The following is a 72089-nucleotide window of genomic DNA, read 5'->3' as shown; positions in this document are numbered from 1 at the left end:
GGATAAATTAAAATTTCGAATTTTTATCTTATAACAAAACCATCAGCTTTATTTATTATCTTGGCTGAAACGGATTAATTAAAAAAGAAACTGTACATAACTACATACTATACTATACATATTATATACTGTACATAAGGTTGAGAAATGGAGTAATAGGCCTATGCCCAGCAGTGAGATATTACGGGCTGAATCGGACAGATAAAATTAACAAAATAAATAAAACAGTCTGCTAGATATGATATGTACCTATATTTATATATCAAAATAACTTAAGGTGTAAAAGAACTAAAAAATGTACTGATATATGAATGAACAAATTATTACAAACATACATGCATATATTAATCCACATATTTAAAAAAAAATCGTTACTCGCTGACATCTGTAATGAGAGATGTTTAGGGAAAAGGAATTATAAGAATCTATATGAGAGCAGTTTAGCACAAAAATGTTTTAACAATTATGGTCCATGTTCCTGAGTTGTTAATTTTATTTTTATTTTATTAGACACCACAGGTATATTATTAAACATGGTTTTAAGATAAGTTACAGATTGTGAAGTACAATAGGCGGATTTATGGCTAATTAGCCATTTGTTCCAAAAAAACCAAGCCTTACTTAGAACTTGAAATTTAATTTAGATTTAAACTTGATACACTACCTAAAATTTGGGTTAGTATTCGATAAATACAGTAAAATCGTATTTTACACACACCTACGGCAAATGAAATCGAGGGACACAGGTCACTAGACAGGAGTATAACAAATCATGTTAACGTTAGTTCATATCATAATGTTTAGTATAAATAATACCACAATGCTTAGGACACATAGATGTTTTGTAAGATTTAAGTATCCTAGACAGCGTATCACATCGGATTTTATGTTAGACGGTCATAGCAACAAAAATAACAAAAAGAAAGGCAAAAACAAAAATAAATCTATTTCCTTCGTTTAAAAGAAATATTATTCTTTATTTTTAATTTGAAATTATGATTTAATTGCGATATAAAAGGCAAATAAAGAAGAAGATAAATTATTTTAATAATTATCTCATTCTGCATATAGGGAATATTTAAATCAAACCCAATCATCCTAAAAATGTTTTATTTTCACTGACCATGTTAAGTTAATAATTTCGCTTAAATTAAATTTTGAAATAAAACACTGCGCCGTTTTAAAATATTTATCAATTTTCCCTCCTTCGCTGAACATTTAGAATATTTCCATTATTTAATACAGCATAATATTACATAAGTTTTATAATGTTTATATTATATATAAATGTAATTATACTATAATAATAGTTACACAAAATACATTATTAACATACTATAAATAATACAGTATTTTGTAAAATAACATAAAATACATAATATTATTAATATCAAAAAGGTACTCGCGTAACCACCTTGTCATAATTTGACAATTAATATATAAATACATACAACATATAGGACTCGGTCAAAATTAATACATAAATTATTAACACATTCCCAACAGCACCACACCACACTTAACATTTAATGATTTTAATAAATTAACAATTAAATATTATACTTAGCCTATTTTTTTACAAAATTGGACAACTGTAATTACAGAAACAGAAAATGCACAGTACCCGTCGACTAGCCTACATAAAATTAAAATATTTAGCATTACGATTATTAATAATTCATCATTAAAATAATTTAACATATAATCATACTTAATACTCTTCATTAACTATATTTGGTGCAACGATTACATAGAGTTAACTATTCCACATAATTATTAAACTTATTTACATAAATTAATTCTGTAGGCTATAATAATGCGTTTACATATTTGGGATAAGCAAGCGTCACACGATTTACATAATTAAATAATACTTAGCCTATCTTTTACTAATATAGTATATTATGTCATAAATTAAAATAAATACGTGTCATAATACGTCCAACTTGCGAATTCAAAGCCATCAAGATATGAATGTCATCGGAGGTAATGTTGTTAGTGAAAACGCCATGTCGTTCCTGTATTTTGTAAAGGGAGTCGTAAGACATCTTCATCCAGGTTTAACTGATTACTGTTTCTTAGCGTAAGCTCTGTAAGCCCTGTCCTGAGCCGCAGCTTCTTCTTCGACGCTTCTTCTGTAGTGTCCTCCTGGACCTGTCGTGTCGAAGTCGCTGCCGTAGTGCGAGGACGTGTAAGTATGACTCTGTGAAACCTGTGGATGCTTGACTATCTCATAAGTAGTTTTCTCGTGCGCTTCTCCCCCTGCTACCAGTTTCTTCAAGCCGATGATTGCAGATAAAAGTAATGCAATCTTACCGATCAACAGCGCTTTGCCAGCGATTAAAGCGATCGCCTGGAAAGCTATGGCCAAAAAACCGCCCTTGATCGCGACACCAGCTAGGATTGGACCTATCATTTTCTTCAACTTACCCCTGGCTTCACTCAATGCCCGCCCAAGATCTGATCCAACACTAGTAGGTGATATTATAACACGATGAGTATGTATGAGCTTCGATGTCGCTAGATTGAGAAGTTTATCGACTTCATCTGAACTTAAGGAATTCAAATCACCATCTGGTATAGATGAGGGAAACGCTCTGCCACTTTCTGGAATCCGAACTAAGGAAAGGCCGTCGAATAACGGTAATGCTTGCATCCTTGCAGCTCGATCCACTAGCTTGACCGCTTGGATCTTGAAACATTTCAGGATCTCGTCTGCTTTCTCGCATTCATCGTACAACCTTCCGAGTAGCTTCATACCGAGCCCGAAGCTGTCCGCTGAAGCCGATGCCAGGATAACACTAAAGCACAGGATAACTATCCCGCGGGGAACCATTTTGTCGAATAACCGCGGCTGTCCCGTTAACGTCACACGTGTCCAGTCAATGCGCTTGCGCCTATTGAAATGTGTAGAAAACACATGAGCACTGGCATTTATCTATTTTCACCGGGAACTGCATTTATCTATAAATCTTTTAGAGCGTGCAATCGTTGCATCGTATCGTCGTGCACTGAGGCATGTATGTGCACGCGGTTTCGGGTGCATGTGTGAGTGCAGTGCTTGTGATCTGGTCAGCGGCGGTCCATCTCTTGTCGAGGATAACGTTATCAATGCTATCAAGGTTGGTACAGTAACAATGTTTTTAATTGATCCATTTTAATTTATATATATTCGTATGGTTAGTATAGAGGTAAAGTTATTCATGTATTGAATTTAAATTAATTAGTTGTTAACAAGTGGAATCATGTACTTAAATAAGAGCACGTGATAACTTTTTATGGTCATATTTTTTTCCATCAACATGAATTTTATTTAATAAATTATATTAATATTACGTTCAGATACACAACGAATGAATATATATATATATATATATATATATATAATGTAGAATAATTTCAATAAATATTAACAATTTCTTTGCATTTCATATTATAGTCATTTGATTTGGCAACCTGCGCAAAAAATATACTAAAAAAACAAATACTTTATTGCACTCCAAAGTACATGTAGAAACATAACATAATAATAAGGTTTATGGTAAAGATGGACTTATTTCTGAAAGAAATTGCTTCCAGTCAACCCATGGTCATGAGTAAATGCTTTATATAGAGACGAAACATATTCACGTATTACAAATGTTTGCATGAAGATGCCATTATAGAATAAAAAATATTTGTGTTTTCTTTCTCAGCATATTATTGAATCTTTCAAAGTGATGCTTTGAATCAATTGCTTCTCAGTTTTATTGAATGTTAGGTCACAGTGCTCATACATGTCTACGACATTTTTTTTTCATTCTATATTTACTTACGTTTTGTTAAGATTCTTACAAACTCAAATCTAATATTGTAGATTGTGTATCTTTTGTCGATAAGGGATGGCCTAAGCGATTCAAATCGCAATTTTTCTATTTTGTTTGATTATTTTGGGTTAAATCTCAATACATACGTAAAAATTTTGGTCTGTATTCCTCATGATTATCATCATCATAATTACAGCCTATACAGTCCACTGCTGGACGTAGCCCTCCTCAAGTTTACGCCAAAAATAACGTGAACTCGTGTGTTTTGCCCATAGTCACCACGCTGGGCAGGCGAGTTGGTGCCCGCAGGGCTGGCTTTGTCGCACCGAAGACGCTGCTGCCCGTCTTCGGCCTGTGTATTTCAAAGCCAGCAGTTGGATGGTTATCCCGCCACCAGTCGGTTTTTTAAGTTCCAAGGTGGTAGCGGAACTGTGTTATTCCTTAGTCACCTCTGACAACACCCACGGGAAAAGAGGGGGTGGCCATATTCTTTAGTATCGTAGCCACACCCGTAGTGTATTCCTCAAGAGGAATTAAAATGCAATTGTTCGTTAAGGACTTCTAATCAAACTCCATTTCTGTTATTATAATATATTGTGTTTGCTCGTAAAGGAAAAAACCGACTTGAATTACATCGACAAGTAATACAACGTAGGTACTCAAAATAGTCGTCAGATTCCAATCAAATTTAAATGGGGACACAGGGCACGCACCACCTTTCGATAAAAAAAAATAGAAAACGGTCCACGCAATCAAAAGTTCTGAGGTAACTTACATAAAAAATACTATCGAATTGAGAACCTCCTCTTTTTTTGAAGTCAATTAAATAGCATGTTGCAATCTTCTTTATTGAAGAGCTAAATATCCTAATGTCAGTTGCAATTCAGTTCTGAACCTATTTTACCCTTTTTTATACTTACATGTTAATTAGTTTACAGGAGTACATAGTTTATAAAATTAAGTAATAAAACTTACTATATTTTTGTCATACCAATAAAGTAAATAATCAAAAACTAATTATTTGTAACAAAAATGTAAAAAAATGTTTGACAATGAAATAAATGCACATAAATAACCAAAAATAATAAAGTAATAACGTGTACTTACAAGAAATCGTTCAAAGCCGCGTGTCGAAAATTACAAGTTATAAAATTACCTGATTACGAGTAATCTATCATTCATAACATAGAGATTTGTAATCATCCAATAATTGTATAACACGTAGCACGCGACCAAACGTTGACTTGTACTGACATTGACATTAAGTAACATTACTCTAATCTAGTTTACATATTGTATTCATAATGAATTAAAAAAATAATTATTATTCACGCTCAACAGCCCCCAGAAAAATTTATTCCTGTCTTGAAGGTCCGGAAATACACAATACATTAGTACTAACACCCATGCTTAAGCAAACGTCTCTATAGTCTATAATTTTTTTTTGTCATGAGCGGAAATTGAACCCGCGAATGCTAGCGCCAACGCATCGTCCGTTAATTATTTAGATATTTACATATGTACGTAATGTATTACGTATGCGTTGCAGAAGGTAATAAAATGTGGCTAAATTTCTATATTATGGCAACAACTTTACAATACTCTCTAAAATTGCGGTGAACGACTTTTTTATTTATTTAATGAAATGAAATCCACGAAGTCCTAATTACCTGTACCCTTTTTTAAACATTACGCGTAGACTTTGTTTTATTTTAAGAACACAGCTAAATAATACTGCTTGTATCTTTGTATTACTGTTGTGAGTAATGTGGTCAAAACAACGAAGGAGAGTCGAGGATTGTGTCGGCAACCCGCTTGCAACGCTCCTGGTATTGCAGGCTGAAATGCTTGTTGAACAACTCGTAGTAGTAAAAAAATAATTTGTCTATGGAATAATAAACTGATGTGACAAACAGATGTAACTGCCTAAAGCGTGAAGTATCTCCTCTCACTGCAGGTTGTAAGGTGATTTTTACAATCTTTAGTCAACTTTCCCAATATCTTCTAAGTTCTTATTACTTCGCTAGTGACGTATTTAGTACTTTTGGTATAGATATCAGCGTGGATATTGAAGGCAAAGCGACAGAGTGGAGATCGCTTTGCATATCGTCAACTGGTCACAAGCAGAAAATAGTTTTGTTTAATACAAAAATAAATAAAATACAAAAGTATTTATCCATAAAATGCTGAAGGAAAGTTAGATCAGCGCTTACCGTACCGGTAACCATACCTCGGGTATTTGTTGATACTGGTGATCACTTAGCATCAGGTGAACTACATATACGTTCATCTCTTCTTCTTAGTCGGACTTTCTTGTCAGAGTGATCGTGGTTGCGCTGACGAGGTACACGGTGGAGTGTTCGGTGGGTCGTAAACATTTCCGATGGTAGCTCTCCTGCCGTTCGTATACTGTACTAAACATTACAAAAATAGGTACATATATAAGACATATTTTTAAATTCAATTTAAAAAAAGAGAAAATCGAGATGTTTTCAATTTCATGATACGATCGACATTAAATCGAGGTGAAATTGACTGTGTATTGCTATCAACGAGCTTTTCATTTTAACTTCTTATCATTATATCAATCAGATGTTATACCACTAGTTCGGCAAACAAGCGTACGGCTCACCTGATGGTAAGCGATTACCGTAGCTTATAGACGCCTGCAACACCAGAAGCATCGCAAGCGCGTTGCCGACCCAATCCCCAATCCCCCAGGAGCTCTGGTCACCTTACTCACCAACAGGAACACAATACTGCTTGAAAGCAGTATTATTTAGCTGTGATCTTCTGTAAGGTCGAGGTACTACCCTAGTCGGGCTGCTCCATATTTTGAGCAATTCCTGCTGTGCTCTACCTCAGTTAGTTTTAACTTAATTAAAGTTAGTCTAGTAGTTAGTTTAGTAGTATTTTATCATCGAACGGCTATTGTTAGTTCCTAACGTATAACGTTTACAAGAGTACAAAACTAAATGTGTTTGTTAAACAAAATTTAATTTTTATAACATTTCAAAAACTTTCGGTTTTCAAGATACGTTGAAGTGCATCGAAGGATAAGGAGGCTTGTTTAAGTACAGCGTATTTTATTTTTTTAATATTCAATCTTTTCTCTTCTTTTTTACTGTATTACTAATTAGCTTGTACCCTATAAGATAATTATAATTATGAATAGCGTATGTTTGTATGCCAGTTAACCTGCCATAGTTGTAATACATGAATATTTTTTGTTCACTATGGTCGGTGCAAAGCTACATCTCTACGCTGGCTCAGACTATACTGCCAAGTTCAAAGCAGCGCATTCTTTTAAATACCAATGCCGGTATAGAGAGTACACCTACAGGCGGTGTTTGATGAAAACAATCAAAAATTATTTTAATTTTATGTTCTTGGCTAAAACATTTCGATAATAAACTATATTTCACTGAATTCAACTTTAAGAAATAGATATTTATGCTTTTTTAAATAATCCTTATTAATATCACAATGATTTATTTAATTCTTAGCTAAAGCTACATTAAATTAGTAGTAGTAGTAACGGTAAGTTATCTATGTTATAGTTTAGTAGGTAATTGACTAAATTAGTAATTAGAACACTTTGTAAAGTTAAATTTGTGTCGTTGGCAAAGGCTTTTAGGCTTTTTTTGCCACCAACAGTTGTATAATCAATTTCCGTTAATAGAAAAAACATATTTTGTAACAATAAAGAATACTACAACATTAAAGAATATAACTTGTAATTTGACCAACTGTTAGTCCATGGTGGTTACTTCTCTAGTCCTAAATGAGCAAAGCAGTCAGTCTTATTTATTTTTCATCAACTTCCGAAACGGAAATTATTTTACTTTATAAGAGTATGGACTTTCGTAGGTTGTAGAGGTTAGATTCTAATCGTCTGACTAAAAATTAGTATTCTGTTATGAGGATCTTACAGTAATAAGCAGATGCATGGCTGTTATATATGTACGCGCAAAATTTTCGAACTACTTCATATATTTTATATACATAATTATACATACATAAATATATCATAAAAACATAACTAATATCGCTTTTACCTGTACATTACAAAAAGACCGGAAGTAATGTGTTTGCAGTGTATGAACATTAAAAGCGTGTTTATTTACATTTTAGGCGCTTAAGGCTACATGTCATAAAGGTTAAACTGATTTTGATGGAACTTTCTCTTATACTTAAAGGTCACTTATTGTTAAATTTTTGTGTGTGGTTTAGTAAATGTTGCAATTGTGTCTGAATTCTATTAAATCTACCGATTTCATGGTAAAATGTGTTTTATATGAGTTATAGGGTAATGACATAAAAAGTAAAACATGTAATTTTTACCTAAAGTTTAATTTAACATTACGAATGCTATAAAGTAAATATAAAATAATTTTTATCTATTAAGCAGATGGGTGAAGATCATGTTCTAGTTCAGATCTTAAACTAAACGAAAAGAACCCCTTCGGGTAATCGAACCCATAACCCTAAAACAGAAAGTAAAAATAAAACTAATTTTCAAATTTAATGCCTAAATTAATGTTTATTGACTTATATAATTCATTTAATAATCTTGTCTTAAAAACAATGTAGGTAACATAATACTTATACGATATTATTATTTGATGCACTAGCGTTAAAACTAGGGAAGACTGTATCTAAGCGCTTGACTCTTATAATGATACTTTTTATTTTTATACAATTTGAAACAATGTATTTAATAATATTAGGGAATAGGGTTACGTTTTTACAACCTATGCAAATTGAAATAAATCGTCGAAATAAGTGCACGGTAATAACTTCCAAACGATTTTACCACGTTTGGCAATTCTTTTTTTTTTTGTTGTGTTCGTTATTGTCGGGGCAACTTTAGTATAAAATTAAATTAAAAATGTAATCGATGTTATTACGAACAAAAGTGTGGCGATAAGAATATATATATACGAGTACTGGTCATAGTTAGAGTAGAGTACCTTTACCGTAATATTTTGTTGCTTATCTCTGTATTATTTAATAATTTTAATTTATTTCAAAAACTCATCGAGAAGAGATTTAAACAATATAAATTCTGTTATAATTTTCTTCTAAATATATTTAACTACAGAATGTTAAATGTCTAAATCTTTGATGTAAATTGTACTGAGCCATTCCCCAAAACGAGTGTCTACGACTGAATATCAACCTTGATGTATTGTACAAGATTTCGAAATATAATTTTTTCTTTCATATTTTAATACCTAACAGAAAAACTATATATGTATTTAAACGGAAAGCCGAAAGATTATAATAAAAAAGCTTAATTTAGGTTGGATAGAGAGAAAGTTTTTTTTTTATATAACCAGATAAATAATTTAATGTATCAAGGAATTTGCCTGTTGTGTGAACTTATTTAGATTTTGTATGTATTGTGTTATTGACTTACAATATAATACTGCTTAATTTTTTACTTCTGCGTATAGGAACATAACATTCATACTAAATAACGTTTTTCTTAATAGGCTTATTTGCTATCTTAAAAAAAAAAAAAAAAATATATTTTGAAACGAACACAAAAAACTCGTTAGTTTTATTGTATGAGTATACGGAGATAACATATTGGGTGAGAAAATAAACTCAAAATTATTATCCCATAAGTGAGATGTGAACAATAGAGGCCTAAAAATACTTGACCTTTGAACCCATTATAAACATACGTGGAGAAAGTTCAAACGATATGAAGGTCTGGTCAGTCTTCCCATGACGAATAATTGATTGCGCACGAAGTCATCAAGCTTGTAAATTATAAAGTATATGTATAACAGTATAACGGATACAGTAATGGTAAGGTTTTAGAAAGGTGATCTTGCTAATTATCTTATGTACCATATTTTTGCACGGATAGCAATAAGCTAATACAAAGAAGAGTTACAGAAAATTATTCAAATAGGTTTTTTAAATACAACTGTTGTAACTTGACTTGTAACTTAAGACTTCGTTCTCCTACTGATAAAGTATCTGATAGTCTATCAGTGGCTTACGTGTACGGTAAACTACAAACTTAGTTTTCACAGATTGTAAATAAAATTCTTTAGAATTTTTTTTTTAATTTTGGAAGTAAAAAATTAAAAAATAATTCTTGTTTTAATTTGTACGATAAGAATTAAAAACTTTTGTACCACAAAAACCCGTTTTTTTTTTTCTGAAAACAAAAACTGAAAACAAATAGATCGAATCTCGTGCAAAGTTGTAGTAAGCCTGTATGGTAAACCTACAAAAAATCAATTAAATGCGTGTTGAATCATCACCGTAGAGTTCCGTACAAAATTATTTACAAAAAAAGTTTTTTATACTGCAAAACAATTATTTATTTACGGTATTTTATTTCGTCTGTGGTTCCCCTCTAAGCCTCACTGTTGAGATTTCAACGATATCTATTACAAATACATACCAATAGTAAATTTCAAATGCATTTATTTAGGTAACGTTTAAGAAAGGATGATTAGCGGAATTTGAGATTTCAATCCTGCGATCCCACACCATTCATTGATATTCATTTAAAAGTTAGGGCTCTTTTTATGTGCCAATGTTTAAGAAACATACAAAAAAATAAATTAGCCGAATTGGTCGAACCATTCTCGAGTTATGTGCTTGCAACATTATATTAGTATAGATATTCATAATCATTTCCCCCTTACTCCAATTACTTGTATAAGCATTTTATTCATAATATTTGATTTTATAATGTTATTTTAAGTGCGGTATTCACAGGCGGCATTGATCAATCCAGTATTTAAATCCCGCGGGATTGAATGAGCTGCGTAATTGCAATCCCTTAGCGAAATGCTGGTTTGAGGGTTCCTTAGGCATCCCGTTAATGTGGAACCCTAGAAATCAACTCCACAAACTTGATAATGTCCCCATTACTTATGTCAAGAGAACAATAGACTTTTACTACAAATATTACACTTAGTATGTGCGTAGATAATTGTATAATAGTGAATTTGTGTTTCAAGGTTTTGGTTCCTCTAATGTACGTATAACTGTATGTTTCACTTTAATTCGTTTTACGAGTGTTGATTTTTACTCGACTATGACGGAATTGTTTTGTGTTTTTTTTTTATTAATTATTTAGATCGTAAGTGATTCCTTACAAAAGTAGTACAATATGCGTTACTCCTAATGACATCACGGTAGTAGGTTTAAATTAATTGAAATGAACTGAAATAGCATGTAAATATGACAGTACTGTTTTAAAATCTGCTCTCCAAATAGAACTAAGATTGAAAACCAATTCCATCAAATTTGTTCACTTCTGGTATCAGGTTTTCCTTGTTAATCCAAGAGTATTGTTTCTCGGTTTTTTATAGTAACAAGTGGGATCGATAGCTTTACGTCCTCTTTGAAGCACGATGAAAGCACTATTAAAGTCTGAATGTACATACTTTTTTTTAATTACAAACATGGTAAACATGCATACGGTCCACCGGTTGGTAAGAAGATGCTTATATACGCTTGCAGTAACAAGACCATTGTCTGCCTTACTCACCACAGGAACACAACACTACGGGACAGAGATTATTACTTAGCTTTGATATTCTGTAACTTTGAGGTAAGTTACTAATCAGACTGCTCCAAAAAATCCTTGTAATATTGTTGTAATGAAGCATCGTAATCAAACAAGCTGTCGCGCTAGAAATTCAAACACATAACACTTACCTGCAATAAAACAGAAAGCATCACTGATTACGCTCCAGTAATATCCTTAATTGGAGGCCTTTATGCAGCGATGAGACATATAAAGTCGGGTATATCTAAAATCCTATTCAATGAAAATATGCGAATTCTGTCTCATTCCTTATATATATGTAACAATAATCTATAATAATATTATAAAGCTGGAGAGTTTGTTTGTTTTAACGCGTTATTTTCAGGAACTAATGGTTCGAATTTAAAAAATATTTTTGTGTTGAATAGTCTATCATTCCATAATATATCCGAGGAAGGCTATATATAGGCCATACAACATTTTAGCGTGTTTTTCCTCATATTAACGCAGGTGTAGCCACGGGGCGTAGCCAGTGAGTTACAAGATTGAATGTAGATATAATGCACAGTAAGACACAAAAGATATGAAATCGAATGTTTTTTTTAACCACTAATATGCCTTTCAACTGATGGTAAGCACGTACTGTAACTTGCTGTATCAGAAGAATTATAAACGTGTTTCTGACTCTACAATCTCCTATACTTAGGAGAAGTCAAATGTCAAGATCTGTCATGTCATCAAAATAGGCGTAATGATTAAATGCCAAGTTATTGCTGTATTGTAACGGCTTATAAATCTACAACACAACTAGGCAAAGACTCCTGCTTAAGAATAATCGATGAACACCACGAACTTCTTAGACTTTCTTTCAAAACTTGCAAATTTCATCGTGTTTTTCTTTATCGTGTAATACAAAATGATTATAAAAAGACCTTGAGAAATATATATTTAATATTCGAGCCCGCCTCAAAATATCCCACAATCCCATGTAATTAAGTCAGAATAACTGTGTGGCCACGGTAGTAAAGAATATAACTACCCCCTCTCTTTTCGTGAGTGTCGTAAGAGGCGACTAAGGGATACCACAGCTCCACCACCGCCTTGGAACTTAAAAAGCCGACCGATGGCGGGATAACCATCCAACTGCTGGCTTTAAAATACACAGGCCGAAGACGGGCAGCAGCGTCTTCGGTACGACAAAGCCAGCCCTGCGGTCACCAACCCGCCTGCCCAGCGTGGTGACTATGGGTAAAACACATGAGTTCACGCAATTTTTGCCGTGAACTTGTGATGGCCTATGTCCAGCAGTGGAATTTGTTACGCTGAAATGAAAATGATGAAGCCAGAATACAAAGAGAGTTTCATTAACAGATATCCATAGTAAGCGTACGATGTACAGTATATTTAATTAATTAATTACCTTCATCATTAACATATCCCATACAACTTGAACACGCGTAAAGATAAATATCTTTTTTTTAATAAATGCTCTTTAACATCACTATACTAGCGAAAGTTTAGTACTTTTACTGAAGAAACGGTATATCATACATAATTTTCTAATTGAAAGTCAAAATTTGTAATTTACTTTTATAACCGTCGTTTAAAACGTATTTGACTTGATATGATCTTTTTAATGTATATTCTTTTTTTTTTTGATATTTACTGCCATAGATAAAAAAAACGAAGCTTGTTCTCCTATTACACTCAGTCTACCTGACTACATCGTCTTTTTTTATAAATTAAAAAAATAAATATATAATGAAGTGCACAATCTAATGGTAATTGGTTTAAATACACTCGTCTCTAGATGTATGTACTTAAGCATTTACTATAAATAAGTATAAAAATGTGTTTTAAAATTTATCGTATCGTATCTATCGTAATGTAAATTTTTTCTTATATAATCAAAGTTTAAATATAAAGTAAAATGTTATCTCTTTAATAACATCCACATCATAACAGCCGGGATATTTGGCGCGAATTTCGGGAGTTCTAAATACAATAGTTAACTATGCTGTGTGTGTGATAGATAGGCTTATGAAATATTGACTACATTAAAATCATTTGTGACACTTGTAAAAAATAAACCCGCCCAAAAATATATCGCCTTTTTCTTACTCTAATAAACCAAAGATATTACCCTTTTCCAAAAGCGGAGTTTCTAAATTTCTGCGCAATTTTCTTAATTTTTCCATCCGTAAAAAACTTCTACACACTGTTAGAAAACCTACACGAGTACTCCTGGAGTTTTGCGTTTAGCAACACATTTAGCGATGGATTTTAATTTATATAGTTTAGTAATAACAATAATAATACTAATAACTCTTTATTGTACACCAAGAGTGTGGAAAATTACAAAAATAAAACAGGAGATAAGTACAAAAGGCGGCCTTATCGCTAATGAGCGATCTCTTCCAGGCAACCATTAGGCAGAGGTATGGTAGGAAATGGTATATATGCTTTGGTGAATACTTGTGTCGGTCGGCCCAAAGGGAGCCGACGACTGAATGTCACGATTGTGGCGCGGCGGTGGACTCTGCCCAGCACACCTTCGAGGTGTGCCCGAGATGGGCGGCGCTACGTCGCGTCTGACGACAGTTCTCGGAGGGGACTTGTCACTGCCGAGCGTTATCACCGCGATGCTCGATGACGACGAGTCCTGGAAGGCAATGGTCTCCTTCTGCGAGACAGTAATGTCCCAGAAGGAGAACGACGAGCGGATGAGAGAGGGGGCCGCCGACGAGGCCTCCGACCGCAGGCGACGAACGGGGGTGCGTAGGAGGCGCTACTTAATGCGTTTCCAGTAACGCCCCTGTGCCCATGTCGGGCCGGGATGGAAACCCGGTCCTGCTAGACATGGCGTCGTCGGGATTGTTCAGAGGTGAGCCGGACAGTCCCATGGAGGAGAAGTCTGGTCTTTTCGCCGAGGCCAGCCTGTCGCTGGAGGGATCCTGTTGCCTGCAGATCCGGGACCCTTCAATTAAAGCGGCTGAAGGCTCCCGCAGGGGTTTTGGTCGGTAGTGCACCCCTAAGTGCTAAGCCGACATATGGTCTAGGAATGCCTACCCGGGCATCCTGGATATCACCCGTAAATGGGTTACCCTGCCATATCAAAAAAAAAGGAGATGGTATATATGTAGATTATAAATGGTTTAGGTGTACAATTTTATCTAAACACATACAATATATTTAGACAAAAAAAAAGAATCTAAAAAATTTAAAAAAAAAATATTGTTAATAGAATAACTAAAGTTAACATTTAACGTATCATATGAAAAAATAAACCAATATACATTTGTTTAATCAATGGCAACGAACTAATGGTCATGAGACATACATAAGTCATTAACTCAGTAAGTAGGCAAATGGTTTATGAGAATCCTATAGCATTGATGGCTAGTTGCAGACATAAAGAAAACGTATTTTGCGTAAATGATGTTTTATATGTTTACTTTCTAATATTTATGTGTAAAAGACATAACTATGTACGAATATAGCTATAATAGTTTTTGGAAACGATCATTACTATTTTACAACCATTAAAAAGAAAATGTACTGTTTATATCCAATAGCCATGTAAAATAAATACACAGTTGTACTCAAAAAAAAGATGTCTCGTTTGTCTGAGATATGTACGTTCGAACATGCAAACAGGGTTCATAATTCATTTTATTAATAAACTTGCGGTGCCCGCAGCTTCGTCCACGTAGAATTTAACAAAATTATTCAGTTCGCAGAGCTATAAAATAAATACAACTCTAAAATAAAATTAGCCTAAATTACTCCTTACTACATCAGCTATCTGCAGTGAAAGTGCCGTCAAAATCGGGTCCAGCCGTTTCAGAGATTAGCTGGAACAAACAGACAGACAGACAAAAATTGTAAAAAATATTATGTCTATTTTAAAGTAGATAAAGCTGTTCGAAATGCGGTATTGTAGACCAACCCTTATAACGACTATTTCGTGCGAGTTGTCGTGCACGCATCGTAACCCCAAAGATGTCGCCTTTGCCATCAGTGAGGTTTACAAGTCCGTGTACAGCTCAAGCACAAAGATCCGATCTTTGCGAGTGGAGAGTCTCACAGGCGCGCGCATTCCTGTAGGAAGGGACCGAACCCTGTACCTGGTATTTACGCAAGAGGAGAAGAGATTGCTGACTGACCAGGGATACGGGTCCGGTGAGGGATCGCGCGTCTTAACCATTCATGAGGCGCAGGGCCAGACCTATGAGGACGTCATCGTCCTCCAGACAAATACAAGGAGGCTCAAGATCCACGACAGCGTTTCGCACGCTGTAGTCGCGGTGACTAGACACACCAACACCTGTGTCTATTACACCGACGACCGTGACGACGCAATTGGTCGCTTTGTGGCGAGGGCAGCGGAGATGACGGACAAGAAAATCCTTGAGCATAGTCTCAAGATGGCCATTCACCATAGAGATGCTGCCGTCATTGAGAATGTGCTCAAAATGTTGAAAAATGTAGAGGTGTGAAGACATTATTGTATTGTAAGTATAAATTATGCGTAGATAAAAGTGTAAAGTAAGTAATATAAATAATAAAATGGAATGTAATAGTATAGGAATAGGATAATGTAATTGTAATGATAAGGCTTTATATATTTACTTAATAAGATAGGATTAGTCATATAATATATTAATAAAAATTAAAAAAAAAAAAATTAAATTTAAATGGACAAAACGATTCCTAACCACAAAAAAAAAAGTACCTAACTACTAACAATAACATAGGTTAAGTGTACATTGTAAGTAGCAAATAAGTGTACATATATTGTAGTTAGAAAATAAGTGTACATATATTGTAGTTAGCAAATAAGTGTAAATATAATAAAAATAATTAGTATATAAGAATATAAAATAAGCAATATGTAGAATAGTCTTGGTCAGTGGACTCGCGTCGACTTTTAAAAATTTGAAATTTTAAGACTAGTTATTAAGGCTTCTAGATTCTGAGTTGCGGTGAAGTACCGATGCATGTTAAAAAAAAAATAATAATAACAATATATGGAATAACAAAAGCACGGGCATAATAAGCCTGTGGATATATCACATAACTAAAAAAAAAAAAAAAAAAAAGTAGATAAAGAGTAAATTAGGCTACTTTTATTTTAGAAATTTGATTATTTTGTAACTCTGCGAACTAAACATTTTTTTTTCAAATTTCACGTGGAACAAGTCGCGGGCACAGCTAGTATTTAATATACCATAAAGATAAATAGAAGAATAGAAAGTACGGATCTGTTCCTGCACAGAGGAACACGGAGTCAACAGATCTACGGGGTACTAAATTGATTGCAGAAACTGTCCATACGACAGCAAAACTATCTCTAATATTTTATATTAGTCTGACTTTCTTGGATCTCATTGCTATTTATACTTTATACGCAAGCACAAAAGTTAACACGTTCATGAATGAATAATGAATAAAATAGTCTTCAGTTACGCATCTCAAGATTATATTATACGCGCTACGTGTCAGCCTGTAATATCCCACTGCTGGGCAGAGGCCTCATTCCCCGTGTAGTAGAAAGACCAGAGCTTAATCCAGCACGCTGCTCCAATACGGTTAGCGGATATTCCCTACTATGAGTAACGATCGCTATCAGTTTTACATTATAACAAATAGGAACAACCGCTTAACGTGCTCTCCGACTCACGGTGGGGAGTCCCACAAGGATTGCACAAACACCCAGAACACGGCAAACATCTGTATGGCCATTACAAATGTTTGTAAAGTGCGGGAATCGAACCCACAACCGCCAGCGCAACAGCCACAAACCAGTGCTGTGACCGTTGCGCCAACGCGTCGTCAATATTATATTATAAATTATTATTATTTTTAAATAGTTACAATATATTACAATAATTTAATCAATAATTGCAATATAAAAGTGTACTAAATGAATAGTATATAATTATCTATATTATTAATATCTTTATATAGATATATACAGAAATTGTCTTTAAACATACAACAATATTAACTCAACAAGACGTATATATATAAAAAAATAGTCATTATTACATAAATGTAATTTAAGCAGTGACGTCATGACAGAATTTTATTGACAGGGGTTGAAATATATTTTTTTATTTATGCATACGTTTTTAATTTTTAGATGGCTGAATGATATCCTTCAGTCTTTGGGAGCAAAAAGTCATCATTTTATTATCAGTATCATTTTATTTCTAATAGGTTTTTGTTCAATTCTTTATTATTACAGTTTTTCAAATATTTTCTAATTTTTAACCGATTTCAAAAAGGTAGGAAGGTTCTCAATTCAACAGTATTTTTTATGTATTTTACCTCAGAGCTTTTGGCTGGATGGACTTATTTCGATTAATATTTTTTTTTTAAATAAAATATAGTGCATATCATGTGGTCCCATAAAAATTTAATCGAGATCTGACAAACGCTTTTGTTAACACAAGCTGTCTCTAATAATGATATATGTATTTAATTGACTACTTTTTTGTCGACCACCACTGTATTTTAACTCTTACTTTTTACTAATTGCACCGATTTTGATGAATAAAATTAAAAGATCTGTTTGCGAGCAAACACAATTAGGTACTTATATTTGTGTAGCCATAATTTCTTATACACATACTTACTCACTGCCCTGGCTCAACGAACCGTAATGGATCTTGGCCTCCGACACCACAAGTCTTCAGCGATCCCAGTCCAGAGCTATCTCGCGCCAGTCAGCTGTCACCAGCTTGCACAGGTCTCTCTGCACCTAATCCTCCTAGCGATACTTGGGGCGCCCCACGGGCCTAGTCGTCAGGTTTCTCCAAGTATGCTTTCTTTGTGCGCGATCGTCTTCCGTCCTTAGTAGGTGGCCGAGCCAGTGGAGTCTCGCACATATATACATTTTAATTTTATTAAATTTTAATGTGTTTTTAGGTTCAAGCTATAACAAAATAAACTAGAAACATAATTCACTCACTAAACATACAAACACATTTACAATACAATATTTTATGTTTTATTTCTTCCGCTAAGCGCCTCAATTCTAAAGACAAAAAAAAACTAATTTTGAGCAAGCACTTTATCTTCATAGCAAAAATCACGCGAACAGTACATTACACAATACAGGCTATTTTTATAATTTTTCAGAATTGATATATTCCTAATATCCGATAGTTAAACTAATAAGGGAAGTTTTAATTACAATAAATAACTAATAATTATTTTATGTGTTTGTTCTATTCCGCGTCGTTTGCATGCAAGGTGTTGTGTTACGGATATTGTAGATAATAATTGGATGCGGTATTATTACTGATAAATAATTAATATTTATAATAATTGTAAATAAATAAATACTTCTATCAACTCATTTATTATTATTATTTTTTATGTATAAGTTTATATTATTATTATTTATTTCGGTCATTAAATTAAAATTATAACTTCTATTAAAATTATTCAAAATACAAAATAAAGCCATCGAAATATATTTTTGCGTTATTAAGTCTTTTTTTTTTTTGAACTTGCATTCATTGTAATGAGAAACCGAAGCATTCTCATCAAAAAAAGCTCATGTACTACGTTAATAAGCAAAATATATGTAATTGTAGTTTTGACCAAAAAAGTGATAATGATATTTTTTTTGCAATTTGTACATTTTCAATTTTTATTACGCTTACTTTACTTAGTTTTTATTAACTTATTTTCACTGATTATGCAGATTTGGTTTTAAAAATATACGTAATTAAAGATTAAATGTAAATAATAACATGGCTGCCATATCTGTTCCCTACATTTTGAACATCCAACAACGAACCAAGACCAGCACAACAATTTTCCATTTCGCTACACACTCACACAAACAACTCATGAAAGTATGTTGCACATCAACCGTACACCCGTCTTCTTTATACCGACTAGCTTCACGTTACTCCATTGACTATTAGAAGCCACTGTATATGAAAACAACCTCAGAGAGCGTACCCCCGATCTCAGAAGCACAATTCATTTTGTAGTGTACATAGCCTATAAATACGCGCCGCATGGAATCTATGAAACAGTCTTTTTTATTGTACCATCCCGTAAACATCTAGTAAAAATGTACAAGGTTTTAGTCCCCTTAGTATTCCTAGTAGTTGTAGTGGCCGCAGATGACCTCGGGATGAAGTACGTCATGAGGATGTACGAGGACTGTCAGAGGACGGATGGCATACTTCCTTGTTTGAAAAAGAAAGCCATCCTGTTCTTTGACAGGGCAGCAAGGATGGAAGCCATACCTTTGATAGATGGAGTGAATATTGTGAAGACTTCTGATATGGAGATAGTGCCAGTTAGTGAGAATGACATTGATGCCAGCTTGCCAAGGAATCTGGAGAGCAAGGACGAAGCACTGACAGAGATGCTCTGGAATAGAATAGCTGCCTTCGCTAACTCAAGAACAATCCAACTGTCACTCCCAAAAATGACAGGGCAGGAACTTAACAAGGGTGTTGAAGAAGGTAACACTAATTTCTTAGTTTATTAGTTAACCCACTGTAATCAATAAGATAATGAACATTCTCACCTGTACTAAAATAGTATTGTTCTTTATAGCTATACACATTTTTAAAACTCTAATCACCGATCCCCTTTTACTGCATAAACATGCCTTGTTTTACATGAAAATATCTAAATTTCATTAATCATATACACAGTTTTAATATTAAAAGCACTACAACTTAATTTAAATAATTAAATTCCTAAGAGCTATTTATACTCATAAGTGAACGTGTGTCTTAAATTTCATCTCATCATCAAAATTAATTGGGTACAATTGTTTTGCTGCAAGCGATTATCATAAATCTCTAAGAAACAAGGTGTACCTATAGTTAGATATCACGAACTTTACGTTCCTACTAACCTTCTAATCCTGCAATAACTGTACTTTCTCTTAGAAAAGGGACAGATAATATGGTCTCAATGGCGCAATCATAAAAAAGGTACGAGCATAATGACAAAATTAAAAAAATACATTTTATGTTAATTGGTCACTTTTAATACATATGGTCTAGCATATTTTTTTTCATATTGTGATCAAAACTGATGACAATCTAATATTAATTCGGTCCCGGTTGTTATCATGTACCTACACCTGATAGCGATCGTTACTCATAGTAGGGAATCCGTCAACCCGCACTGGAGCGGCGTGGTGGATTAAGCTCTGATCCTTCTCCTACATGGAGAAAGAGACCTAAGCCCAGTAGTGGGATATTACAGGCTGAAGCGTACTAATATCAATAATGATTTAAAACAAGTAATTCATTAACGAAATCCACTTTGTAAATAAAGTAAGGTTTGTTATTAACATTTATGAAAGAAATGATTACATACATCATGTTTTTATTAGGAATTTATGTAAAGCCCTTTGATACTGACTTAGTGTTGAACTTGCGCTTGGATATGACACTCGATAGTGAAAAATTCAAAAATCAAACGTTGATTTTCGTATTTCAATTCTTTATTTTGCGAGAAAAATCTTCATAATACGGTACTTTGAAACTTGACCTTACTTAAAATTTCATACAAAAACGTCCAACAATGATGAATCATAGACTCGTTTACACACTATAATATATGATATATAGATAGGATATATAGATACGTGTAATGCTTAAAAAAATTAAAATATAAAGATCACGGCGATAACAAGCTCGACTTATTGTTATCTGAGCGCATTAGTAAGTAAATAGTGCAATTAAAACTGTTTCAAGCGCATAAAAGACGCGTGAAGATCATAAGTTTATAATAAAATATGTATATTACTTACTTTAATTCCTTGTTTATTTTTCAATGATTATTACATTCTATTTGTTTGAATATCAATATACAAGGAATAGACATAGAAACATGGATGAAGGGAGAATCGTTAAAGACACATTCATTAACCTTTAATAGTAAAAAAAGGTTGCTGAATGGTAAATACAAAATATATTTTTTTCATACCATATGACATGAGACTCGAATTTAGAATAAAATCGCCATGAACAGAAATATAATATCGTGTGTAAAATGGACATTAAAACTTAGTCATAAAATATTACAGTACTCCTAGAGAAAGTTCAAAATAATAACAATCAAATAATTATTAACATTAAGACTTTCGAATAAATGGCATCGTGAGAACTGACGACCCCGACAATTATTAAAAATGTGTAATGTTTCATTTTAATAGAACTCCAAATACACAAATATACTAATACACGAATAAAATAATGTTTGATATAACTCTTTCATTAGAAAAAGCGTGTATTTCTGAAAAAATATCTCCTCAAACTAAAGTTGTGATAATTATACAAACTTTGACTTGATAATATACGTAACCACCGTAAGGGACCTTGGTATACAACTCGATCGGACTTTGTCGTGGTCAGAACAATTAAAAGAAGTCAGAAGAAAAACTTTCGCTGCATTGAGCTCCCTACGGCGCCTCAAGTCTTTTTTACCAATTCCTACCAAAATTATGTTGGCGAATTCTCTCCTCCTATCGATTCTCAACTATGCAGATGTAAGCTATATTAATCTAACAGAGGACCAACTTAATAGGCTTGAGCGTCTTCAAAATTTTGCTATACGGTTTATATTCTGCCTTCGCAAATATGACCATGTTTCTGAATTTCGTTCCAAGCTCAAGTGGCTTCCAATACGTTCTCGCCGAAACCTGCATATTTTATCTCTTCTGTACTGTGCGTTGTTTGATCCTAAGGCTCCGTCTTATTTAAAAGATAAGTTTGAATTTATCGGGGACCCTTCTTCCCTAAGATCTTCGAGGAGACTAATGTTAAAAATGCCTGTTCATAAAACAAAATTTTTCAGTCAGTCTTTCACCATTCGGGCAATTAAACTATGGAATAATTTACCATTATGTATCAAAGAAGCCAAATCACTCCCATCGTTCAAAAGATTAGTTAAAATACATTACCTTAATACTGAGAGCGATTCCAATTAAATTTATTTGTTTATTAATTTTATTATTTTTTTTTTTTTAATTTATTTATGGCGAAATTGATTGTAACTGCTATGAGATACTGTTGTTATATTTATTAGTTTATTATATTATATTAATCAAATGTATATATATGTATTGCTTATAAGTATTAATGTGTAGATATTTGTATGTAAGTTTATTACAATATAACTGCACCACCTACCCGATCCTCAAATAAATAGTATTCAATCCTATTTCGGGTTGTCTGGAAGAAATGGCTAACTAGCCATAAGACCGCCTCTTGTACTACACATTCTTAAGTTGTCTGTTTTATTATTATTTTTGTATTTGCATATTGTGGTGTACAATAAAGAGTAAATAAAATAAATAAATAAATAAATAATATCGAAAAAAAGAATAATCCTATTTTGGTGCAGTCGTTCGGAACTCATACGCGTACATACATTTTGGCGATACATTTTTATTTATATACGTAGAAGATTTTATAAAGTATCTCAAATTTTCTTTTAATAACATTTACTTAATATAACATTCATAGTACACACAAATTCAACCAGGAAATTCAAGTCTGTAGTATCAGTAAGGATATAGCGTGATTATATTACTACGTTTGCTTAAATCCTGTATATAAAAATTTAAATTCGATATTATCAGATTATAAAAGAAATTAAAGTTCACTAAACACGCAAAATTCGTGTATTACGGAACATATACTGAATAAATAAACATGCAATGACATTATATAACCTAAGAAAATGTTTCAAAAGAATAAATAAAACAAACAGATTTTTTTTATTTTGAATTGACAGAAAAATTGACAGAAAATCAATTAAAATACGATTGAATATTAGTAAATTTTCGAATGTTGTATCTCTACAATTCCAAATTCTATATTTTGAAAGAAAACTTCTCAAATATATATTTTTTTATATTAAATATAGACGCATATTAAACTTAGATAAACAAAACCTGGAGGCTTAACAATATTAGAGGTCTGCCTGGCAATAAGAAGGAAATTGAACTGAAACAAAACCAAATACTTAAGACTTACCTACATAATGAAAAAGACCTTTTCTGATGTAACATTGTTAAAATTATACAAACATATTTATCTATTTATTTATCTATTTAAAGTTAATAAAACAAAAGAATATATGACAAGCACAACAATAAAAGCGACATTTTTTATGTTGTGCACTTACAATACACTCTTTTACAAATATATTTTCAAGACATAACCTAAAGTTAAATACAATAAAAAAGAGAACATATTTCACAAATATTATAAGTCCACAAAGTTATTTGTCATCGTAAATAATTTCAGGTCGAGGTAAGATGAAGAAAATGATGGGCATGATGATGATGGGAGCGGCAATGAAAATGGCATCGATGATCCCACTTGCCATCGCTGGACTTTTTGTGCTAGCGGGGAAAGCGCTTATAGTGTCAAAGGTATGTTGAAAACATACACAATATTATATATGTATAGTATAAAATATATTATACAATTACGTCTCTCTTCACGTATAAATTGCCATACGTTAGGTAATAAGTCTAAAGAATATTATTATTCAGAGTTTATTAATATAGTATCGAGGTGGCTCGTGTATAGAAAATATTTATTTTAATTAAAAAAAATGCACGCTAAAATCAAACTGTGCTTAAAGCGACGCTTTTGCTGAATCTCGAAGCGATATTGTTCAGTAATTTTTACCCGAATCGGAGATGAATTAAATTTCGTAAAATAACTTCAATTTTGTTTCATGTTTTATATCGATTCAAAGAATCGGCGAAATAATTCTCAATATATTATAACAATGAATATTAATAAATAACTCCAATAAAAAAATAAATTCTCGTATTTGGAATTAAAAAAAATGCCGTAACGTAACAAAAAAACAAAAAGACGAAACAAACAATTTTACAATCAAAATAAGCGTTAATCATAAAATTGTGAAAATTGTATTAATTAGATAGATAGTCAATTATAATATACACAATGTCTACAGAAGTGCAAAAGATATAAAAGGATTCAAAAGATTTCTATAATGACATACATAAATGTAATTCCCGTTTGCTTTCTTTGGTTTGATTTTCCTAAAGTAGGACGATAGCACGATAATACGGAATGTACATGCAAACTGATAATTTGAACGCTAGAGAAGTTCTAAACGAGCTTTTGAGAATCAGATAAAAACTAAAATAAGAAAACTGCCAATAGTTGAGACGAAAGTAATTTTACTATTTTCTTCTTTTTTAGTCCTTTAATGATACCTAATATTGACAATTTTATTTACGTAAATAATACGCACATTTTCATGTGGATATCGGTTCCGCTCTCGTAAGTCGTAACGTGATGTTTTACAGCCTACAATATGATTCAGCAACAGATACGAACTTTAAGAAAATAATTATAAAATTGATATATAAAATGAATCCTGAGGTCCAACCAACTTCGACCAAGTTCATAAACTCGTTACCTTTATAGGAGTTGGTGTAACGCAATATTCATTCTATACTTAGAAAAATAATTTTCTTATGATGCCAAAAAAGTTTTAAATTCTTAAAGTTATAATATAGTACTCATTTAGTACGCGGATTACCGCCCCATTAGGGAAACGCTTGTGGTAAAGATACTTTTTATTCTTACTACTTCTGTTCCTTACAGAACCATAACATATGTGAAAAAAATACTACGACATATTACGCTACGAATCAAAAAAAATGTACAAATAATCAATTATTTTGACAAATAGTATAAATCAAAATTGGTCTTAGATGGTGTCTGTTTTAACGATCTCATCGTGGAAAGTATTTTTGAGTAAAAATTAATACTTACGCATTAAAAATATATTTTATTAACCACACAATAGTTACGGCAGAAAAAAATATAGCCACCTCCTCTCTTCCCGTGATGTGTCGTAAGAGGCGACTAAGGGTAACACAGTTCTACTACCCTTGTAACCTTGGAACTTATAAAGCCGACCGATGGCGGGATAACCATCCAACTGCTGGCTTTGAAATACTCAGACCGAAGACGGGCAGCTGTGTCTTCGGTGCGATAAAACCAACCCTGCGGTCACCAACCCGCCTGCCCAGCGTGGTGACCATGAGCAACACACATGAGTTCACGCCATTTTTGGCGCAAAGTTGTGGAGGCCTATGTCCAGCAGTCGACTGCGACAGGCTGAAGTGAATAACACATTTAAATATATTAAAACTGTAAAAAGAAGCAATTTTTCTTCTATGTACGAATAATTAAAAAAAATGTGCGCGACGTAGCAATGTACGCCTTCTAATGAACGGGTAACGTCATTCATTATGAAAAAATAATAGAATCTCATATCCGCCCTAAATTCTACACATTGTAATGTTAGGGAAAACGAGGTATTTATAATGGTTTAATCGCCATTCACGGTATTCCGATCTTCCGCGATTGTTAAAGCGTGAGAAATGTTACGAGTTGTCACAAAGTCGAAGTTCTCTGTGTGAGTTTGATTCGTGTCAAGATCTTGAGACGTGACACGGCAAAATGTGACGTGAAAGGAGGATTAGATGAGATTTGTGTGAAATCTTTTCATTCTCTCGTGTACTTGATATTTAATTAAGAAAATTTCGAGAATATGCCTCTTTTGTTGAATGAAGGCTAAGAATAAAATATTTTGAATGACTAATGACGATGATGAATAAGATTTTGTTAATTGTTAAAAAGAAATCTTTATCTCAGGAGAAGCTTTTGAAATACACGTAAGATTGTTTTGACTTTTACGTTTTAATACTAAATGAGATTGTTGCTTTTTCATGGGGTGTCAATTGGTTTATTCTATATATACATAGTCAAATAATTTATCTTGGCGCTATGTAGGTGTGTGTGTTCTTAACACGCATTACATTTAAACATAAGCATTTTCATTGAGGATGGTATATATACAGTACCCTGTGATTTATGACGCAGTCAAAAAAACTAAGCAATATTTGGTATATTAAGATAACAAATAACTTTTGAAAAAGTTATCAAATATATTATAGATACCCCCCCCCCACTACACACTTATATAATCTACATAAGCTTAATACAGACGCTAGCATTACGTGCTAATATAAAAAGCTAAGTCATCTATTTCAATTAATCTATGTTCATCCAAATTATTTCCAAATTGACTTTCCAAAAGCATTTTATTAATACGAATAAAAAAAAAGAAAGTACTAATTCAATTTGGAAAATAATCATCATTTTGAAGCTTTTCAATAGAAATTGATAATTTAAATTATAGGCTTATAGCTAATTCTTTACATGATCATGACCTACTCGTACTAATGTGTTTAAGCGCTCTTCTGTTGAAGGAAGCTGTAACTCGTACAACATGCCCCTAGCAAATTTTTAATGTAAGAGAACCAAAGTTAGTTTCTATACGTTCAAACTTATCAATCGCATAGCTGTTTTAAAGGGAATTACTTCGAGATAAGTACATACAAGTGGCACATCACAAATCATAGGTTGATCTTTCACTGTCATCAAGTGCGGTTTTAGATTCTGTTTAGACTTGTCTGTTAGGTAATGCTTGCATGATAAGTTACAATAGATTTTTTTTTATAACATTATTTACTTTTAGTTATTGACTAGCCCGTTGGCGCACTTTGTAGTGGCCCTGCTTTCTGTTCCGCAGGTCGCGGGTTCGATTCCCACCTAAGTCTGGGTGTAATATTTATATTTATATATGTATAATTCGTCGGATGTTACCCGTAACACAAGCATTAAGTTGCTTATCATAGGAACAGACGACCGTGTGTGTATGTTAAAAGATATTTATTTATTATTTATTTATTTATTTATTTATTATTGGTTATTATGATTTTTTTGTTATTATGTTATTTTTAGCATAGAAAAAATATATTAATATATACGTATAAATAATAATTATAAGGAACTAATTCTATCGTAGTTGAACATACGAGTACGTTTTAAAACCATGTCAATTCATAATACAAACTTTTCATCTGCTTTAGACTTATTACGAATAAAAAACTTTTCCTACTTTTCAAATATCGAATAATTATCATGATTAGTACAAACATATTAATTTTAATTAATCAACCTTATTTAGTCTCACAGAATTACTCAATGTATAAAATAAATTAAAACGTCGCACAAACCATCATACTAAAATATAATATTAAAATTAGGCAAAAAAAATTAATCTTTTACAACCAACATTTATTGCAATTGTAATAGCTTCTATGAAATTATGCGAGCCTGGTACATTAATTTAAATTAAAGATTAATTTATTTTCCTGACGCTACAGATTAGTAAGAAAAGTACATTCAATTACCGTTGGCATAAAGCCCTTTTATTTCCTATTCCGTTATCACGATTTCTGAATTTGCTGATCCCTTATCTCACGTTACAAAAACTGTATATTAAGTAAACCTCTACTAATTCTTGTGAATTTTTTTTAATATAAATGCGATGTGAAACCTTTTCAATTTTCATTACAGTAAAATAAATTTAACATTAATTTTAAAACGAAATATTAGTTTCGAATAGTTTATCATTATTATGATATACTGACATAGACATAAATTTTCTTTATTATTATTAATTTATTGTAGGTATATAAAAACAAAAGAAAAACATCTTCGTTACATTTTTTTATGCAAGGAAATAAACAGGTTAAAAATTAAATTCATGCAACTTTTTGTGCATTCTTATTACCCGACTGCCAAGGAAAGGTTATGTTTTTCGCGCGTACTTGTATGTTTGTATGTATGTATATTTGTATGTAATATTCTTTACTACCTCATATTTCCAGAACCACTGAACGGATTTAAATCATTGAGGTAACGTTAGGTTCGTTTTAGCTGCCCAAGTGTTCTTAGATAGGTGACATTAAAAAAAAATCAAACATGGCGGCTGCGCGAAGCCATTGTAGTTAATGAAAAAAAATTTTTTTTCTTGAATACTACAATATGGGTATCAAATTGAAGGGCACAATACAAGAATTTTAAAAAGATATATCATGATTATTATTAATAATCTAATTTGCAATACGCAGAACATTACTGCTCTAATCTAAATAGTATGGTTCCATTACGACTATTAACATAGATGTAAATCACGTAACGGTAAAAATAAAACATTAAATATTTTATCACTTTCCCGGTAAACTCGGAAAATATAATACAAAGTTTAATTAAAAAGAACGATGCAATAACTGAATGTCACATCTTTAAATTGTATCGCCTAAAGATTATGAAGTATCAACTTGATGGAAAGAAGTCCTAAGAAAAAAGGCAAAAAAAGTTTTCCAGTACCAAAACACTGGATTTAACCGAATTTACTAGCATCTTGATAAAACATTGACAGCACTCCGCCTAGCAGTAATGTCATTAGGATCAAACCTAAATTGCTTTGTCACTATTTGGCATCGTCATTAGACAAAGCGAAATCCCATTAACTTAATCTTCCACTAGCTCTAGGTAGAGAGTATTACAGACACTATGTTATATTAGAGTTTACACGAACTATATGCGTATAAAATCATGCAAATTAGATGTATAATGATTTTATGTATGTACAAAGTCCCACTTGCATACATATCAGTGCAATGTCCGTTCCTAATGCTAATGACATTGATTCTGAGATGACACAGTTTTCTCTAATATAGGAACATGGTTATTGTTACAATCATAATCAATAGGAACTTTCTTTAGAAACCTTGTACGGGCTTCTTATGGCATTTGAAACAATATAGGCTTAGATATGTGTGTTACTAACATTGTAAATAAGATCGAATGAATTAATACTAGCCCATTGGCACTTTTTATAGTGACCCTGCTTTCGGCTCCGGGGGTTGTGGGTTCGATTCCCACCCCAAGTCTTTGTGTAACATATATATTTATTTATGTATGTATTATTTATATCTATGTTTATCAATAAAAAAAATGTAGTTATACCAGTCGGCTGTTACCTATAACACAAGCATTAAGTTGCTTAATTTAGGATCAGATGACCATGTGTTTTTTGTAGATCCTTATTTATTTATAATAAGGAATATAGCTGATAATAATAAGTAGTATAGCTTTTTTGCATGACTAATTTTATATTTCGAATAGTTTATTGGAAGAAATCGCTGTTTAGCGATAAGACCGCCTGTTGTACATTTCTTTTTTGAATAGTTTAATAAATTGTAAACTTCTTTTTATGTGTACAATAAAGGGCAAATTATTATTATTGTTATTATTTATTGGTAACTTACAATTATTTTTTAAAGTTTCATAGAATTTTTTTTTTAAATATATACATTCCAAATACATGATATCTATCTATTTACGGTTATACTACAAAAATACCTAGAGCTTTTTTAAAATTTAATAGATATGAAAAAAAATTAAATGTATTATCTAAAGACGCCTAGTTAATATTACAAATGGGAAAATAATGTCTACACCAGACCCTAAGGCTAAGCAGTTCAGATCCAATTTACTTACAGTAAGGAAACGTTGTAGGTTCTATGAATGTTTCACTTTAAGGAAAAACAGATTATATTTTAGATTATATCTAAATTTTCATTCTAAAAAGTAAACTAATTAAATATTTATTTATTTAATGACGTATTCAATAAAAAAAACTTTAGTAAATAAAATAGATAATAAATTGCTGTCAATGGCTTGATCATCTTTACTGATTTAACATTTATTTCATTTACGTTAAATATTTTTAATTGTATACTTTTTAAATTGTTCTTCCTAAAGAATAATAAAATTCTTTATTGACAACAATAATAAAACTATTCGACACAAAATTCTGAATATTGAAAGTTATTCGTTACATAGTCAGCGAATTCATATCTCGTTTAAGGTCAAAAGCTATCGTCCCAATCAGTCTTATTAAGCTAACTGCTGTACTTTCACCACTTGTTAGCTTGAACTGTAGATTTGTTGCTAAGAAACATGACAATTTTCTTAACTTATTCCTAGGATCCTTCCTACATTGTATATTTGTAAGTTTTACTCTATTTTTTAAGATAATAATATTTTTTTATTTACTCCTAAATTTAATTTAGCTACTTTAGGCATATTAGTTTAATTATTTAAAAAAAAAGTAATTCTCATATTACTATAGTGAAAATAGTTTTTTTTTAATACTATATATAGTATTTGCTTTAAAAATACTCATATTATGATTAATACAATAATCTTTATTTAATCATAAGGTCAATTTAAATACAATAGATGTGTCAGTCCAATTACAAACACAAAAAAGTGTTCTCGTATAGCGACCGTGGTAAAAAAATTATTAACTCTTAAAAACCTTTTTACTATTATAGCCGCATCACTCTTTATTACAAAAGTTAATAATAACCCACATATAGCTTAATGCAAAGAAAGTCAAGCTTTCTACGTTGTATCGAGATAGTTCAGAGGTCAAGATAGCTCTTCGTGCACGAAAGGTGTAATTACTTGATATCTTTGTATGTGTGTTAATTGAAATACAATTGTTTTCATTTTCCAATTTTATTATATTAAAAATAGAAAATGGAAAATAACATTTAAATTTAATTATAAAATTACCAATAAAATAAAAATAAAGACTTCTTTTCAAATGCATATAAGTTTCAGTCGCGTAGATATCCCATTGAGAAATATAGGCTATAAAGTTTTATTTTGCCTAAAGTTACACAGCACTACAAGGTAGCGGGATAACAAATACTATTTAATTATTTAAATAATAATTTATTAATATTTATTTTAAATCGAAAACTTATATTTTCTATACTCGCCAAATAGTAATATTGTTCATCGTCACCACTATCTTCTACTGTGTGCTACGGTACTCAAGAATATAGCCACCCCTTCTCTTCCCGTGGGTGTTGTAAGAGGCGACTAAGGGATAACACAGATCCGCTACCTCCTTCCAACTGCTGGCTTTGAAATGCACAGGCCGAAGACGGGCAGCAGCGTCTTCGGTGCGACAAAGCCAGTACTGCGGTCACCAACCCGCCTGCCCAGCGTGGTGACTATGGGCAAAACACATGAGTTTACGTTATTTTTGGCGTGAACTTGTGGAGGCCTATGTCCAGCAGTGGACTGTATAGGCTGTAATGACTATCTTAGTAAATAAACCTCTGGTTACAAGTGTAGTAAGAGTCTGGTGACTTGCTGGGTTGGTGAATATTTCCATAAAAATACACCGCTGTGTCTTAGACAGAACACGTCATGTACATTCAAAGTAAAGTGCCTGAAATCCCACGAGAGTAGTCTAAACCTGAAGCTACGTAAGTAACAGAGCACTTTATTAAATTGAATACTCATAATAAATTAGTAACCAAATACTCTAATTTAATCTAGTTAAATAAATAATATTTAAAAAATTACAGAATTATAAAACTAAAGTGCGCTAAGTGATTACATTGAAATACATAATTAAAATGTGTAGCTATATACCAGTCGGCTGTTACCTGTAACACAAGCATTAAGTTGCTTACTTTAGGAACAGACGACCGTGTGTGTATAGTGTAAATATTTATATTTATATTTATTTAATTATGTTTAACATACACGTTCATCTGTTACTAAAAATAAGTACTTAATGTCTGATTTAGGTTACAGCCATATTGTTGTGTAATAAATGTACATATGAAAAATACATATTTAAGTAAATATACATATATTACACCAAGACTCGGGTTGGGAATCGAAACCATACTTCATGATAGGAAGCGGGGTAACTACAAAATGCGCCAACGGACTAATTTATCATTTGAGTTCCTAAAATTAAAAAAAAAAAAACTCAAATCTATCATTTTTTTAATATATGTAATGAGCTATAATTATAATTCTTACCTTACGTTTTCAAATTTATATTTAAAAATAATAGTTCTTACCAAACGCGGTCGTTGATACCGAGTTTATACTAAAAAAGTTAATTTAAACCTTATCACCATAGTCCTAAATATTAAAATGACATAGTAAACACAAACAGGAATTTCGTGAATAGCCTTCAGTGGACCGCTTACAATTCTTATCGTGTTGTAACCGAGTTTTGAAGATAATAGAATGTTGCTTTAAAAAAAATGCCTGATAAAAGGGAATCGTTAAAAATAGAAACAACATTTCTAGGTATTTTGTGTTGCTTTAGAATTTAATACAATTAGCATAGACTTAAATGGAAAGTATGTCTAGTATTTAACTTGTTAAATGCTTGAGTACAGATTAAAAAGCGCGTTATGTTTGTAAAAAAAAAAATTATACAATTACAATGTGGTCTAAGTATTATTTTTTTTTTTTAATTTCGACTATTACCTATTAAAAAAATAAAAATAATATTAAACAATAAAAAGTATATATTTAACTGTCTAGTCATAGGTACTTTAAGTGAATTATAATATTTAAAAATCGTACAGTTACATTTTAACGTTTCTATTACACAACATCATAATAATAAGATTAAAAGGGGTAAATGCGTTGTAAAGGCTGGCAATACTGAACGCATTTCTGACAGTCCATACCGTACCGTGCGTTGTGGAGCACAGACCCGAGTGTAATTTTCAACACAATAAAAAAAGTAAAGTAAAATAATATATATATTTTTTAATTCCAGCTAGCTGTCAGATGCTTGCTGGAAATATATATTGTTTTTATTCGAAAATGTCAATTGTGACTTTAATGTGCACTCAGGCCTACAATATTTTTATAACCGTTCTTTTTTTTTCTATTGTATCATAGTTATTTTATTGTCGTTTAAAGTAAATCTCGTGCGGCTTGTTTATCATATCAAGCCGTAAGAGATTTACTTAAGTCGATAATAATAATGCGACGGAGAAAACACGTGGCGTATAATGCATTTATTAATTTTGTGTGGGTATTTTTAAATTTTATGTGTTATCTTAGTTATGTGACTTGATTTTTCTGTATTGTTTACGAAAATATATGTCGTCAACCTAACGCTTCCTTTATTTGTACGGTTTTAGAAAATTTACAACAATTTCAAAAGATTTTACAACCTAAGATAGTGTAGTACAAGGGATTTTATTTTAGTTAATATTTGATTATCATTCATTATCTATTACTATTACATATTACAATATACTATTCATCATTATCATTATATTATCATTATTCCTAAATAAACAGGCTGTCTAACATAAAATTTTGTTACAATTAAACGTAGAATTTAAGTCAATTAAATTAAAACATTAGATCAATATGTATATACGTATATGTATAGTCGCCGAAATATATCCACGCGCATAACTATCGAACAACTGCATCAAATACGAAAATTCTTCCTTTGTTCTATGTTCATTATTATCAAAACTAGCTCTGTATAAAAAAGAGATGAAAAAATCGTTATATTAAAAATAATAAGGGTACGAATTATGCCGAGTTATCTATCTACGCATTCCACATTTCAATTATTTCCTAAGCAATAACCTAATGTTTTTTTTAATTGAACTTATCACTACATCTCTTTTCAATTAAAGAAATTTACTTTAGGTTATAGTTAGAACATACTCAATGACATGTTTGAAGCTATAATATAGATATGTACAGTAATTTAAGACGTGTATTACACACTTTTCTTACAATACAAGTAATAATAATAATAATAATAATAAAGCCTTTTATACCACGCAAAAAAAAATACATACAAAGTTTAGATAAAAAAGAAAAGAAAAATAAAACAATACAAGTACAAATACTAAAATAATTTGTTTATAATAAAAAATTGCCTGTCTCTTATTCTATTAATGAACCTTGGATATTTTTTGGTTGGTCGCCTTTCTAGAATTAAATCTTACCCTCTGGCGAAAAGAATGTCTCACTGTTTGTTTCTATTTAAAAAAAATATATATTATTTTATTACAAATTTATATATTTACAAATAGTAAATCTTTATCACTTGTAGTAAATAGACTTGATGCTCTATTCCTATCTGCCTTATCTTCATTTGACCATATTTGTCTTTAAGAGATTACTTCTCGTGATAAGGTCGTCTTTCCACCACTTATTGTAGGAGTACGTATGTGCTGTGAAACTTTTATCTATTTTTGTTTTATATACCAATATTTAGTTTAATTTAATATTTATTTATTTCCTATGTTTTTTTCCATAAAATACCTTACCAGAGAATTGTATAGACTATAAAACATTAAACCTTAATATATAAAAACAGAATAGACATCATATAAAATAATGAAACTGTCGTATATAATGTTAGTTGGTTATTGCTGCTGATAACGCAGATATATTACGCGTATGTACAAGATTGTACACTAATGTCACACTAATACATTGTTATTTACGCATTTATTACTCAATTTATAATAGTAATATTTGTTATTTAACGTCTCAAATCGTTAGCACTTTTCAAAAGATAAAACTCTATTTTGCCGGGTTCCAAAATTAAATTAAGACTATTATCCCAACCACACAGATCAGACTTTTCCGTGTATTCTCCACTCTACTTTTGACATTGGCTGAATCAACCGTGCCGTAAGTTAGTGGCTAGCTTATCACCTCGTCTAGTTATAGTAATTGAGTTACAACCTTTAGTCCATGATAGAGTAATGTACACTAACGTCATTATTTCATCTTTAAGGCTTCACTGTTATGCAAAGTTACCAGTGACGCGTGGCCTTTATACTATTTGTAGATACCATACATCGTATTAAAACATTGAGAGAATAATATGTAAAGAAACGTAGAGTTTTTATTGAATTTTCATACAATACTCGGAAATATTAGTTGTAAGAAATATATTTCGTTAAACGCTCGGATCACCGGTGACCATTATAGAGGTAACAATCTAATAAGTAATACACATGCAATGTTTTTCTAATGGAAATACTACATTAGGATAAAAGTAACTATAATTGTAGTGAAGGTTTGCGAGTCGTCGATCGAATGGATAATTCAGTTCAATTTATTTCATGAAGATAAAAATCTCTAAGTCAACTAAATATTAACACAAAATTTGAAGAGCTCAATAATTTGGCCGCTGTTGTTTACAGTTATTCTTTGAATTATAATGAGAATAACTGCGTTCAGTAATATTATGACTATAGAATATAATAAACCCTAATAAAATTAAACAATAAATGCTAACCACTCCGACAAGAGTGATAAATATCAAACTCTATCTAAACGTACATAAAATTAAGGTGTCACCATCTATATAATTTTAAAAATAATAGTCAATCATTATCTAAATAAGTTCTAGATTAATCTAGAACAAAAAATATAGTTGAATTTATTACCTTTTTTTCCATATAAACGATATATAGCAAGCAATAAATATGACATCTAATTGTACTCTTATCATCTTTTCAGATCGCTCTACTTCTAGCCGGTATCATCGCACTGAAGAAGATCATCGCTCAGAAGAACGGAGGAGGCGGTGGTGGTCATGAGAGCCATGGATGGTCATCAAGTGGGGGTAGCAGTGGAGGCTGGGACCGCAGATCTTATGACGCGTCAGACTTAGCGTATGCGGCGTACAAAAAGAACTAGAATACTTTATCATAAAAAAATATATACTTTGGGCTTTAATTTAATTAAATATGAACTTAACAGTTTTTACAAATAATAATAACTACTATAATAAGTTATAAGACATGGTCATATTGAATATCCCTCCAAGAATGTAATTTATTTTTCTGGATGCACAATATTATAGAATTAAATTTTCTACTTCGATTCTAAAATTACCCGAAGCAGATAAATACTTGAAATATCTGTATAAATAATTATATACACATCTGTGTTAACATAAATAATTTTAACATATTTAATATAGACGTTTTAAGTCATTTCAGCGTGTCTATGTGTGTGTCCTATACAGATATAATAAATATGTGTGTGTGTGTGTGTGTCAATAGGTACAGTCAAGAGTATTTTTGTATACAAAAATGCGTCTTGAGTATATTTTGTTGACTATACTTAAACAAAAAAAATTACGTGTGAATGACTTGAAACATTTATATACTATTTTATATTCAAAAACTATGCTCAATATAAGTTAAGAACGATGATTATTATTGTAAGATAATAATTGTTTTACGAATTGCCCTTAAAGGACAATTACTGAAGTATTTTTTATAAAAACCGATGTGTAATTGTAGGATGACTGTTTTGTATCATAAACTTATTTATTAACTTAATTTACTGTAACTTATTAAATTATTGAATAAAACTTTTGATCTTGGTGTAATGTTTTATTTTAAGTCCAAATTTATATGTTATATTTTTAATAAAATAATCTTATTGTTGAGTCGAAGATCGATACATCTTCATAAAAATATTTAAGTGTACTAAAGTTAAGAATTCAATCTCGTGTAGTCTAAAGTCTAATACATTTTTAATGAAACTATATTACTATAACGATACGGGCCTATATCGATAACGCTATTTAACCGATAACGATACAAATAGGTTTTGACAGCGGAAGGTAGAATAGGCCAGTAAGACCTGTTTCTCCTCAATTAGTTGACTGCAATTTTAATATATGCGAATAAAAATATCTCATCAATGTCGGAAACTGTCATCCGTCAGATAGTGTTATACAAAATTAGTAAAAATAGGCCCAATAACTACGTTATCTTTCCGACAATCCTTCACAAGGGTGATCCAAGATCTTTCGATCTATTATAGGAATATATGAAATTTTCACAAAATAGGTGTTAGTATTTTGGCCGGTGCGACAAAGCCAGTACTGCGGTCACCAACCCGCCTGCCCAGCGTGGTGACTATGGGCAAAACACGTGAGTTCACGTTATTTTTGGCGTAAACTTGTGGAGGCCTATGTCCAGCAGTGGACTGTTTAGGCTGTAATGATGATTTTTGCCAATATTATATGTACATACCTACTGCTGATTTATGTATTATATTATAATTAAAATAAAATATTTTTTTTTTTTATACTATTAGGGTTTCAAGTAAACGTACGGCTCCCCTGATCGTAAGTGCTTACCGTAGTCTATAGATGCCGGCAACACCAGAAGCAATGCAAGCGAGTTATCTACTCTACCCCGACCCTCCTCATCACTGACCTCCTCAGCAACTCCCACTACCTTTCTCACCACAAGAACACAATATTACATGACTGAGAGCTGACGAGTGCTTTTTGAGTTTAATCCTAATAATGCGTATTTAATTGACTATTTTTTCGACTACGCTGCCGTTGATTTTATTCATTTTATTGCTAGCTTGCAGATCTTAGGAAACAAACGAGAAAGATGTAATTTATATATGAGTGTTTGTCTTTATGTCCTTTACAGAATCGTAACCTATGCATTTGATCATGTCATAATCTTCAGCAAAGTGTTGTGAATGAGCCCACAAAAGTTTTTAAGTTGGTACGACCAAAAAAATAATAAAGCGTAGCAACGCGCGGAGGGTACAGCTATTAATTACTAAAAATATGTATTAGATTATTTATTATCTGCTTCTTCCGTCTTAATAAGTAATCAGTCAACGAATTTTGACCACCACTGAGTATAACGACATATTCCTTCGAAAAAAAATGTTAAGAAAGAGAGAAACATTAATAATTTTTTCACAGCTTCTTCCTAAGTATTGAGATTACGTTTTAGCAACACTAAGTTGAGAGTAAATCGATCGATCCACCTGATGGTAGCGGGTACCGTATATTTTTATATGATTATAAATTTCAGTGACATCTCGATCATCACAAGCGCGTTGCTGACCTCACTCCTGGCAAAACAGCGCATCACTAGGAACTTTGAATACTTACCACAGGAAGACAACATCACTTATTAATTACTTTTAATTTTCTGTAAGGTTAAGGTACTTCAACATTGAGACTGCTCAAGATTTCTTGCAAGATATTTTGTTCTATGTTCTACAAAACTGAATAATCTATATGTATAAAAATAAATGTTTGTCTGTATGTCGTTTATAGAATCGTAAACTATACATTTCATCATGTCATTATCTTCAGCAAAGTGTTGTGCATGAGCCCACAAATGTTTCTGAGTTGGTACGACCAACTAAAAACAGAACAAGCGTAACAACGCGCGCAGGGTATAGCTATATCCATGTCTGGCGTGAAGAACTTGATAACTCGACATACTTTTTTTTTTAATCGTCGCAATGGCTTCCTGCGGTATTAGTTTTGTAGGAAAAAATTTGACAATTCGATATCTACGTTTCTATATATTTCGTATTTATACATACGTAGCATATTTTGCTTATTTTATTAAAAAAAAAACTGCTGTGTGGTTACGGCATCAAAGAATATAGCCTACTCCCTCTCTTCCAGTGGGTGTCGTAAGAGGCGATTAAGGGATAACACAGTTCCACTTTTACCTTGGAACTTAAAAAGCCGACCGATGGCGGGATAACCATCCAACTGCTGGCTTTGAAATACACAGGCCAAAGACGGGCAGCAGCGTCTTCGGTGCGACAAAGCCAGCCCTGCAGTCACTAACCCACCTGCCCAGCGTGGTGCCTATGGGCAAAACACATGAGTTCACGCCAAAAATGGCGTGAACTTGTGGAGGCCCTGGACATATCCAGTAGTGGACTGCGAAAGGCTGTTGTGGTTAAACAAAACGAGATATCTACGCGTTATATTATATTGTAGCTTTAAATAATAAAATATTTTAGGTGGGTAATCATTTGCTTATCTTTAAAAATAAACAGTGTATGATACAACAAAAATGAGCGTACGCTCACCTGATGGTAAGCGATTAAAGTAGAGTACGCCTGCAATACTAGAGCATTGCAAACAGCTTGCCGACCCTACCCCCAAACCAAAGAGCTCGAGTGACCTTACTACTACTTACTTGGTACTTTCCCAGTCAGGATGCTCCTGATTTTGAGCAGAACATTTCCTGCTGCTCTCTACCTTAGTTATATTAATGTTCGAAGTTTATCGTTCCTTTTCGTGCTAGTTATAATATATACAATACCTTTCTGTTGCAATAGATGCAAAGCGAGATTTCAAGAACAAAAATACTCTTTATATTTAACATTTTTGAATTAATTGGTTTTGTGTCATTACAAGACGGGTTTAACGAAAACCATATTGTACATTGTAAGTGAAAAAAAAAACAATAATTATTGACTTATGTCACGCTTGTTGAAGCGCCAATGTAAGACTTTTTACACTGACGCTCCAACAAAAAATAATCCAGCACCGTGTGTTTACTTTATAGACGGGTTTTTAATGTTCTTATTGTAAGTGTTGCAATAAAGTATAAATAAATAATTAAAAAATAATCTACCTATTTAATAAAAATTAATCACTAAATGTGTTGTTAAGCACAAATTCGAGAACAACTTGACCAATTCGATTATTATTATTTTTTAAGTTTTTAATGGGTAATAGAGAGGAATAGAAGAGGAAAATATGTTGTGCCGACCCTATATAAGTGGGATAAGGGCAGGAAGATCATAATACTTAGTAAAAGAATATTACGCTTAGGAAGATTAAGAAAATTGTAAATTGGATTATAAAATATGGCAATTTCAGAAAATCTACAAATTATTTAAGGATCACGCGCCTGAAAATTCGTAAAATAGAAGAAAGTTTGTTAGGTTAGCCTAGTATTTAGACTACGCTTCAACATGTAATATTCTACTGCTGGGCATAGGCCTCTTTCCCCCAATGTAGTAGACGGAGCTTAATCCACCACGCTGCTCCAATGCGGGTTGGCGGATATATTCCCTACTATGATTAGCGATTGCTATCAGGGTATTTAGTATGTTATTTATGAACTATCTTTGTTATGTTAGACAAAAAATGTAAAAACATACATATATATATATATATATATATATTATCATCATCATTCCAGCCTATTCAGTCCACTGCTGGACATGGCCTCCACAAGTTCGCGCCAAAAATGCGTGAACCCATGTGTGTTACCCGTAGTCACCACGCTGTGCAGGCGGGTTGGTGACCGCAGGGCTGGCTTTGTCGCACCGAAGACGCTGCGAGTAGGGAGCGGGTGAGGGTACCATAACCGGCGAGAAACCGTCCGTAATGTTAAAAAAGCGTAAGATTTTTATGTATAGTCTATGTACGATGGCTACACAATGTCTTATGTATAGTCTACGTGATGACTGTTAATATTATTGCAGTTCACTATTATTATATCATTCGAAGATTATTACATATTTTTATAAATCATTGTATATAAAATAAAGTTGTTCAGATAATTTTGAAAAGTATTTTTTTTTTACCGATAAAAAATCATAATAAAAATGTATACCCAAATAATTATTTTCGTTATAACTCGAATTGAACTTGAAATTAATATTTTATAATAAGGAACTTCGCTCCTATCTGGTGTCCCACGACACCACACGATTTTTTCTATATTTTACAAACTTTGCAGCCATAATCATAACAAATGTAGAAAAACCCTACGAATTTAAATTCTAATCATCATCATCATCATCATTCCAGCCTATTGCAGTCCACAGCTGGACATAGGTCTCCACAAGTTCGCGCCAAAAATGCGCGAACTCATGTGTTTTGCCCATAATCACCACGTAGGCGGGTTAGTGACCGCAGGGTAAATTCTAATTCGTATTAATATTTCATTATAATTTGTTCGTGTGCTAAAGTTAGTCTTGTTTAAAATTCTAATAATCGCTAAACTTATCAGCAATTAATACGCGTATGTGATAAGTAAGTCTGAAGATTTGCGGAACAGTGCGTAATTTAGTCGGCCGTGAATCACGCGACAGGACGGAAACAAACTCACTTCCACACTTGTTGATTAGACACAACATCATTACGGCTATCACACATCATTTATTAAGGACAAAACCACCAATAACAAGCTTAGGTTTCGTGTGTGAGTGCGTAAAGATATCAAAGTTTTGAATGTGTGGAATGAAGATGCCTTAAATACACATTAGTTGCGTTCAAATAATTATCTTTTATAGGAAGACAGTATATATGTCATGCAATATTTAATAATATTAATAGCGGGACGGTATTATTCGTAAAAAACAAACAATACGTTTCGTTAGCCTTAGCGTGTGTATTAAACGTAATGAGACTATTTCAGTTTACTTTTTAGTGGACTTTTAAAATGTCGAATAGTTTTTCAATTTGTTTTTAATTTCCTGGTACGTGCATGGTTTTAAAGAATCTTATAAAATGCACTCGCCAATATCTTTAGCGCAATCTCAATCAGGTAGTAATCCTAAGAAATTATGAATATCATGATGATACTCTGGTCGCTGCAAAGCTGCAAAGCTTGGATCATCGGCGTAGTGTGGCCGCTCTGTTGGTTTTTTATCGGGTACACTTCGGAGAGTGTGCGCAGGAACTCCACGACTTAATCCCCCCTGCCCCTTCCACCTTCGAATAACCAGACGCACAGCGTAACGCCGACCTTATATAGTTGACATACCCACTATGCTAAGCACTAAGCGATTTGCTAGTACATTCTTGATGCGTACGGCTAAAAAATGGAACCCTCTACCAGCGTCTGTGTTTCCGGATAGCTACAATCTGGGGATATTTAAGTCGCGAGTGAATAGGCTACTTCTAGGTAAGCGTGCTCAATCCTAGACCACATTCTCACTTAACATCAGGTGAATAGTGGTCAAACGCAAGCCTATCTAATTATAAAAAAAAAGAAAAAAAAACATGACTATTATTTATACTGACAAATTTCATTGAAGTGGGGAAAAGCAAAAATTATATTGCTCAAAATTTTCAGCAGCCCGTCTGGGGAAGTACCTCATCGGAAGTACCAACCTTTCGGAAGATCAAATAACGCTACTCTCAAGTAGTGTTGTTCTTGTGGCGAGTAAGGTTAGCAGAGCTCTTGGGAAGGGTTGGGAAAAAGGTCGCAACGAACTTGTAATCCTGGCGTTGCAGGCGTCCATAAGCTACGATATCCGCTTACTATCAGGTGGACCGTTCGCTTGTTCGTGACTTAGTAGTATAAAAAATAACTTCTAAACATTTTTGAATATCATATCAAAAATTGACCGCTCCAGCGGGGTTCGAACCCGCGTCTCCGACTGACCGTGTCGGACCGTGTGACCGATTTTGGATATGATATTCAAAAATGTTTAAAACATAACTTGTCCCACTAACGGACAAACGTCTCTTCCTACATGGGCAATGTTCAAGCTTAACCCCCCCCCCACTCCATACTCATGTCTCGTCTGTTTGGTAAAACATCTCTCAAACACTATCTTACCTATGAAAAATTAAATAATTACCAATTTTTAAAGTCGTAACTGTCTTGTATCAATTGCTATGTTATATCGCGTGCTAATATAATAAGATGATCTCTTGTGATTTTTCGCGGCAGGCTTATGAATAAGTGTTAAGTTTGTGTTTTTGTATTTTTGAAAAAAAAAAAAATAATAATAACTTTTTAATATTTTATTATGACTAAATGGATTTTCTAGCTAGTCCATGTTTTGAGCGAGATGTTTCTGGCTCGAAATTATATCAGTAGTGTAACTAAATAATTGTGTTTGCTCGCAAACGAAAAAAAACCAACTTCAATTACATCGACAAGTAATACAACGTAGATCGACGAAAAAATAGTCAAACAACTACGCGTTATCAAAAATTACTCAAAAAGTAGTTATCAGATCTCGATAAAACTTATATGTGACCACACTATAAATATCAGCTTTCGAATAAATTAAAAATTATCAAAATCGGTACACCCAGTAAAAAGTTATTGCGGATTTTCGAAAGTTTCCCTCGATTTCTCTGGGATCCCATCATTAGGTCATAGTTTCGGTATCATGATACCAAACTAAGGATATTCCCTTTCCAACAGAAAAAGAATTATCAAAATCGGTACATCTAGTAGAAAGTTATGCGATATAATACAACCTAGGTCGACGAAAAAAGCGTCAAGTAAAAACGCATTATTAGATATAACTCGAAAGGTAGTTGTTAGATCTCAAATAAATTTAAATGAGACCAATTGGCACACACTACCTTTCGATTAAAAAAAAATTTGTCGAAATCGGTCCACACGGTCAAAAGTTCTGATATTCTGATAACATACATAAAAAAAATACAGTCGAATTGAGAACCTCCTCCTTTTTTGGAAGTCGGTTAAAAAGATATCAAAAAAAGCCAAATGTATATATTTATCATCACAACACATTTTCGCATATTTATCTGATAAAAAAAATCTTTTAAAATGAATATTTTTCAAAATTAAAGGTTAAATAGAATTTTGTTTCATTTACGTTATCCTTTACATTAAAATGAATTTCCATGTTTCAATTGACAGCTTAGTGACAATATAACAATGAGACTCTTAATTTAAGTATTTGGTAGTTTTGTGAACGATGAACATGAACTAAGCTTTTAGTTGCCTAATATATAAGGTATTTTAATAATGTGTTGTAGTACCTATAGTCATTAACATTTTTTTCTCTACTATATACAATTATAGATAATGCTGTTAATTATAAGAAAGTTAATTACCTATTATATTATTCACCATATGAGCTATAAAGAGCCATACATCAAACATACTCAGGCTATACTAGATCTAATCCGCAACTATTAAATTATCAGGTATCCCTCATTCGTCTCTGCGTCGACGTGCTGTTCATTCTCATCATTGTTTCCGCTTGCGGACAGTAATCCGGACCGGATCCGGAGGCAGACGGTGACCTTTTTTTACGTGGGGAAAATCCTCATGTACACCGTCCGGTATGATACTAGTGGGGTGTCAAACTCATACTGATCAAAAACCGCCACGTGTGTTCCGCGGTGCGCCTATATGGCGGGATCGCGCGTACTCTATGGCATGCTTCCGCAACCCCACTGGCCAACCGGAAAACCGGACCGGGTCCGAAACTAGGACCCCAACCACTCGCAAGCACAGCAAGCATGTGACATGCCCCCATCCGCCACCCGAGGGACGCGTCCAGTAGAAGATCCTACTCCCCTGGGGATCGACGGTAACCTGCCTTAAATGCTAAACGCAAAAATTGCCATCACACGCGCGAAGTGTAAATAGTCGTTAATTTTCATTATAATTTTCCAATTTTATGCGCAATTTTCTTAACTTTTATTTCGTAAAAACCTTCTGCGAAGTATTAGAATCTGTAATGTCGTTCTCAAGTTATAGCTTAATCATAAGCTCTTAACGTTTTTAAGAAAAAAATAGCTACAGTTTTGTAAAATTAGTTCAACGCTGTTAGTTTAATTCTCTTTTACATAAGGTAAGACGCATAAACTATACTGGTTGTCATGACTTAGTCAGTGAATGTTTAAATTATATGAGTATGAGTGCAATATTTCATAGCCTACAAACCTTTAATTGACACATATCAGAAGAAAAAAAATTCCTTTTATTGATACTGGAAAAACTTTAAAATTCTTTCAGTTTTACATAAATAAGAACTTAATTTTGATAATTTATTAATAAATATAATAATATTTCGGAAGATAGTCTAAATCCAAAAATAATACCCAACTTACAACAGAAAGATCATCTGTAATTTTGCTAAAGAAATATTTCTTTGAGATGTCTCCGTTCTTATGCTTTTTGGCAAATGATACCATTCGTTCCAAAGATTTATCGCTGACATGAAAATTACTTCGAAATAATGACAAAATCGTAACGACATGAAAAATTAGATAGTGGGATCTAAGAAAATTGGAACTATAGGATGACTCTGCCATTAGCGGAAGTAGCGGCGCGTACGCACTGACGACGGCTGTCTTGCAGTTTGGTCACCTCTATTTCACCCTAACAGAATTACTACCAAGACAAGGTAGGTTCCGCGAGCCCGTCCGACCGTGAATAGTCTGGAAAAACGCAAGTTTATACTTACACATGTATAAATATAACGTCTTCGAACGATAGTGATTCAGTTTTGCGCGATCGCTTGATACAAAATGGTGGACCGAGGTGGGGTTAAATATTAGGTAGAACAAATAAACGTAACGATAAAAGAAAGTGACGTGAGGACGTTCGTGTAATCAGTGACGCGTCGCTAATTAAACCGGTGATAATTACAAAGTCACCATGAAGTACCATATGAGGTTAAAGTGTCAAACGTTAGCAGTACTGTGTTATGCTGTTGCAGTGATAGCTGATCAGGAATATGACAATAAACTAACGAAACTTTGGTCAATGTCCAGTGCTTCGAATAGTGATGGTTCAGCTGTTTTGAATGTAACCAGTGCTTCGATCGTCATACCTTCGAGTTACAACAGTGACCCAGTTATCGCTAGAACATCAAGAGCATCACAGAATTTTAAACCATACGTGTTTCGACCCCGTGCGATACCTTTGAAGGCGATCGAAAAGCCACCGCAGGAAAAGAGTGTATATTATACACCGGATAATAAATACAAAACTGAGATACTTCTCCCTGGTAATTACTTCGCAATTCCCAAAGAGAAAAGTATTGACGAAACACAGCGTTCCGCGTACAATCCCTCAAGGAGTGAACCGTTCGAACCGAAAGCGATACCTTTGTTAAGGGGCCAGGGTTTTGAGAAGAGATCATTGGATGTAAATATAGAACCGATTGTAGAAAATTCTGATGAGAACTCGGAACATGAAGCGTCAAGGAGATCGTTGTCATGTGAGTTGTATATGAAAAATTCTTATTTCTACATTTTGTTTTAATCTTTGTCAATACTAACTAACATAATTGTTTTATTTCCTACTAGCTGTGCAAGCGACTTTGTCCGCGGGGAATTTAACAAAAACGTTATTGTTCAGTTCTAAGAGTTATAAAATAAATAAATTTCCAAAAAAAAGTAGCCTAAGGTACTCCTTATTACATCAGCTATCTGCCAGTGAATATCCCGTCAAAATCGGTTCAACCGTTTCAGAGATTAGTCGGAAAAAACAGACAGACAAAAATTATAAAAAATGTTATTTTGGTATATGTATCATATACATTCATATGCATTTAGTGAAAAGCGGTTATTTTAATTTTACAAATAGACACCCCAATTTAATTTATTTGTATAGATTATCTCAAATAAAAATTAAAATCTACATTACAAACGTCATTTCGATTATACATATTATAATCAAATCTACTTAAGAAAAGTGAAAGACAAAACCAATTTTAAGTAAGGCAATTTTCGTTAGGTATTGAAAAGGCTTGTCGCATCTCTGTCATTACAGACCATTATAACTTCACCGTCGAACGCTGTTCCCTGAACCGCAGAAACCTTAAATTTCATCGATTCTAACTTGTAATCTTTTCCGCTTGTGGACAGTAAAATGTAAATATCTATTATGACTTACATTGGATTGGATCGCGTGATCTTATTGTATAGTCACGCGACGATGCAACGAACTTTATTATTTATACCGCTTACGTCTGCTACTGCTGTCAATTTTGGTTCCTCATTTCATTTGGAAAATTGATTTATACGTTTATCGATTTAATGAACTGTAGCAATATTTACATTAACATGCACGAAACAGGCGTGAACTGTATGCACTAATTGAGTTTTTGGTTAACGAGTTTTTTAGCTACCAACCAGGCGTTTGCACGTTATTTATTCTTGAAATCCAATTATATATTAATTATTTACAGGAATTGTATACTTAAATGAAGTTATGTGTATACGCTTTTTAAATTCTTTTTACTTCATAGTAACGTGAATGTGTTTAAACGATTGATAATTATAATTAAATAAAAGTGAAATAATTTTTAAACAAATACTTTTCAACATTATTTACAACGGTGTTAACAAAATAACTTGATTATTTAGATTAAGTTGTTGATCATAATTAAAGTAATAAGTCTTATTTTAAGATAGTTAGTAGTTATGCGTGTCTGTATCACCTACGCTTAATTGATGACAATTAGATAAACGATAAATAAAACGCAAGTTGACTTTCTATAAAATATTGCGTTAACAATTATATCTAGACCTAGAAATCGACTAACGGTCATAACCGATTGTAATTTTATTTTAATTTTATTTGATTATATAAATGGATTCGATTATAACTTTCAATTATTTATAACTTGTTATTATTCGTGAACTGAAAAACCGTAATTGTTACCTTTATTAAAAATAAAAATAATGACGTCGTTATTTTTCAAACAGCTTTATTTATTTTTTTCGAACAATGTGAACATTTATATAATTTGAAAACACTTTTAAAGTATAGATCAAATTTTAATATATCACTTTATTTATACAAGTTTATATATTTTACAGATATCTTAGGAGCTGAAGATGATGAATCCAGTGAAGATGAAGATGGAGAATACGAAGAAGAAGACGATATAGCACTTCAAAAAGAAGGTGACTACGAATCGAAAAACAAGATCAAGCATAAGATAAAGCATAGAATTAAGAAAGCGAAGAAATACTCAAAATACATGTTGCCCTTACTTCTCGCGTACAAGCTAAAATATTTCGCTTTGATACCAGTGATGATAGGCGGTTTGATCCTCTTAGTGGGAGCGACAGGTCTTGCTGGATTCTTCTTTGCGTTGTTCGCGGCGGTTATGGGCTTGCAAAAGGGGGGATATTAAGTATTAGTAATAAAGTCGACGTTTTCGCAGATGCCATCAGATTTAGGTAGATTTTTATCAAGCAATTGAAACTTTGACCCTGTTGGGTGAAATTTTACTGTCGAATTTTAATTGACATTTATTTTAATGTGTGCTCTTTGTTCTTTTTTTGTGTTGTTTATTTTTCGTTTTGTTTAAAAGCTGTTATTTCCACCGCTATTTTTTCAGATTTAACTAATTTCATTTTTATTTTTATTTTATATTTCATTCAGTCTTAAACTAGTAATGTAAAATAATTTTAAGTTATTTATTTAATAATTTATTATTACTTTTAATGTAGCGAAATAAACAAGTGAATTAGATGGTTACCATTTAATAATGTTTAATTTAATATTGTTTTTAATTATAATATAAAATTATATACATGCTTTGGTTGGTTGTTTTAAATCATAAAATACTTCACTTTTATTCATCATCATCATCATCATTTCAGCCTATCGCAGTCTACTGCTGGACATAGGCCTCCACAGGTTCGCGCCAAAAATGGCGTGAACTCATTTGTGTTGCCCATAGTCACCACGCTGGGCAGGCGGGTTGGTGACCGCAGGGCTGGCTTTGTCGCACCGAAGACGCTGCTGCCCGTCTTCGGCCTGTGTATTTCAAAGTCAGCAGTTGAATGGTTATCCCACCATCGTCAGCTTTTTAGGTTCCAAGGTGGTAATGGAACTGTGCTATCTCTTAGTCGCCTCTTACGACACCAACGGGAAGAGAGGGGGTGACTATATAATTTACTACCGTAGCCACACAGCTTTTATTCATAAAAAGCTAATTGTCAAACTTTATCTCCATAGGTGACGGTAGCCATTTAACATCAGACGGTACCTCCCGCTTTGGTTTGCTCCTCTTATTAAAAAAATACACCTAGTAGAACCTGTTTTCAATCTCATAGACACTAAACCGAGATTTAATTCAATGTTATTATAATTATGTCTATATAAATGTCTGTGTCGTACCATAACCTCTATTAAATCTTACGATTAGACTAAGCTTTTTTAAGTTCCATACCTCAAAAAGACAAAACGAAACCCTTATAGGATCACTTTGTTGTCCGTCTCTCTGTCAAGACCCTTTTTCTCAGGAACGCGTGGAGGTATTAAGCTGAAATTTATATCAAATGCTCAAATCCTCTGTCCTTTAGAGCTGTGAAAACATCAAACTTCTAAACCAACGTAATCAGAAGATACATCCGTTTATACTGCAAATTTTCGACACTCGCAAGGGAATCAAAACCTACAGGGCACGTTCCGTGAACTCAGAATCTTGAAACTCAGAAATTTGGTACAAAGCAACGTCTTATAGCACAGATAAAGGAAAATTGCGAAAAGCATAAATTTTTTGTTACATCATTTAATAAAAATATTTTTAATAATTTTGTTTGTACGGAACCCTCGGTGCGCGAGTCTGACTCGCACTTGGCCGAGTTTTCCTTAAACTCATTAGTTGTAAGAAGATATCTATTACCACTAGACCAGGGCGGTTGTTTAAGGCCTATTATGTTTATTTAATCCGCCAACCCGCATTGGAGCAGCGTAGTGAATTAAGCTCTGATCCTTTTCCTATATGAGTAAAGAGGCCCAGCGGTGGTGGTGGTGATAGCGATGTTTATTTAATAATTATTTCTTTATACTATATCGGTATTTTTAAGGTAACTATAGTGTAATTAAATAATTCACGTGCTACTCTACACCCAGAAAATGTAGATTAAAGTATTTTATCTCTACTAATTGCGTTGAGCCAGAAAAAGCCATTAAAATTACGTACTTATACACCGGGAACACAGCACAGCTCGGTACTATGTTATATACTACTACACATTTTAACTGAGGTAGGGCACAGGAGGAATTTCCTGCTCAAAATATGGAGCAGCCCGACTGGGGTAGTACCTCGACCTTACAGAAGATCACAGCAAAATAATACTGTTTTCAAGCAGTATTGTGTTCCTGTTGGTGAGTAAGGTGACTAGAGCTCCTGGGGGGATTGGGGATTGGGGATTGGGTCGGCAACGCGCTTGCGATGCTTCTGGTGTTGCAGGTGTCTATAAGCTACGGTAATCGCTTACCATCAGGTGAGCCGTACGCTTGTTTGCCGACCTAGTGACATAAAAAAAAAAAAACCATATATTTACTGCGCCTCGACTGAGACAGAGTCCGACACTGTTCGGTAACTTATCAATAATCTTTAAAGGTAATCATCACTCTTCATGTTTTTATTACTCCCCATCTAAGTGAGGAAATCATTATCAAGAAAACTGCGTGTATTTAATTTCTTGGTTGACGAGTTTTAAACATTAACCTTCTTATTTACATTATTTTTATTACGAATTTGACAGTAGTAATAATAATTATGGTAAAATTGTAAGTAATTATACTTTAAACTTTGTACTCTTTGAACTTGTTGAACTCTATAAAAGTAAAGAGTAAATGGTTTTTTTCTTCATATCACATCTTAGAACACGTGGACGTACACGTTAAAAAGTTTAAATAAATACCTAAATTATAAAATATTTCTCTTTTTAAATAACTCAAAAATGATATCACGTGGAATAATTCTTGATAGTGGAAATAAATTTGAAATTGTTAAAACTGATATGTTTTATAATTTTGGGTTTAATAAATATGGTGACGTCACCTCTACGGAACCCTTACGGTTTTACAATGGTGCAAAATACGAAAGATCGTTTTCAGGTAAAGTAAAAGAAACTTTTAGTCACTCTTAGTACTTTAACAGCAACTTCAAATATTTGTAATATAATAATGTTATGATAGCTAGGCTTGCGTTGCATACTTATATAATATTTAGTTGATAGCTTCATTCAATTTTGTGAGTTATATAGGCTATAAATTCCGTACGGCGAATAACGGAACGTACCCACACTACGTGACCCCCTTTTATAATTTTTAACCCCCTCCCCTCTTAGTGACCACCCATAGTATTTGCTAAGACCCACCTCTATCCCCCTAGTTTTCACGTAGTAATTCAGAAGTATGATTTAAATAATTTTTAGAAAAAATAAGTTAAAAAATATGTTTTTGCTCAAGTTGTCTTTATTAATAAGAAAAAGTATGATATTTTTCTAGAGATTATAGACTACTTGACGAAAACCTAAGACCACCCCCTTCCCCTATGACCAAATGTTTTAACCCCCTCCCCCCCTCGAACGGATCACGTAGTATTGGTACGTTCCCTAACAACAAAAATGTTGTGATGCATATAAAATGGTTAGGCTAGAGCTTGAAAATAAGTGACTTTTATATGATTCCTTTAAAATATTATGACACAGCTCAAACTTTTGTAATACTTCAACTACTCTACTAAGTACTTCTTATTAATTTAAGACAATTAGCATCTCATTCGCTATATATAGTAATATATGGTATGTTTTGAAAAAGTTGCAATGAAGAATTTAAAATTAGGCTGGCATAAAGATTTTTCTTTTTGAAGTAAAAAATTTTCATCCTTTGTATCGATCCTAGTTGCATTAAGTCCGTTATTTATAGGAGGGCCTGTAACTTACTATTTGTTTTATTATTTATCTTTCTGGTATTATAAAGTTAATAGCTTACATTGGTGTGTCTGAAAAGAAACGTAAACATAATATACATACCCTGTCTCAAGATTCTCTTCTCTATATATATTCTCTCTCTCTTCTCAAATTTATCCTTCCTTTAATTGGGTTGTCTGGAAGAAATGGCTAAATAGCCATAACTCCACCCATTGTACTTCACAGTCTGTAAATGTTTTTTAATGTGTTTATTGATTAAAATGTAGTTGTGGTGTACAATAAAGTATAAATAAATAAATTAATAATACAATAATAAACGTGACATTGACTCCTTCGTGATATTTATAGACCTGAACACGTCGTCAAAATCAAATCCTGAACCTAAACTTCTCCAAAAATCAAAGAAAAAAGATAGATCCATTGGAAAGAAACACAAAAGACACCTGAGGCACATCAATCGCAAAATGAAAAAGTGTTTTTACAAATTATTTAAAGGAAAACGAAAAAAGTTCTTTAAATCGAAGAAATTTATTATGTCTATATTTATGGGCTTATTGTTAGTGAAAAGTATTTTTATAACTATTGTTCTAAAGACTTTAGCTTTGATTGCAGTTAAGGGTAAGTTTGAATCTTATGATTATATACTACAATAGCTGTGCGAATAATTCGCACTAAATAAGTATAACAATTATCACATTACAAAATTACAAAAAATATTTTATTTTTTTATTCCCTATTGCAAAACTTCTTTATAAACAATATTCAACATCTAGATAAAATCTAATTTTATCTCTAATGTAATATTAGAGGAGAGATTATTTATAATCTCTAACTATAATTTTAATAATTTATTTAGTTACAAAAATAAAAGCAATAATAATTTTTTTTAGTTATGAATGCCGGTAGAGCAAGGAATTATCTATAAAATGACATATAATTTATGTGTAGTAATTGTGAGGTTCCTCCAAAAAATGGAAGCAAATATCTTAACCTAAAATTAATTAATATATACTATATAATTCGTACCATTAAAGCAACAAGCAATGGTAAGGGTCACCTTTTGATAAGCAGTTACCGTAACCTATGACGCCGCGTTGGCGCAACGGTCACAGCCATGGATTGTACCTGTTGCGCTGGCGGTTGCGGGTTCGATCCCCACACATGACAAACATTTGTATTGGCCATACAGGTGTTTGCCGTGGTCTGGGTGTTTGTTCAGTCCTTGTGGGTCTCCCCACCGTGCCTCGGAGAGCACGTTAAGCCGTCGGTCCCGGTTGTTATCATATACACCTGATAGCGATCGTTACTCATAGTAGAGAATATATCCGCCAACCCGCATTGGAGCAGCGTGGTGGATTAAGCTCTGATCCTTCTCCTACATGGGGAAAGAGGCCTATGCCCAGTAGTGGGATATTACAGGCTGAAGCGTACCGTAACCTATGGTCGCTTACAACGTTCCTTGTTTTGACGACTACATCTGCTGCCAACAACGCATACTCAGACGAACCGGTCATCTTATTTGCAACAGGAGCAAAACATTGCTTAATTGCAGTGTTATTAGGCTGTGATCTTCTGTAAGATTGAGGAATTTTTCCAGTAGGGCTGCTCCATATTGAGTTTAGTTATATATTTCCTACAATGCCTTATAATTCTCTTAATGATGGATGATAAGAATATTCTAGATAAGTTTCGATTCTCTCTTCGTAATTGATTAATTAGTTGCCAGTTCATTTAAGCATTTGAAACTTTGTATCCTAGTTATGGAACTAACGAAAAAAATTATTACAAAATGTTAATGAAGAATACTTGAAATATGTATCATAAATTATACATAAGTCGTCTTCTATATACAATTTTAATTATTTGACTATTCATTTACATTTTTTTAAGGTTTAATTATGGGGTTTTTCTCAACGGTCATGGCCTCGGTAATCAGCTTAAAGGAAATATTCGGTCATACCTATGGACACAGGAACAGGAAGGATGAAGGAAGGACACGCGTCGAAATCATTCATGTTCCAGAAAAACATGATAATGTTTATTATGAGAGACCTTTTAGAAGGAACTTGGTTACATTTCCTTCTAATTAAAATGTTATTACATTTTAATTAGAAGGAAATGTAACCTTTTTAATTAGAAAGAATTGTTTCGAATAATCGAATAATTTTTTATTTTGTTCATTATGTGAAAAAGTAATTTATTTATGTAAAATAAGTTTAACAATAACATTTTAATAAGATAATGTTTTCATTTTGTGAGAGTGTGTTAGTCCTTAAGTAAATTGAATACAGTGTTTTTGTAAATCCTTTTCTTAATTTCCAGAAAAGCAATATTTATTTTTATTTATTTAAAATACAAAGAATCAGAAAGAATAATTTAACGGTGTGACAAAAATCATCGTTAATTTATTCGCACACCGGCATTCGACAACGTACGCTAACGATATCAAAAATAAGTCAGTAGCATAATCATAACAACTTAACATTAACATACGAACAACATTTTTACACATCTACCCTCCAAGTTTTACAACGAATCAATCACAAAATAATACAGTCGCAGTAGCAGGATACACACGGGGTGATTTACTTTGACGATATTATTTAATGTTTATTATTTATTAATGATAAGAAATATTGTTTTAATTTATATTTTATATTTGTTTTTTTAATTTCATTTTTTAGTGAAGCTGGATATAAGCGTGATATATTTGTGTGTAGGTACAATGTGTATGATAGCGATGACATATGTAAATTTAGTTGACAGATTTTAATATATCATGTACCTAGATAAAAAATAAGATGATACACATCTGTAAGTTAATTTAAATTATATAAGTACTGTTAAGAGCCTGCACTAGATGACGAAATGTTTAGTAAAAACCTCACCTCTTAAACCGAAGTATAAAAAGGAGACTTATAATTTGATTACATTTTTTTTTATATGTGGTACTCTCATAACATTTTACTGGTTTTACAGATTTTAATGATTTTTCTTGTATTCAAAACCTGGTCCCATTTAAGTTTGAGCGGTAACTAACAAATAGTTTATGGGTTATCTCAATTATGTGTAGTTGTTTTTTTTATATAAAAATACATTCTGATAGAGAAAAATATCTAATTTTTAATTCAAATTATTTTTTTTTAATTGATGTGGACAACAAGACAAGCCAATTTCTTTCTTAATAGAATTGTCACACAACATACATATAATAAAAAATACGGATCACATTTAAAAAAATAAACGCAGACCACTCGTTTTAAAACAACTAAGATCGTAAAAATAAAACGAAAAAATTAGTTTCATATTTATTTCATAAGTTATATTTCTTTCATTTGATTGGTTTATTCAAATATTGCAGATTCAATACATCATTCAAATCTTTTTCATTGAATAATACATCTATCTTCATAGAACTGCGCACTGAAAGGATTATCAAGAGCCATAGTACTCTCTGCTATTTTATCTCTAACTTTATCAGACACGGTGTAAATACCACCAACCATTTTTCGGACACCGCGTTCAATGAAGCAACGTGGATTGTGTTTGTGGAAAAATGCTTTCATTTTTCTGTGTCTTAACATCATTTTCCTTTTAATCGGATGGGGTCTACTGAATACCGATCTCTTCTTTCTGGGGAAGATTCTTCTCTTGCGTCTTGCCATTTTTGTATTTTTAGGACTGGTGGGGTTACTAACTTAGGTGTTTTATACTTTTTGTGGTGACATTTTTTACGAGAGTGATCGACTTATTGGTTTTTATTTGAGATGTTAGAAGGTAATTTTTATTCTTGTAATTTTACATTTTTTGTTGGTTTATATTCGTGTCAGTAAATTGAACTGTCATTATTGTATTCTTCTTTTTTATGAAATGGGCAATACATAAAGTATAAACAATACATAATGTAGTTAAACCTTTTTGCTCATTAATGTAACTCAGTTATTCCGTACTCATTAATTTGTATACGAATAAACTAGCTGGGCCCCGCGATTTCATCCGCGTTAATATGAGAAAAAATTAGCTTGAAATTGAACAAAAAATTTACGAACCGTCGATCATGTTGACGTTGTTTCAAAATTAAAGCCTTCATATAAATATAATTTTAATAATTAATTAATTTACAAAAGCAAAAAAAAACGAATAAAATTTTTAGTTGTGGATGCCGGTAGAACAAGCAATTATCTATAAAATGATATATCATTTATGTGGAGTAATTGTGAGGTCTTTTCTAAAAAGGGAGGCAAACATCTTAACCTTAGCGTATTAATATATATGATAAATAAAATTATTCTAAACAACAAACAACAAGAACGTGTATATTTCTAAACATTTCTTGTTAATTTATTTCAATCTGTATTGCAAAAAATAGTAATAACTATATAATAATAATAATAATAATAAACATTTAACAGTTATATTAAGAAGTAAACATGATTTTTTGTAACAAACTATCCATCTTAAAAACCACGTCCTGAGTGTGTCGTAAATAGAAAGTAAGGTATCAACGAGTTCATTGTCACGACCTTGAACAGACGCAGCTTCCTAATAAAGGTAAGATCACATAGGTGTTCGGAGATTATGTAATTTACGGAGTAAAAAGTAGATTAAAAAAACTTATGCCCAGCAGTTGGATATTATAGGCTGAAGTGTATACAAAAATTATGTTTGTGTGTCAGCTCAGACACGCGACTGGAACTTAATCCTTAGGAAAGATTTTCATGATATTTAAAAATTAAAATGTTCGATTAAATTAATTAAATTACAATTAATAAAACTAATAAAACTGTAAAATAAAAACATTAATTTACCCCTGCTGTTCGTATTAGTACATCCCACTGTTGGGCATAGGCCTCTTTATCTGTGTAGGAAAAAGGGCTCCGTCCTACGCCACTGAGGTTTTAGAGCTATATTTCTTACTATAAGTAATGATCGCTATTATCTAATATATCTAAGTTTATGATAACAATCGACTATTTAACGTGCTCTCCGAGGCATGGTGGGGAGACTCACAAAGATAGACAACCAGACCCGAAAGAAATATTTGTACAAGGATAAATACACATCCTAATGTACGTTCTACCACACATGAGTGATGTCCAAAATGTTGGCATACTATAATACCTACATCATACATAAACAGCTAAAAGAGCTGTAAACGTTATTCTAAGCGCCACTGCTACGCGTAGTGTCAGTTTTTTCACTCTCACTCCTCATATTTTAATACCACAGACCATATATCATTTCTTAATATGTAAACTCTAAAATGTAATTAAGCACTACCATTTAAATGCCGCTCGATAAGGCATAAATATTTATAGAATAAACGTTTGCGATTCACTTGCACTTCTTTGATTAAATTAAATTAATAATCACATTTACATTCGTAGCTCACTCGTCCAGTTTATTGTATAATATTATAATTGTACTAACTTTACGGTACAGCCTGCTGTATAAAAAAAACGAATGTGCTTTAGACCACACGACTGAAGTAAAACTTACGAAACGTAACTCTCTTTCTTTTTTCACTAACTTATATATCCCTCTTAATTTCCGTTCACCTCGCCCGATCACACTTTTCGTAACGCTCTCGTCATGCTTAGTCCCCAAGCGTGCGTAAAAAACTTTTACTTCAAAAAGGTTTTCCCAAGTGACGTTAAATTGAAATGTACTTCCTTTTAAACTTTTTCTTGTGTGAAATTGATATCATGGCTACATCATTAAGCACACATCATTCATTAAAAATACTAATTAATTCTACTATTTTTTTAATCTATATTGACCCAAAACAATAATTATTCTTAAAATAATTATTGTTTTGCGTCAATATAGATTAAAAAGTGTCAGTTGTATTAGACTGGTTTGAAGCGAACTCGTGAGAGAAAAGCTCCGTGGAGTCCGAGCTTTAAGTTTCTGGAGAAAGTCTGAATGTCCTTGGCTTTAATACAGGGCGTTGGTAACACCTTGAGACGACTTCAAGGCTAGTTTTTCTGTATACGATATACGTATATATGTTTGATTACTGTTACCACCTGCCACTATTGACCCTCCCATGAAAATACATCGTTCGTTATGGAAAGAAAGCATTTATTACAAATGTTATACCTGTTATAAGTAATTAAATTAAATTTAATTTTATTTCATGCTTATTTTTCATAGATTTTTTAAATAGTAGTGAGTAGCTGTATCGTACCGAAAAATTAGAGCTACAAGATTTTTTTAAGTCAATAGTTATATGAAATATACTATATAATAGTTATTTATGGAAGCGTTCTCAAAGGCATGATGAATCTTAGATATATTCATAAATAATAAGTTGTGCAATGTATACATATACTAAATTTCGTACAAAATTTTGTTATCTATAAGAAAATTACGATTAAAATACACTGAAAACTATTTTTTTTTTCAATTTCGTGTTTCTCGTGTGTATATCTCTACAACTTTCTTGAAATAAGAAGATGTACATCTTATTAAATCTCTGTAAATACTCTGCCAGTAGTTCGTAATTAATAAAATAATTTAGTAACAAAGTATAGAACATTTTTATATACACAATTTTCGAAAGAAAAATTACACATATATACATTCTTAAAGGTCCTTAATTTTATACGAATAAGGTTGAAAATAACATAAATTAAATGCCAATAGTTTTATCTTGGTTCTAGTTGTCACGCCTCTTCGTTGTACAACTGAAAGATCTCATGTATGAATGAACGTATTTCCTTAGTAGTGAGATGAAGCGACTTTGATATTTGAAAAGATGACAAAAGCGTCGAAAAATCATAATGTTTTATTATTAGTTGCTGTACATTTCTTTTATATAAGCTAATTTTTGACTAAAGTAATTTTAAAGGAATAAAAGGAGATTAGTTCCAATTGTTTTTTAAAAATCATTAATCACGTACTCTTTGAAGATTTTCTATTAAATCAAAAGATTATTATATTACATGTAACGTAAAAGAGCTTAAGTAAGCTAATTCAGTAAGAAGTGGAGTGAAGCTAGTTCAAGTTATGAAATTAAACACGATATTAGAAAAGTGAAAACTAAAATTTAAAAATATAATATTGATAAACAAACTCGACTTTTTAGCGATAAGACCGCCTGTTGTACATTTATTTTTGTGTATTGTTCTATAACTTTTAACCTTCTTTTTAAGTGTGCAATAAAGAGAAAATTATTATTATTATTAGTACGTATTGTACTTAAATTATTCCCATGAATATGTAGTACATTTCTTTATAAAACCTTTTTAATTGTGTGTAAAATATATATATATATATATATATATATATATATATATATATATATATATATATATATATATAATTACAATGCTCCTAATAATCGAAGTAGCTTTTTTAATAAAAATAGGACATAAAACAAAACAGAGTACAATACAAAACATTAAAAGAAAAACAATAATACATCTACACAGTCAGCAATATCAGACAGTGAGTATCAAATCGTCACGCGCGAAGCATCTTCAGATGTTACAAAATATCACCTATATATATACCGTGCTATCCCGGCCGCATCTCACTTGATCCTCAACCACCAATCCGAAAGGACAGCTCTTACATAACATATATATATCGAAAATGAAAGTGATCTGTGTGTTCCTAATCACGGTGGCTTTATGTCACGCCGCGCCTGGTACGAGTAACGACGATGGAAAAATTGAAATATTTTCACGTTCCGTGAACTCAGAATCTTGAAACTCAGAAATTTGGTACAAAGCAACGTCTTATAGCACAGATAAAGGAAAATTGCGAAAAGCATAAATTTTTTGTTACATCATTTAATAAAAATATTTTTAATAATTTTGTTTGTACGGAACCCTCGGTGCGCGAGTCTGACTCGCACTTGGCCGAGTTTTCCTTAAACTCATTAGTTGTAAGAAGATATCTATTACCACTAGACCAGGGCGGTTGTTTAAGGCCTATTATGTTTATTTAATCCGCCAACCCGCATTGGAGCAGCGTAGTGAATTAAGCTCTGATCCTTTTCCTATATGAGTAAAGAGGCCCAGCGGTGGTGGTGGTGATAGCGATGTTTATTTAATAATTATTTCTTTATACTATATCGGTATTTTTAAGGTAACTATAGTGTAATTAAATAATTCACGTGCTACTCTACACCCAGAAAATGTAGATTAAAGTATTTTATCTCTACTAATTGCGTTGAGCCAGAAAAAGCCATTAAAATTACGTACTTATACACCGGGAACACAGCACAGCTCGGTACTATGTTATATACTACTACACATTTTAACTGAGGTAGGGCACAGGAGGAATTTCCTGCTCAAAATATGGAGCAGCCCGACTGGGGTAGTACCTCGACCTTACAGAAGATCACAGCAAAATAATACTGTTTTCAAGCAGTATTGTGTTCCTGTTGGTGAGTAAGGTGACTAGAGCTCCTGGGGGGATTGGGGATTGGGGATTGGGTCGGCAACGCGCTTGCGATGCTTCTGGTGTTGCAGGTGTCTATAAGCTACGGTAATCGCTTACCATCAGGTGAGCCGTACGCTTGTTTGCCGACCTAGTGACATAAAAAAAAAAAAACCATATATTTACTGCGCCTCGACTGAGACAGAGTCCGACACTGTTCGGTAACTTATCAATAATCTTTAAAGGTAATCATCACTCTTCATGTTTTTATTACTCCCCATCTAAGTGAGGAAATCATTATCAAGAAAACTGCGTGTATTTAATTTCTTGGTTGACGAGTTTTAAACATTAACCTTCTTATTTACATTATTTTTATTACGAATTTGACAGTAGTAATAATAATTATGGTAAAATTGTAAGTAATTATACTTTAAACTTTGTACTCTTTGAACTTGTTGAACTCTATAAAAGTAAAGAGTAAATGGTTTTTTTCTTCATATCACATCTTAGAACACGTGGACGTACACGTTAAAAAGTTTAAATAAATACCTAAATTATAAAATATTTCTCTTTTTAAATAACTCAAAAATGATATCACGTGGAATAATTCTTGATAGTGGAAATAAATTTGAAATTGTTAAAACTGATATGTTTTATAATTTTGGGTTTAATAAATATGGTGACGTCACCTCTACGGAACCCTTACGGTTTTACAATGGTGCAAAATACGAAAGATCGTTTTCAGGTAAAGTAAAAGAAACTTTTAGTCACTCTTAGTACTTTAACAGCAACTTCAAATATTTGTAATATAATAATGTTATGATAGCTAGGCTTGCGTTGCATACTTATATAATATTTAGTTGATAGCTTCATTCAATTTTGTGAGTTATATAGGCTATAAATTCCGTACGGCGAATAACGGAACGTACCCACACTACGTGACCCCCTTTTATAATTTTTAACCCCCTCCCCTCTTAGTGACCACCCATAGTATTTGCTAAGACCCACCTCTATCCCCCTAGTTTTCACGTAGTAATTCAGAAGTATGATTTAAATAATTTTTAGAAAAAATAAGTTAAAAAATATGTTTTTGCTCAAGTTGTCTTTATTAATAAGAAAAAGTATGATATTTTTCTAGAGATTATAGACTACTTGACGAAAACCTAAGACCACCCCCTTCCCCTATGACCAAATGTTTTAACCCCCTCCCCCCCTCGAACGGATCACGTAGTATTGGTACGTTCCCTAACAACAAAAATGTTGTGATGCATATAAAATGGTTAGGCTAGAGCTTGAAAATAAGTGACTTTTATATGATTCCTTTAAAATATTATGACACAGCTCAAACTTTTGTAATACTTCAACTACTCTACTAAGTACTTCTTATTAATTTAAGACAATTAGCATCTCATTCGCTATATATAGTAATATATGGTATGTTTTGAAAAAGTTGCAATGAAGAATTTAAAATTAGGCTGGCATAAAGATTTTTCTTTTTGAAGTAAAAAATTTTCATCCTTTGTATCGATCCTAGTTGCATTAAGTCCGTTATTTATAGGAGGGCCTGTAACTTACTATTTGTTTTATTATTTATCTTTCTGGTATTATAAAGTTAATAGCTTACATTGGTGTGTCTGAAAAGAAACGTAAACATAATATACATACCCTGTCTCAAGATTCTCTTCTCTATATATATTCTCTCTCTCTTCTCAAATTTATCCTTCCTTTAATTGGGTTGTCTGGAAGAAATGGCTAAATAGCCATAACTCCACCCATTGTACTTCACAGTCTGTAAATGTTTTTTAATGTGTTTATTGATTAAAATGTAGTTGTGGTGTACAATAAAGTATAAATAAATAAATTAATAATACAATAATAAACGTGACATTGACTCCTTCGTGATATTTATAGACCTGAACACGTCGTCAAAATCAAATCCTGAACCTAAACTTCTCCAAAAATCAAAGAAAAAAGATAGATCCATTGGAAAGAAACACAAAAGACACCTGAGGCACATCAATCGCAAAATGAAAAAGTGTTTTTACAAATTATTTAAAGGAAAACGAAAAAAGTTCTTTAAATCGAAGAAATTTATTATGTCTATATTTATGGGCTTATTGTTAGTGAAAAGTATTTTTATAACTATTGTTCTAAAGACTTTAGCTTTGATTGCAGTTAAGGGTAAGTTTGAATCTTATGATTATATACTACAATAGCTGTGCGAATAATTCGCACTAAATAAGTATAACAATTATCACATTACAAAATTACAAAAAATATTTTATTTTTTTATTCCCTATTGCAAAACTTCTTTATAAACAATATTCAACATCTAGATAAAATCTAATTTTATCTCTAATGTAATATTAGAGGAGAGATTATTTATAATCTCTAACTATAATTTTAATAATTTATTTAGTTACAAAAATAAAAGCAATAATAATTTTTTTTAGTTATGAATGCCGGTAGAGCAAGGAATTATCTATAAAATGACATATAATTTATGTGTAGTAATTGTGAGGTTCCTCCAAAAAATGGAAGCAAATATCTTAACCTAAAATTAATTAATATATACTATATAATTCGTACCATTAAAGCAACAAGCAATGGTAAGGGTCACCTTTTGATAAGCAGTTACCGTAACCTATGACGCCGCGTTGGCGCAACGGTCACAGCCATGGATTGTACCTGTTGCGCTGGCGGTTGCGGGTTCGATCCCCACACATGACAAACATTTGTATTGGCCATACAGGTGTTTGCCGTGGTCTGGGTGTTTGTTCAGTCCTTGTGGGTCTCCCCACCGTGCCTCGGAGAGCACGTTAAGCCGTCGGTCCCGGTTGTTATCATATACACCTGATAGCGATCGTTACTCATAGTAGAGAATATATCCGCCAACCCGCATTGGAGCAGCGTGGTGGATTAAGCTCTGATCCTTCTCCTACATGGGGAAAGAGGCCTATGCCCAGTAGTGGGATATTACAGGCTGAAGCGTACCGTAACCTATGGTCGCTTACAACGTTCCTTGTTTTGACGACTACATCTGCTGCCAACAACGCATACTCAGACGAACCGGTCATCTTATTTGCAACAGGAGCAAAACATTGCTTAATTGCAGTGTTATTAGGCTGTGATCTTCTGTAAGATTGAGGAATTTTTCCAGTAGGGCTGCTCCATATTGAGTTTAGTTATATATTTCCTACAATGCCTTATAATTCTCTTAATGATGGATGATAAGAATATTCTAGATAAGTTTCGATTCTCTCTTCGTAATTGATTAATTAGTTGCCAGTTCATTTAAGCATTTGAAACTTTGTATCCTAGTTATGGAACTAACGAAAAAAAATATTACAAAATATTAATGAAGAATACTTGAAATATGTACCCCCTCTCTTCCCGTGGGTGTCGTAAGAGGGGACTAAGGAATAACACAGTTCCGCTACCACCTTGGAACTTAAAAAGCCGACCGGTAGCGGGATAACCATCCAACTGCTGGCTTTGAAATACACAGGCCGAAGACGGGCAGCAGCGTCTTTGGTGCGACAAAGCCAGTACTGCGGTCACCAACCCGCCTGCCCAGCGTGGTGATTATAGGCAAAACACATGAGTTCACGTTATTTTTGGCGTAAACTTGTGGAGGCCTATGTCCAGCAGTGGACTGTATAGGCTGTAATGATAATGATGATGACTTGAAATATATATCATAAATTATACATAAGTCGTCTACTGTCTACAATTTTAATTGTTTGACTATTCATTTAACTTTTTTTTAAGGTTTAATTATGGGGTTTTTCTCAACGGTCATGGCGTCGGTAATCAGCTTAAAGGAAATGTTCGGTCATACCTATGGCCACAGGAACAGGAAGGATGAAGGAAGGACACGGGTCGAAATCATTCATGTTCCAGAAAAACATGATAATGTTTATTATGAGAGACCTTTTAGAACGAACTTGGTTACATTTCCTTCTAATTAAAATGTAATAAAAGAATTGATTCGAATAATTTATTTGTTTTTATTTTGTTCATTATGTGAAAAAGTAATTTATTTATGTAAAATAAGTTTAACAATAACATTTTAACAAGATAATGTTTTCATTTTATGAGAGTGTGTTAGTCCTTAAGTAAATTGAATACAGTGTTTTTGTAAATTCTTTTCTTAACTTCCAGAAAAGCAATATTTATTTTTATTATTTATTTTTATTTATTTAAAATACAAAGAATCAGAAAAAATAATTTAACGGTGTGACAAAAATCATCGTTAATTTATTCGCACACCGGCATTCGACAACGTACGCTAACAATATCAAAGATAAGTCAGTAGCATAATCATAACAACTTAACATTAACATACGAACAACATTTTTACACATCTACCCTCCAAGTTTTACAACGAATCAATCACAAAATAATACAGTCGCAGTAGCAGGATACACACGGGGTGATTTACTTTGACGATATTATTTAATGTTTATTATTTATTAATGATAAGAAATATTGTTTTAATTTATATTTTATATTTGTTTTTTTTAATTTCATTTTTTAGTGAAGCTGGATATAAGCGTGATATATTTGTGTGTAGGTACAATGTGTATGATAGCGATGACATATGTAAATTTAGTTGACAGATTTTAATATATCATGTACCTAGATAAAAAATAAGATGATACACATCTGTAAGTTAATCTATAATCTATAATCTATAATCTATAATAATCTATAATATAATAATATATATAAAAGCGAAAGGTCACTCACTCATCACGAAATCTCCGAAACTATAACACCTACAAACTTGAAATTTGGCAGGTAGGCTCCTTATAGGACGTAGACATCCGCTAAGAACGGATTTTACGAAACTCGACCCCTAAAGGGGTAAAACGGGGGTTGCAAGTTTGTATGAAAGTCCTATGTTTTTGAAGTAAAAAGCTTGAAATTTAAAATGTATGCTCTATAGATGATGAGAAGGTGTTCAAATAATGTATCTTTAGAAATAGACTCCCTTTTGGGGTTAAAACGGGGGATGGTAGGTTTACTCCCTCATCACGAAATCTCCGAAACTACATATAACAGCTACAAACTTGAAATTTATCAAGTAGGTTCCTTATAAGGCGTAAACATCCGCTAAGAGCTGATTTTACGAAACTCGACCCCTAAGGGGATAAAACGGGGGTTGAAAGTTTGTATGAAAGTCCTATGTTTTTGAAGTAAGAGACTTGAAATTTAAAATGTATGCTCTATAGACGGTAGAAAGGTGACCAAATAATGTATCTTTAGAAATCAACTCTCTTTTGGGGTTAAAACGGGGGATGGTAGGTTGACTCACTCATCACGAAATCTCCGAAACTATAACACCTACAAACTTAAAATTTGGCAGATAGGCTTTTTATAGGGCATAGACATTTTTTAAGAACGGATTTTACGAAATTCGACCTCTAAGGGGGTAAAACGGGGGTTGGAAGTTTGTATGAAATTCCTATGTTTTTGAAGTAAGATACTTGAAATTTAAAATTTATGCTCTATAGATGGTGAAGCGTCTAAATAACGTATCTTTAGAAAGCAACTCCCTTTTGGGGTTAAAACGAGGGATGGTAGTTTGACTCACTCATCACGAAATCTCCGGAACTATAGAAGTATTAAACTTGAAATTTGACTGGTAGGTTCCTTATAGGGCGTAAACATCCGCTAAGAGCTGATTTTACGAAATTCGACTCTTAAGGGGATAAAACGGGGGTCGGAAGTTTGTATGAAAGTCGTATGTTTTTGAAGTAAGAGACTTGAAATTTGAAATGTATGCTCTATAGATGATGAGGAGGTGTCCAAATAATGCATCGGAATCTTTATATATAAAAGAGAAAGGTCACTAACTCACTCATCACGAGAACTCAAAAACCGCTGGATGGTCTATCCACCCAGGTTGGACAAAGATAAAATTTGGCAGGGAGGTAGATTATAGTTAGCAGACGTCCGCTAAGAACGGATTTTACGATATTCCTCCGCTAAGGGGGTTTGATTGGGGTTGATAGTTTTATGAAACATATATAGCCTGAAAATAAAACTAAAAATGTGGTGTATATAGAGGTTTTATAAAAATGACTATTAAATTATACTAAATTGTGCCTTTTAAAAAGTTACTCAGTTTGATAAGCATTTCAAGTGACTGAAATAAAAAAATAATTTACGTTAAACATCTTAATAGTAATGCATATCTTCATAACCACGCGGACGTAGTCGCGGGCAACAGTTGGTGTATTATAAAACAAAGTCCCCAAAAGTGTATGTGATCGATTCGCTCAAAATCTACTGAGCGGATTTTCATGCGGTTTCACCATTGGAGAGAGGGCTCCACCATTGGCACGAGGAAGGTTTACGGAACAACTTAGCCGATTTTGATGAGAGTTTCACTGGAGGTTTACCGGGAAAACTTTGTGACACACTAATTTCAACGCGGGCGAAGCCGCGGGCACAGCTAGTTTAAATTATATAAGTACTGTTAAGCCTGCACTAGATGACGAAATGTTTAGTAAAAACCTCACCTCTTAAACCGAAGTATAAAAAGGAGACTTATAATTTGATTGTATTTTTTTTTATATGTGGTACTCTCATAACATTTTACTGGTTTTACAGATTTTAATGATTTTTCTTGTATTCAAAACCTGGTCCCATTTAAGTTTGAGCGGTAACTAACAAATAGTTTATGGGTTATCTCAATTATGTGTAGTTGTTTTTTTTTTATATAAAAATACATTCTGATAGAGAAAAATATCTAATTTTTAATTCAAATTATTTTTTTTTAATTGATGTGGACAACAAGAGAAGCCAATTTCTTTCTTAATAGAATTGTCACACAACATACATATAATAAAAAATACGGATCACATTTAAAAAAATAAACGCAGACCACTCGTTTTAAAACAACTAAGATCGTAAAAATAAAACGAAAAAATTAGTTTCATATTTATTTCATAAGTTATATTTCTTTCATTTGATTGGTTTATTCAAATATTGCAGATTCAATACATCATTCAAATCTTTTTCATTGAATAATACATCTATCTTCATAGAACTGCGCACTGAAAGGATTATCAAGAGCCACAGTACTCTCTGCTATTTTATCTCTAACTTTATCAGACACGGTGTAAATACCACCAACCATTTTTCGGACACCGCGTTCAATGAAGCAACGTGGATTGTGTTTGTGGAAAAACGCTTTCATTTTTCTGTGTCTTAACATCATTTTCCTTTTAATCGGGTGGGGTCTACTGAATACCGATCTCTTCTTTCTGGGGAAGATTCTTCTCTTGCGTCTTGCCATTTTTGTATTTTTAGGGCTGGTGGGGTTACTAACTTAGGTGTTTTATACTTTTTGTGATGACATTTTTTACGATTGTGTTCGACTTATTAGTTTTTATTTAAGATGTTAGAAGGTAATTTTTATTTTTGTAATTTTACATTTTTTATTGGTTTATATTCGTGTCAGTAAATTGAACTGTCATTATTGTATTCTTCTTTTTTATGAAATGGACAATACATAAAGTATAAACAATACATAATGTATTAAAACCTTTTTGCTCATTAATGTAACTCAATTATTCAGTAGTCATTAATTTGTATACGCATAAACAAGCTGGGCCTCGCGGCCTCACCCGCGTTAATATGAGAAAAAATTAGCTTGAAATTGAACAAAAAATTTACGAACCGTCGATCATGTTGACGTTGTTTCAAAATTAAAGCCTTCATATAAATATAATTTTAATAATTAATTAATTTACAAAAGCAAAAAAAAACGAATAAAATTTTTAGTTGTGGATGCCGGTAGAACAAGCAATTATCTATAAAATGATATATCATTTATGTGGAGTAATTGTGAGGTCTTTTCTAAAAAGGGAGGCAAACATCTTAACCTTAGCGTATTAATATATATGATAAATAAAATTATTCTAAACAACAAACAACAAGAACGTGTATATTTCTAAACATTTCTTGTTAATTTATTTCAATCTGTATTGCAAAAAATAGTAATAACTATATAATAATAATAATAAACATTTAACAGTTATATTAAGAAGTAAACATGATTTTTTGTAACAAACTATCCATCTTAAAAACCACGTCCTGAGTGTGTCGTAAATAGAAAGTAAGGTATCAACGAGTTCATTGTCACGACCTTGAACAGACGCAGCTTCCTAATAAAGGTAAGATCACATAGGTGTTCGGAGATTATGTAATTTACGGAGTAAAAAGTAGATTAAAAAAACTTATGCCCAGCAGTTGGATATTATAGGCTGAAGTGTATACAAAAATTATGTTTGTGTGTCAGCTCAGACACGCGACTGGAACTTAATCCTTAGGAAAGATTTTCATGATATTTAAAAATTAAAATGTTCGATTAAATTAATTAAATTACAATTAATAAAACTAATAAAACTGTAAAATAAAAACATTAATTTACCCCTGCTGTTCGTATTAGTACATCCCACTGTTGGGCATAGGCCTCTTTATCTGTGTAGGAAAAAGGGCTCCGTCCTACGCCACTGAGGTTTTAGAGCTATATTTCTTACTATAAGTAATGATCGCTATTATCTAATATATCTAAGTTTATGATAACAATCGACTATTTAACGTGCTCTCCGAGGCATGGTGGGGAGACTCACAAAGATAGACAACCAGACCCGAAAGAAATATTTGTACAAGGATAAATACACATCCTAATGTACGTTCTACCACACATGAGTGATGTCCAAAATGTTGGCATACTATAATACCTACATCATACATAAACAGCTAAAAGAGCTGTAAACGTTATTCTAAGCGCCACTGCTACGCGTAGTGTCAGTTTTTTCACTCTCACTCCTCATATTTTAATACCACAGACCATATATCATTTCTTAATATGTAAACTCTAAAATGTAATTAAGCACTACCATTTAAATGCCGCTCGATAAGGCATAAATATTTATAGAATAAACGTTTGCGATTCACTTGCACTTCTTTGATTAAATTAAATTAATAATCACATTTACATTCGTAGCTCACTCGTCCAGTTTATTGTATAATATTATAATTGTACTAACTTTACGGTACAGCCTGCTGTATAAAAAAAACGAATGTGCTTTAGACCACACGACTGAAGTAAAACTTACGAAACGTAACTCTCTTTCTTTTTTCACTAACTTATATATCCCTCTTAATTTCCGTTCACCTCGCCCGATCACACTTTTCGTAACGCTCTCGTCATGCTTAGTCCCCAAGCGTGCGTAAAAAACTTTTACTTCAAAAAGGTTTTCCCAAGTGACGTTAAATTGAAATGTACTTCCTTTTAAACTTTTTCTTGTGTGAAATTGATATCATGGCTACATCATTAAGCACACATCATTCATTAAAAATACTAATTAATTCTACTATTTTTTTAATCTATATTGACCCAAAACAATAATTATTCTTAAAATAATTATTGTTTTGCGTCAATATAGATTAAAAAGTGTCAGTTGTATTAGACTGGTTTGAAGCGAACTCGTGAGAGAAAAGCTCCGTGGAGTCCGAGCTTTAAGTTTCTGGAGAAAGTCTGAATGTCCTTGGCTTTAATACAGGGCGTTGGTAACACCTTGAGACGACTTCAAGGCTAGTTTTTCTGTATACGATATACGTATATATGTTTGATTACTGTTACCACCTGCCACTATTGACCCTCCCATGAAAATACATCGTTCGTTATGGAAAGAAAGCATTTATTACAAATGTTATACCTGTTATAAGTAATTAAATTAAATTTAATTTTATTTCATGCTTATTTTTCATAGATTTTTTAAATAGTAGTGAGTAGCTGTATCGTACCGAAAAATTAGAGCTACAAGATTTTTTTAAGTCAATAGTTATATGAAATATACTATATAATAGTTATTTATGGAAGCGTTCTCAAAGGCATGATGAATCTTAGATATATTCATAAATAATAAGTTGTGCAATGTATACATATACTAAATTTCGTACAAAATTTTGTTATCTATAAGAAAATTACGATTAAAATACACTGAAAACTATTTTTTTTTCAATTTCGTGTTTCTCGTGTGTATATCTCTACAACTTTCTTGAAATAAGAAGATGTACATCTTATTAAATCTCTGTAAATACTCTGCCAGTAGTTCGTAATTAATAAAATAATTTAGTAACAAAGTATAGAACATTTTTATATACACAATTTTCGAAAGAAAAATTACACATATATACATTCTTAAAGGTCCTTAATTTTATACGAATAAGGTTGAAAATAACATAAATTAAATGCCAATAGTTTTATCTTGGTTCTAGTTGTCACGCCTCTTCGTTGTACAACTGAAAGATCTCATGTATGAATGAACGTATTTCCTTAGTAGTGAGATGAAGCGACTTTGATATTTGAAAAGATGACAAAAGCGTCGAAAAATCATAATATTTTATTATTAGTTGCTGTACATTTCTTTTATATAAGCTAATTTTTGACTAAAGTAATTTTAAAGGAATAAAAGGAGATTAGTTCCAATTGTTTTTTAAAAATCATTAATCACGTACTCTTTGAAGATTTTCTATTAAATCAAAAGATTATTATATTACATGTAACGTAAAAGAGCTTAAGTAAGCTAATTCAGTAAGAAGTGGAGTGAAGCTAGTTCAAGTTATGAAATTAAACACGATATTAGAAAAGTGAAAACTAAAATTTAAAAATATAATATTGATAAACAAACTCGACTTTTTAGCGATAAGACCGCCTGTTGTACATTTATTTTTGTGTATTGTTCTATAACTTTTAACCTTCTTTTTAAGTGTGCAATAAAGAGAAAATTATTATTATTATTAGTACGTATTGTACTTAAATTATTCCCATGAATATGTAGTACATTTCTTTATAAAACCTTTTTAATTGTGTGTAAAAAATATATATATATATATATATATATATATATATATATATATATATATATATATATATATAATTACAATGCTCCTAATAATCGAAGTAGCTTTTTTAATAAAAATAGGACATAAAACAAAACAGAGTACAATACAAAACATTAAAAGAAAAACAATAATACATCTACACAGTCAGCAATATCAGACAGTGAGTATCAAATCGTCACGCGCGAAGCATCTTCAGATGTTACAAAATATCACCTATATATATACCGTGCTATCCCGGCCGCATCTCACTTGATCCTCAACCACCAATCCGAAAGGACAGCTCTTACATAACATATATATATCGAAAATGAAAGTGATCTGTGTGTTCCTAATCACGGTGGCTTTATGTCACGCCGCGCCTGGTACGAGTAACGACGATGGAAAAATTGAAATATTTTCAGGGGTTGCCATCGAAAAGTAAGTTTTTTTATTTCTATTGTCATTCTTTATCAGTAAATATTTATTTTAATATTATTATTAATTTTGTTTTACTCGTAAAGTTTTTTTTATATATATAAAACAATATCAAGATATAATTAATCGTTTATTGTTATCATCTGATTGAAATTTTGAATTAAAACTTATTTACGCACGCTTAACTTGGAGAGTACGCTGGTGAATGCGGGACGAGAGCGTTACGAAAACTGTGATCGGGTGAGACGAACGATGTAATAAAGAGAGTTACGAACACACATTTTCTTTCTCTCTTTCTCTCATAGCCTATCTCATATCAGATCTATTGTGCAGAAGTTTTACTTCAGTGGTGTGGTCTAAAAGCACACTCGTTATTTTAATAATTATTACATCAATGTGTTACTTAAAGAGAAATAAATTAGAACTAATTTCTTCAGATGCTTATATTTTGTTCACAAGTTGTAAATTAAAATTTCTCTGTTACAAAACACCATTGCAAAGCCGTTAAAAAAATGTTGAAAAAGGGCACAATAAGAAAAACATTCGTCAAAATGTACTTTAACTTTCACACGCTAAGGAGAAATTATCAAAACAATGACTAAACGACACACCGGATTACTCAAAAGGGTGACAATGACATGCCTTTCTAAGAACATGTAGTTTTGTTGTTCACATGTGCGTCACTTTGTAGCTCATTACTTTTATATGGCTATTTCCCAAATTTCATGAAATAATAGTTTTCTGGAGTATTCCATTTCTCAAAAAACTTTTCCGATTCTATTTTCACGAGGAACCTTATTCAGATTACCACTCCAAAAAAAATTAATAGCCATTAACTAAATCATTTAACCCTACTCGAGTAATTAACAAAATGACAAGAGGTTTATATAAATTATAAATAGACTATGTTATGATAAGCACATAATATGATCTAAACACCAAAAATTTTTGTCATTATAATAATATTTCTTACAAAACAATACTGACTGGACTATATAGGC

The 72089-nt window shown here is 32.3% G+C and overlaps 4 protein-coding genes across 4 annotated transcripts in view; 3 read left to right on the top strand and 1 right to left on the bottom strand.

The window, feature by feature from the left end:
- Nucleotides 1–2068: 2068 nt before the first annotated feature.
- Nucleotides 2069–2836, bottom strand: LOC123665308. The gene has a single exon (XM_045599632.1). It carries the CDS (start codon nt 2834–2836, stop codon nt 2069–2071), a length of 768 nt encoding a protein of 255 aa, XP_045455588.1.
- Nucleotides 2837–19426: 16590 nt separating this feature from the next.
- On the top strand, nt 19427–35825 carry LOC123665008. The gene is made up of 3 exons (XM_045599370.1): nt 19427–19826; nt 23637–23764; nt 35646–35825. Exons 1-3 carry the CDS (start codon nt 19427–19429, stop codon nt 35823–35825), a joined length of 708 nt encoding a protein of 235 aa, XP_045455326.1.
- A 9497-nt stretch (nt 35826–45322) lies between these two features.
- LOC123665007 lies at nt 45323–47813 on the top strand. The gene is made up of 2 exons (XM_045599369.1): nt 45323–45887; nt 47494–47813. Exons 1-2 carry the CDS (start codon nt 45323–45325, stop codon nt 47811–47813), a joined length of 885 nt encoding a protein of 294 aa, XP_045455325.1.
- Nucleotides 47814–70981: 23168 nt separating this feature from the next.
- The window catches only part of LOC123665064, a 6818-nt gene continuing 5710 nt past the window's right edge, over nt 70982–72089 (top strand). Inside the window, exon 1 of the mRNA XM_045599414.1 lies at nt 70982–71091. Coding sequence (XP_045455370.1) covers nt 70982–71091 — 110 coding nt within the window. The remainder of the gene's footprint in view (nt 71092–72089) is intronic.

Source organism: Melitaea cinxia, chromosome 23 (genome assembly GCF_905220565.1).
Source record: "Melitaea cinxia chromosome 23, ilMelCinx1.1, whole genome shotgun sequence".
NCBI lineage: Eukaryota > Metazoa > Arthropoda > Insecta > Lepidoptera > Nymphalidae > Melitaea > Melitaea cinxia.
Note: the sequence above shows the minus strand (reverse complement) of the source record. Positions and strands in the feature narration are given on the sequence as shown.

What these genes read in the sequence shown, in the direction of transcription:
- LOC123665308 (XM_045599632.1), bottom strand. Translation starts at nt 2,836, where the DNA reads ATGGTTCCCCGCGGGATAGTTATCCTGTGCTTTAGTGTTATCCTGGCA.
- LOC123665008 (XM_045599370.1), top strand. Translation starts at nt 19,427, where the DNA reads ATGTACAAGGTTTTAGTCCCCTTAGTATTCCTAGTAGTTGTAGTGGCC. An exon ending in TAACAAGGGTGTTGAAGAAG is followed by an intron (nt 19,827 to 23,636) that starts GTAACACTAATT and finishes AAATAATTTCAG; the next exon opens with GTCGAGGTAAGATGAAGAAA. An exon ending in AAGCGCTTATAGTGTCAAAG is followed by an intron (nt 23,765 to 35,645) that starts GTATGTTGAAAA and finishes TCATCTTTTCAG; the next exon opens with ATCGCTCTACTTCTAGCCGG.
- LOC123665007 (XM_045599369.1), top strand. Translation starts at nt 45,323, where the DNA reads ATGAAGTACCATATGAGGTTAAAGTGTCAAACGTTAGCAGTACTGTGT. An exon ending in GTCAAGGAGATCGTTGTCAT is followed by an intron (nt 45,888 to 47,493) that starts GTGAGTTGTATA and finishes TATATTTTACAG; the next exon opens with ATATCTTAGGAGCTGAAGAT.